Source organism: Varanus komodoensis, unplaced genomic scaffold (genome assembly GCF_004798865.1).
Source record: "Varanus komodoensis strain SLA01 unplaced genomic scaffold, ASM479886v1 scaffold2, whole genome shotgun sequence".
NCBI lineage: Eukaryota > Metazoa > Chordata > Lepidosauria > Squamata > Varanidae > Varanus > Varanus komodoensis.
Window position 1 is genome coordinate 9,717,473 of NW_025335568.1, and position 72,089 is coordinate 9,789,561.

Sequence of the window (72,089 nt, forward strand, 5' to 3'; positions counted from 1 at the left end):
TGCACAAACAAGGAAAAGTACGACGAGATCAAGGATGGTGCTGGTGGTCGGGATCTTGACTTCTTTCTCCTTTGGCTTCTGTTCAATGGTAGACTTCAACCACTCCAGCCTGTATACAGAGGAAACATTTTTCATATACGCTGAGGGTGAAATATGGCTGTCACTCTTCAGCCCAAGTCAAAGGAGGACCTAATTTGTTGGGTGGAAAGAGTTAAATGAACTTTAACTGGAAAGCTCTGCCTCTCCCTCTCTGGATAGAAAATAGCCAAGGGCAACAGTGGATGACTAATGTGTAGAATATTGCAATTAGTATAGCAAGGTACTTACAGGGATCAAATTAAAAAATTCATTAACGTACGCACTTAATTAAGAAACACTTTTCGGTTTACATGATAAATTATGACACCTATTAAATCTTCGAGTACAAGCTGTAATGGCGTCTTTGCTCCCGGGCAGAGAACTATTGCCTTTGAGGTCCTTTGAACCTCCCCAAGGACCAGCAGCATGTGATACCAAGTGTCTGAAAAACAATGCTTCTTCTTCCTCCCTGGAGAGGTACAAGCACTTGTTATTATTATTTTTGGGGGCCAGGAATGCTTTTCAAGTTTAAGAAAGCAGCCCTGAGATTCAGAGACAGGCACATCAGAAACACGGCGGAGGGATGAATAAACAGCCCCCGATAAAGTGACCTTGGGAAGAAAAGAAAATTCCGGGAAAAAAGCAGTCTGGGGAGGTGACGAAGGAAGAGAGCAGGAAGCAACCATGGAGAGTCCTGATTTGCAAAGAACCTTTCAGTCCCAAGCACAGTGTTTTGGAGGCTGTACTGCAGGCGTGGAAGAGTGAGGGGTCCTCCCTCGGTGGCCCCACATGTCCCCTTAAAACTCTCCAGAGCAGGAGTGCAGAATGCAACAGGGCATCCAGGCAGCCCCCACCCTGCACCAGGCCTGAGCGACACCATCTATTGCACCAGAAAAGCTTTTTAAAGGATGGGGGGAGTAAGAGGGAGGAAAACCACTCCAAGTATAGACTTGTTGGTTTCCACCATAGTTGCCTTGTTCCTAGTGTGTCCCTGAAGTACATGAATTGGACATTGTACTTCCTAGAACACTTTGTGGATACTATAGAAATGAGGTTTCCATGGCAAGAACCAGAAAGACCATCCTTAGAGTATTCCTCCCAATTTGGAAGATTGGAAGTGATGCTGCTGCTGCTCTCTGTGTGTGTGAGAGAGAGGGGGGGGGGGAGAGAGAGAGAGAGAGAGAGAGAGTAGAGTGAGTAGCATGTATTTATGCATGCATGCAAATGCAGATCCCCCACCAAGCCAGCAGATAACCCGATGTGGTCTTCATGGCCAAGAAGGTAGTGTACCCCTCCTTTCGAGCACTCTTGAAGGTGATTGAGAGTTGGAGAGAGCTCTGCTGATCCATTCCAACAAAGCTGCTGTTGTTCTGTGTGGACAAGTTGTCTCTGTCTCTATGTATGAAAGCCCTTCAAAATGTCCTATTTTTGGTAGCCCTGCTCAGCTCTTCTAATCCAAGGCCGTGGCAGTCTTTGGTCCATCTTGCATTTGGTCTTCTTTTTCTTCTGCCTTTGGCTTTCCTTAGCCAAAGAGGAACTCCAGGGAGTTTTGCTCTCTCCAAAATGTGTCCAAAGTTGCATCAGCTGTGTTTCCAGGGAAAGTTCTGGCTTGATCTGATCCAGGCCCCACCTGGTTGCCTTTCTGTCTGAACAGGGTATTCACAAAGCTCTCCTCCAGCACCATGTTTTGAACACATCCATTTTCTTCCTGTTAGCTTTCCTCATTGTCCAGCTTTCACACCCATATTGTCATTCTAGACATTTTAATCTCTGCCAGGAGGACATCTTCTGCCAATGCAATGAGGGAGTGCAGAACCTCAGGATCCTGGGCCACATCTGGCCTTTGGGGGATCCAATTACAGACTTCTGGGAGTACCCAGGTTGTCCTGCCCCTTTCCCCTGGCCCCACCCCCTTCCTCCCAACCATCTATCACTTGGTGGTTCCACAGCTTTTCTGCACTTCTTCCCCCAGCCTAAAAGCTTGGCATGCCTTTCCTAAGCCTTCAGGTCCTAAGGGTTAGTGTCTAGCAGGAAGAGCATCAAGCTAAAATGTGCTTTCGGATGCGCCACTCTGTCTTTCCTTCAACACTGTGTACCATCAGGATGTGCCCCTCCAAAGAGCCTCTTCAGCTCGAGAGCTGAAAGAGCATCTCTGTCATTGTGGTGCCAGGTTTGTGTTTTCGTGTATGCTTGTGTTAGTGTGGGGCAGGGGAGTAATTGGGGCTTCCTCCTGCATAAGCAGCGCTTTTTATCAGGATCACTGGATCTTGTCCATCGCATGGTAGCAAGCCTCATTGAAATCAACAGGGCTTGCCTCCATGCAATAGGTTTAGAATTGGAATGTAGTGCCCCAGGTCACTAAGACTTTCAACAGGAGAGGGTTTGCCAGGGCCAGAAAGACTGCAAATGTCCTTTGATAAGATTTCCGGTATCTGAGCTTTTGCTTTTGACAGCTGTTCCTTATGTCTTCTGGCTAAGCAAAAGCTATTCTCCCTTCCACCTCCTCAGCGAAGGAGTTCCATGTTCTAGAATGGAGGGAAACGGTGCGGCAGCTGGAAAACCCCAACAGTTCGGATTGGGGAAAGGAGGTGGAAACAGGAGAAAGAGGGTGGCTGCAGTTGACACAGACATTCGCTGCCCCGGGCTAAGGGGAGAACTCTCCTCTACCCCTGCATCCTCTCCACATCCTGTGGCAGTGAATGCCAAGGTCAGCACGTGGGGCCTGAGAATGCCATTTTGGTTCTCTTCAACCTCGGGTCAATCAGTTTCACCGGGGGTGGTGAACTAAGTCTACCCCTCTCTTCCTGCAAAGGTGTTTGAACAGGGAACATGCCAGGCCAGACCGATCTGTGGTAGATCTGTGGAAGAGAGCATAATTGCCCTCCCGCCCCTTGAGATCGGCAGCAGGGGCTCTCCTCCGGGAGCCTTCCATGAGAGATACCAGGAAGCAAAGTACCCGGAGGAGGGCCTTCTCTGCGGTGGCGCCCCATCTGTGGAATGTGCTCCCCAGAGAGGTCCACCTGGCACCGTCATCATTTGTTTTTCGGCACCAGGCCAAGACCTTTTTATTCAAACAGTATTTTAATAATCTTTAATATGTATAGGTTTTAATTGTGCAGCCAGTGTGTTTCTGGCTTTTAATTGTAATTGTTATTTGTTTTGTATTTATTTATTTCTGTGAACTGTTCCGAAGCTATATAGCAAGGGGACGGCATATAAAAACTTTAAATAAATAAATAATGAATAATAAATAATAAATAGATCTGCAAATTGACTTTCCAGGCTGGGGGCCCTGCTTCACCCTCCCCATGCCTCAGGGCCCAATTAAAAACATTCACTTCAGCAAGCACTGTGGAACCATCCATGACACTTTTGCTTTCTGCCCCACAAGGACAGCATGGATTGGGCCCATGGTACTTCAGGTGTGGATGCTTTCAGTTCCGGTCCCCATTTTCTTTCCAGAGTTCCACCCCTCTGTGGAGGTATTAAGAAGCAAAACAAGACCCATCTTCCTTGATATCAATGTAGTTTGGTTCTTTCTTTGTTTTAATCCCATTTCCCCATGGGGTGGAGGGGGGTGGAATTTCTAAAACTGTTCTTAGTGACCTTAGTCCAGGACTTGTGAACCTATGACTGTATAGATGTTGGGCTCCACTTCTCATCAACCCTAGTCAGTCTGGTCAATGTGAGGGATTGATGGGAATAGCAGTTTATCCATATCTGAAAAGTATCGGTTTCCCAGCCCTAACCTTGAGCCCCTTTCAACTGAACACTTACTTCTGTTTGTGGCAGATGAGCAAATCTACTGGGGAAATACAAACAAGTTTATGCACAATATGGTATTCTGCAACACATAGACACCAAAGCTTGTCTCCCCAGTAAGGAGGTCTAGAAACACAGCCCAGGGTATAAAAGAGGCATTTTAACTATTTGATAAGCATGTATAGAATTCTTCTTTCATAATTCAGTGTATGGTATACTCTCATAAGAGCCTGTTGATGTCCATATAATGTTTAGCTTGCTTTTGCTTGTGGGGCTGAGGACAGTAATAAGCTGTTTTCTGAACCAATTTATCTGGAAACTGGACTGGCCAGAACCAAGAAAGTAGCAGAACCCGGGACAGCCCAGTGACTCTCATTGGTGGTCCGACTTAGACCTGATTCCATGATAGCATCATTGCACGGTACCTTGAAAGAGATTTCTTTTTTTCTCAGCCCTTGGATGGAGAAAGTCTCCCTGCAGATCTTTTTCCACCCTAGCTGGACACCCAGTGCCTGGAATGTCACATGGTACCAGGCACTGTGGAGGAGGCAACATGGTTTCCAGGCTGTCGACATGGTCACTGAAGCTGCCTCTTTCAGCTGGAGGAAAAACAGAATAAAAGCAAACAGCCCCTCAGGGAACGAGTGTCGGTGCTACTGCCATCAGTAACGGTGCCACCTGGCTCCAAAAAAATGGTTGGACTTCTCTTTGCCCTGGAGAAATTTGGTGAACTGTTCCCTCCAGTGTCTCTGCCCACAAATAGGGTGGTGAAATTCAAGAGGCCATCTCTGCACAGCCATCTGTCTTAGAGCTGGGGAAAATGTTCACATGGTCTAGCTTTTAGTCATATTACACAGCTATAGAAATTGCTGATGGGTGTTTTCATTAAAAAAATCCTATGATTTGCCATTCTGTATATGTGGAAATCACGATGCTGACAGTGTCTCGTTGCTATATGGGAGGTGTTGTTTGTTTGTTTGTTTATTACATTTTTATGCCACCCTATAGCTTTGTAGGGCTTTCTGGGCAGTGAAAGTGTAGAGGACAAGCTGAAAACATGTAACTGCAAAATATGTAGCAGAAGTTGGCAGAACTCAGATACCGTTTCCCCTCTTCACCCCACACGTACACACTCAAAAGCCTCCGACCCCAGTTTGTGCTGAAGTGGCACTGAGCAATGCCCTTTGGCACTGCCCATCGGTGGCCACCCAAGGCTGCTCTTCTGGCCACCGTGCCCTTGCAAAGTGGAAAGGCCACCTCCTCTGGCCTGCACGGGTCAGCGTGGCATGCCTCCCCTCTCTTCCCAGGGAGGGCTGTCCAGAATGGCTGGCTGCGGGTGGAGGTGATATGGAGCAGAGCCTGTGGCGGCGGCTGCCCTGGGCACAGGCCCTACATCAGCCATGCCAGATGGAAGGCCCACCCGTGCCCTTGCTGAGATGTCGCAGGCCGATACTTGACTCTTGCCTCCACCAACCCGGCACCTTCCGTATGTGTTGCGCTGCGAGTCCCAGAGTCCCCCAGGCACTAAGGGCTTGCTGAGAGGTGTTGGGGTTGCTGGAAGCAAGTGGATGGGGAAGGCCGATATGCTCCGGAGCCCAGTATTTTGAAAATACAGTTTGGAGGTCACTTTCTCAATTATTGGAGGGACAAAATGGCAGGGCCCCTGAATGTTTCATTTGGAGACCTGAGTCTCCGGGAAGTCCTCCACCCCACTTCTGTGCTGTCCATGGGGAACTTCCCAAAATAAAAGAGGGTTTCTGATGGTCTTCGTTGCTTCAGATTCCCCTGACTTCTGGGCCACAAATGCTTCATCTGCTGCTTCCTGCCCGAATCTTTTTCTGCATTCAAATGCCTTCCTCTTCACTGTCCATGCACCCTTTTTATGCAAATAGGGGTGTCCTTAGGGGACAGAGTCCTCTAAAGAGAGACTTGGGGCAGGAATGATAGGAGCTGTAGTCCATCATAGCTGAAAGGTGAGATCTTTTGGCTGATGCATTTTAAAGCAGAGCACAGATGTGAATTTAAAAATAGCAAAGAGGGCCAAAGAGAATGGCAAACATATGTCTGGTACCCATAGGTACCATAGAATTAAGCAAGTGTATGTTACCAAAATGTACTTTGCATAATAGCATCCAAGGATAATATGTACCAGATGGAGATCTTAATGTAGTTTTTCAGTTGCTGAATCTATCAGACCTTAAAAGGAGCCCGCAATGGAAAACTTGGACAACTTTAAAGGAAAGGCTTTTATTGATGTTTATTGCAAAAGAAGAGGCGTATCTGTGAGGGAGTTAAGAACTATTTGTTCACTAGTGGCATGATCCTATGAATGTGCAAGCAGAACGTATGTTCAGTGAGACTTGCTCCCAGGTAAGTGTGCAGCCTAAAGGCGTATTCTGAAGCTCAGCAGTTGGCTGAAATCATCTGTTTAGTTGTTTTGCAGGTGGAGAGTGGCTTCAGCTCCCAGTTCATCCCATCTTGCACAGGATGCTGGAGGCCCCTGAGTCTGGAGGACCATGGGCAACCTCACTGGACTGTGTCTTCACTGAATCTTGCAAAAACGTTCACTTCCCAATTTGCATGTCCTCCCTTGCATTTCTTCTGAACTGGCTGCATGGTAGTGAGTGGGCCAGGCACTCACCCTTTGCCGTCTTTCCAGCAAAGATCTGAGTTATTGGATTCTGAATAGGAACCAAGGAAGAGGTGAATGGAGGACAGAAGGATGGGTGGAGGAGGCTCCATCAAGGTTGCTGCCCACAGTTCTCCAGGATGACTGTGAGAGCAGACCTGTTTTGGAAGTGATGGGAGGGGACCCGCTCCCTGACCCATGATGAGGTGTTGGGAGAGAAGAGCTGCTTGGTTAGAGGGCTCACACAAGTCTTTCCAGCTGGCTTTCTACCAGTGGGAACCACCCTGAAGATGGATTGTGAATGAAAAGGAAGGATTGGGGAGAAGCTTCCAGTTTGGGCGCAGCATTCACTCTTCACATGAGCAGAAGCTTATCCTTCAACTTGCCAGAGGGTTTTCAGAGTTGCATTGCCTTGCTAGCTGTGAAGTGTCAGTAAAGATCTCTACCAGAGTACTGGAGGCTTGTGCAAGAAAGGGCAGTTTGGCCTCACAACATTCACTTGCCTTTAACTATCCATAACCAGCTGACTGGATGGGGTCACCCATGTAACTAATCCAGGAAAGACAGAAAAAGAAAAAGGTGGGGAAAATGATCTGGAGCCAGTAAAGATGATAGTGCCAAACAAGGCTGGGAAAATGATGAATATGGTTGCAAAGTTCATTTTTGGAAATGAATTTCCTGTTTTAGATCCAGTGGCAAAAATGGAGATTTTTCAACACAACACTGAAATAAAATGGAAATAATATTTTGCAAAGATAAAAAGATAGTTTAATTCCACAGCTTTGAAAAATCCATTTGAGTTTAGCAAATCAGAAGGTTTAGGAATATGCAGTATTCAGAAACTTTTGAAGTATGCACACAAATTCTTGGTAATGGAAATGCTAGGAAGAACAGAATTTTTCCTTCCTATACTTTAGTCTGTATCCAGACTTCACAATGGGACTTTTTAGATTCAGAGTTAACCACCTTGAACCACCAACATGCAAATGGAAGCAGATCTCAGAATACAAGTTCGAGAGCCAGTAAGGGATTAGATCTAGACGAACAGCTCGGCTCTATCCGTGTCTACTCAGATGGAAGTCCTCTTCAGTTGAGCAGGGATTATTCTTAGGTCATGATTCATAGGATTACAGCCTACCAGCGCAGTCCTACAGGTCTGCTGCTCTGGCAGTGCAGGGCTCTGACCTCGGGGCTCTCCATCCATCCAACATCCTGCCAACAAGACTTGGGCAGTAGTGGAACAGCAAAGGGAAGTTTTATGACCTCTCCATCCCCCTTTGTTGCAATCTGAGCACGGAGCCTTTCTAGCTCACCTATTTTCTCCCTCCAGTCTTCTTCTAAGGCCACAAAAGTAGCCTCAGGAGAGGAGCCACTGAGAAAAATTTTGGTGGTCTGGGAGGGAGGACGAGGAGCAGAGAAATCCCAGATGTTGTCTGGGAGCCATACTGTTGCTCTCTAACTTATCAAGACTTAAATCTAGTTTTCCCATACCTGGTGATATTCATACCTGGTAGTTTGGATGACAACTCCCAACATTTCTGATTATTGGCCATGCTGGTGGAAGTTGAAGTCCAAAGCATCAGGAGGGCACCGTGGGAGAGAAGGTTAGCCATGAGCCATCACCAAATTAAGGACTAACTTAATCAGGGTCAAGTTTAAGGAATGGGGAGACTCACCTCCAAATCCCAGTCCAGTCTTGAGTTTCAGAAGGACCCTTTGCCCTGTCTCAGAGCTTTGGAAGGGCAGGTGGTGGACAACCTTCCTAATCCCCAGAAGTAAATAAATTATCAGTAATAGCAAGATATTTTCCCCTAGGAGTTGTATGCAGACCTGCTTAGATTTTTGCTCACCTAAGGGGACAACTTGATGTGACTGGCTGTAACTTTCCAACTGAGTGAATCGAGGAGACGTCCAATGGTGCATAAAGGCAAGGATATACTCCATGCTCTCCTCATCCTGAAAAGTGTCTGGAGGGCTGATTTTGGCTGCTTAAATGTTTTTCTCCTCCTTGAGAGGAGGAGGAAGAGAGGCACCATCTGGATTGGGTAGTCATTGGCTGTGCCTGGCACCTCCCAGAACATCCCCAGCACCTGTCCCAGACATGGTCTTCTGTCCTTGGAAGGCTTTTCTGAGGTTCCAACGGGGACTCCTTCTTTTCTTGTAGCTGCCCATGGAGCCTTGTCCAACCATGGCGCTGTGCCCTAAAATGACCAATATTTTCCTCCTTGGCATGTGGAGCTCATAATATCCTCTGACACAAGAACTTGGCAAGCAGGGAAGGCTTTGCTTGGGAGCCATTGCCGTCTTTGCCAATGTTTAGGGGGATTGGCTATTTTCATCTGATATGAGTGTGAAAATAATGTTATCTGTTTAAGATGCTCCTTTGCACTTTTGACGAATGCTAATAAATGAAAACTAAGGAAGTTTTGACAAGTGCTTTGTCTATAATATTCATTTATGGTTGGTGGCATTTGAACAAGAATAAATAGCCAAGATGTTGGGGTTTAAACATTGGCTGCTGTACATAGATGATCTGTCAATTGCTTCGGCAAATGATAGAAACATTTTCAGCCTGTGGATTCATAATTCTCACTATTTTTGCTAAGAGCTGGCATTGTTCATATCCTTCTTGACTGAAATGGCGTTGGGCAACAAGGACACAGTGAATCAAGGCACTTTCAGCCACATATGGAGGCTACTTTCTAAAACCATCACAGAAGCTGCTCAAGGGTAGAACTGAGCTCAGAAACAACTTCCACCATTTTTGGTCATTCATTGACTGGGAGGGAGCAAGAGAACTGAAACATTTGAGGAATTATCAGAAGGAGTTTGCCTGTTCTTTATGTAACCTTATGAGGTGTCCAAGGGTTGGGTTTAGCTTTGTTTTGTTTGCCTTCCCACTTGCTTTTCTAACTTATGAAAAGACCTGAACGGCTCGTGGTGCTGTGAGGCTCTCTCTTTAGCAGGGCTGGCTTTCCCCAAGTGAGGCAGTGACCTCAGGCAGCATCTGCTGGGGGGCAGCACAGGTCCCCTCCCCAGCCATTCCCTTCTTCCAGAGGACAGAGACGTCGATGTCACATGATCTGGCCTCTCCTCCACTCCTTAGCCTGCTAGCTCAGGTGCTGTGAAGAATGCTATTCTGACACGAGCATGGAAGCAAGATGCAACTGCCAATCAAATTGGCTTCTATCCTGGGATGCGGAGGGAGCACCATCTTGTTCTTTGCCTCTGGGGGGCAGCTGTGCTCCTCAGCTTCACACCAGCTACCCAAGCTGGATGACCACCCACTGCGGAGTGCCATGGGCTAACAAGGCATTGCTTCATTCTGCTTTGCTCCACAGCCTTTCTAGGATGGGCAGCTGACAGGATCAAAAAGGAAGGAAAAACCCATTCGTTGTTGTTGTTAGTCGTGAAGTCGTGTCCGACCCATCGTGACCCCATGGACAACATTCCTCCAGGCCTTCCTGTCCTCCACCATCCCCCGGAGTCCACCCAAGCTCACACCAACTGCTTCAGTGACTCCATCCAGCCACCTCAACCTCTGCCCTCCCCTTCTTCTTTTGCCATCTATTGTTCCCAGCATTAGGCTGTTCTCCAGTGAGTTCTTCCTTCTCGTTAGGTGGCCAAAGTAAAACCCATAGAAAACCCTTAATCATCTGTATAAAGTCAAGTAAGGCTACAGGAAAGCTGCACTAAGAAATTGCACAAGCTACTAAGAAATTGATTTCCCCCTCCCAATACATCAACGTGGAACTGAGGTTTATTTTCACAGATGGAAAATATTTGGTTGACAATGGATGACCACTAATCTTGGTAGCTCCCATCTTTTGCATTCTACAGAACCTGCATAAAAGTAGCAGGACTTTAGATTCACTAAATGCCCAGAACAACAACCCTCATCCCTGACCCATCCCCACTTTATCTCATGCATGCTCAGCTTTCATAAAGCCAACTGAATGGAAACTAACGCTCCCCCCGAACTGATGTGCTGCGTAATTGGTGGCAATACTGTGCAATGTCACTAATTGTGTTTGCTTTCAACTTGGCATGCTTAGGAAATTCAATTCATTTCATTTCTGATCAGGATTTACCCAATTCACACCTTCCAGATCAGACATGAACTTGGATGCAATCTATGGACCAAATTTGTACATTTCTGAGCTTTGTGGTCTCAGAAGAATACATCTGAAATGTGCGCATTTGAAAACTGCATGAAAAATGTATACTTTGACAAAATGTGCACGCAGAGATATTAATCAATGGGAGGAGAATGCATATATTTCAAAGATGTGCACAGCTGATGAGTATTTGTGGAACATCCATGGATTTGGATGTGAGAAGAACCAAACAAAGCTCACAAGTTGATGGGGATAAAAGTCAAAATGAGCTCTGAGGTGGAATTTGGATAACTTCAGGGAGCTCAAATTTTCTTGATTTATACATTCCTACTAGCACCCACTTTCCTTGCTCTTTCAGGCGCAAATTCAGATAGGAAAGCTGAAATACCTACGGCCAGCAAATACGCCCATGTTGTTCTGATTCTGTAGGGAGCTATGGAGCATCTGAACCTTACCAGATTGCTAAAGGAAGCCTCGTTCATGTTGACCGAGGCCAGTTTGCTGGTCCTGGGCATAAACTTGCCAACCTAAATTTGCCAGGAGCTCCTGCCTTTGGCCATGAAAGTCAGAGAAGAGAAGCCCCACATCTTCCTATGACACATGCATGCAACTTTCCCTAATATACATGTTATTTAGCACAAAATCTGGATAAGTATGCCAGGCAAAGGTAACTATGTTCCAAGCACATTTTAGCCAGGGAGATGTGAATTCAGCTAGTTAACTCACAGATGAGGACCAGGCTAAATTCTCTCCCATCCCTTGCTGGAATGTCAGTGAATGCTAGGAAATCATGAATTCAGCTCGGATTTCTTTTGACCCACTGAGTTTCGTTTGATCTCTAACCTTCGGAAGTGTCTAAGGAAGGCTTTCTCCTGATGCACTTTGGCCTCTTCCACGCTTTGCTGCGTTTGAGACCATCATTCCCGTGTTCGGTGCAGACTACCTGGGTCCACCCCGCCTCTCCCTGGTGACTCTTTGACACCCACCACCTCCCTGCCAGCCTGGTGTGGCTGATCAAGCTGTTCAAACAACTGGAAGACATCAGAAGTTAAACACTCATTATTTTAATTTGATGCTAATCATGTGTTAATGAGACTAATCCTTGCAATGATTCAGGTAATTTGCTTAATGGCTGCCCAGAGTGCAGATTACAGCAATCAGTCACGTTTGATAAGATGTCTGTTGTGGAGGAGGCTGTCGGGTGAACGAGGTGGGAAAGGACTGAGGAGTCGGGGCCCAATATCATGCAAGGGGACTTTCACAAGTGGTATGAAGACCACTTTCCGTAGCTGTGATTTTGTTTACACTTGCCAGTAGGGCTGATGCAAGGGGTGACACTGAAGCCGTCAGTATCAATCCAAATGGCAGGATCTCACTAGAAACCACATCCCATGACTCTGCCTCCTAAAAATGGATGCCATGGAGTTGTGCAGTATTCGTCACTGGCCACCAGTTTGAGGGTGAAAGGACATCCACGTCCAAAGGAAGCATGCCACTGAATACCAGTGTGTTTCTCTTTGTTCATGCTCCACCTGTTTGCTAGTAAGCCACGTTCAAGGTTTTGTTGTTGATGTGCAAAGTCCTAAATAACTTTGGACCAGCTTACTTAGAAAAGCCCTTTCCATTATATACACCAAGCCAATGTCTCAGCTTAAGAGCAGAACTTGTTGGCCTCCTCCCTAGTGGCTTTCCCTCCCTTGCATGGTTCGGGGGCAAAAAATACAGGATGTTTTTAAACGTCTCCTGGGATTTTTCAATTTCAGTCAATGACATTTCAGTCATCATGGAGCTGCTTGATTTTAACATTTCTTTTTATTGTTCCCTGTGCTTTTGCTTTTGTTGTAAGTTTGAAATTGTTTAGTGTTATACATATATATTTGGCAGCACTTCTAAATTTTTTTGCACGTAAACCTCTCTTATAGATTTTATTACATTAAGTAATGTACTACCGAATGAGGGATTTCTTTCATTGGCTATTGTGGGATACAAGATAGCAGACTAACGGGACCTTTGCCTAAATTCATCAGGGTTACTTTTTTGTTCTTCTTCTTTTAGGGATAGCCACATATTCGTTATTTGTTTTTCGGCGCCAGGCAAAGACCTTTTTATTTAAACGTCATTTTAATTGTTAATATTATTTGCTTATTTTATCTGGCCAGGGCGACTTATTTTATATTGTTAATTTGTTTTATGTATTATATTTTATGTTGTGAGCCACCCCGAGGCTTCGGCGAATGGGGCGGCATAGAAATGTTTTAATAAATAAATAAATAAATAAAATATTTTATATGAGAAAATGCAGAGATGCTATTTTGAATTATTAACATTTGACCAGCGATGTTGGATGCTGTAGGCTTCAAAGCATCATGGCTATGCAAACATCAGAACTCTCTTTTTAAACCCCTTTCAAGTATCATAAATGTGAAGGATCCCACCTTTAGATATTAAGTCATGTCATGAGCAGAGCCGGCTGGAGCTGGAGGTCAGACTAGATGGCCCAGGAGGCTCCTTCTGTCTTGCTCTGTTTCTGTGTCTTTATGTTTCTATTAATTGGTCTCTGAGCCACAAAAAACCCAGTGAAGTGCATGGTGGGTGGAATAATCCACAACCTTAAGAAAAAGGACATGTTGTCAGATGTTGATCTCGAGTGCTTTGAATTCCATTATGTATCAACCCCTCACCTGGTCAAGTGTAGGGATGTGCAAAGAATCCATTTTGGGTAGAGAATCTGCTGTGTTCCCTGGTTTTGGCTTTCTGGACTCTGCAGTGGCCCAGAATCTTAAATCCTGGCACGTGCACCTGGGGTGCATAGAGCACTTCCCAGGAACTGAGCCAGCAGCCACAAGCAGGGAGGAAGCTTGGCCACCAGGCATGCCAGCTGGGGAAGGCTGTTGGCTGTGCAACCAGGGGTCTGTGAGTGCTTGTGGACTTCCTCTCGGCTCACTTTGCAGGACCGGACTGACATGGGAAAGAAATCTACAGATTCTGGGGGGATGGACTCTGAAAGGGTTCATCCCAACCCTCGTCAAGTGTAAGAGGGTTGAGTGCATGAGCAAAAGTCACAGTCCATTGTGGTCATGCAAAGTTGGAAAGAGTAATTCCCTTTCAAATTGGGTGTACAACTAAGTGGGTTCCTGTGGACAGTCCTCTCCCTTCCTTCAGCACAGAAGCTCTCAGTTGGAGATGGCCTTTTCCCGGAGCAGCGTCTGGGCCACCCCAGAACTGTCCCTGGTCCTGAAAATCCCATTTTGGGTTCTGCAGTCTGAAACTTTGCACAGCTACAAGGGCTCTGCTGCTCGATATTGGCAATTTATACTTGGTTGCAAATTAATCCCATTGCTCAGTGCCTAGAATATTTGCCCAGAACATTTTTAACATAATTCAAGCTTGGGAAGATTTGCAGAGCCTGTACGTGGAAATTAGAAATTTGAGAAACAGGGTGAGAATGTGAGAGTATTTTCCCCACATTTTATTTCAGTTATAACAACAACAACAACAACAACAACAACAACAACAACAACAACAGGGATGATATCACTTGTCTTTAAAGAAATTGAAAACTGAACGTGCTTTAAATTGCAATTTGACATGCAACATGGATGAAGACTGGGACACTTTTCTAAGTTCAAGGCTCTTTGGACCTTGTCCGGTATATGTGAGTCCCCACTGAGCTGCAATAGGACCAGTTCACTCTTTTTGCCTTTGTACCATTGACATAAATGGGGGGGGGGGATTCTCACCCTGTTTTTTAGATTTCTAATTTGCATTTGGTTCTAAAAATACTGAAAGTGTGATTTTCAGATAGGATGTTCACATTTTAAACAAATGTACTGGGGGAAAAGTTTATATTTCAGATTTTGGTAAATTCCTGAGTATGACTGCTCATATTTGGCAGGCAGAAACAAACCAGAAGGGAAGCTGAGGAAAATGTACTGCAAACTGCCTGGCCTGAGCCAAGAGGACAATATTTGGCCAGAAACAGAGATCTGCGTATGAATATATCTCTTGTGCAGGACCCATGCATGGAAGCATGCGCTGCACATGTCATTCCCATTGTTCTTTGCAACGCAAAATTCATTCCGTGTTGTGCAGTACCAAATGGATTATTGGAATTTTCATGATAGCGCTGCTCTGATAGTGATGAGCACTTCCATGGATAATCACAAACTGCAGGAGTCAAGGGACAGAGGATCCTGAACTACATCTATGGAAAAAGTCATTCCCCCTGGCATTAGGGATGGGGCCGTGCCCCTTGATGTCATTTGCTCCCTGGATGAAACTCCAGTTGGATCCCTCACTGGGGAAGACCCAAATGCAGTGAAGCCACCCCAGCCAAAGTGCTGATTAGATTTTCCACCCAGCACCTCAGCCATGTCTTCTTCTCTTGCCCAGATCTCTTCCACTGCAGAGAACATGAAGCTGGTAAAGCTGAGTTAGCCGGCCAGGGAAAACCTTGGCAATGTGAATCTGTTCCCTGCACACTTGATGAATGAGTGCTCGCACCAGCCAAGGAAAGTATGCATGCACCAAAGCCTTCCCGGCAGAAGCGCTGGGCTGAGAATAGTGCCTCCATCCGGTGCCTTCGGCCAGTGACAGGCTTAGCCTGCTGCTCAGGGAGAACCCCCAATGCCTTCCTTCCATCCCAAAGCTCCACACCTTCTCAACTGGGCAAAAAAAGGCATGAGGAGGAATCCTTTCCCTGGCTCCTCACCATGCTCCTAGTTTCCTCCAGCATGGAAGGCTTGGCGAGGGGGCTTACCTTACTCAAGCCTCCACAGGATAGATGTGGAACTTCTGCTGGCCAGATTGATCCATGGGACAGAAGTTCCCATCTCTGGTGCCTCACATACACAGCCAGTTGCCATATACAAGATCTTTGCATTCCCAAGCAGGACATCTCTCGAATCCAGCAGTCCATCAGTTAGAGAGCTGCAGCAGTGGCATCAAGAATCTCCATGACTGCACAGTGAGACAAGGTGCAGAAGGAGTACATGCTTTACTTCCAAGAGAATGGTCCATCTAAGAGGCTTCCAGGATCTTGATTCTGCATGCAGAAGGCCTCCAATTTGATTTACTAGGCACTCTGTGGCTCCAGCACAAGTGAGGTATGGGATTTCTCTCACACATTGTAATGCTTGCAGAATGCAAATTCTGGATGCCATGAAAAAGTAGTCAATGGTCCATATTTTAGTAATGGTATATTGAAACAAATAAATTCTCATTGGTACTTATATTTTGCAAGCGTAGTGAGATAGGTTAGTCGGAGAGTCATGAGTTTCATGGCTGATTGGAGACTAGAAGCTAGAACTCTTGCATCTACAGTAAGTGCTATGATCTAACCCGTTCACAACAATGGCTCTCAATTTTCAATTCTTTTTCTTCTTGGCTTTATATGTGGGTGGAATATGTTTGGTTATAATATCTAATTCGTATTGCATCCAAGAGCTAAATCTGTGGCAGGCTTCTAAGGGTGGCTTTTTCCTAAACCATTAATTTAACAACTTTTAGAGATAACAGATGTTTCCCCCTCTGCCCCCTAGTGGTTAGGCTGGTTGCGTTCAGCTTTTTCTTGGCAATACACAGAGATAATTATGCTTCTCACTTTGACTGAAACGCACTGCATTATTGATAGGCTTCCATCAAGCCTCTCCTGCTACCACTTCCAGGGATGGGCAACTTCTAGGATTGAGGGGCAGCCTTGGGAAGCCATTGGAGGCTCTGCTGCACCTCGCCCATCGGTGAATTTGCCATGGTGGCAGCAAAAATCGATTTTAAAAAGCTCACAATCTGATGCAGGTTCAAGTGAGATGCAATTGATTATGCAATTCTATTGACTCGATCTTTGCTCTAACCCTACCTGTTTGTTCCTGTCTTGAACGGCTCTCTTGAGATGGACAGAGGTATCTGCCTATTTATTGACCTAACTTTGGATTTGACCTAACACTTGGACCGACCCAGCCAAACAAGGACAAAATGGTTTCTACAGAGCAGAATAGAGCTGAGCACAAATCAACGTGAGTTTTCTCAAGGGCCTTGTCCAGACAGTAGTCCAGGAGTGGACTTTGCCATGCCAGTTGTATGTCCAGATGACTTAATAAAATGTACCAGTAGCAAAATGCACCAATGCACAAATTACATACAAAAATGTACATTTGTAGATTACATAGATATTACATCCACAACTGAAAACAATATTGTTTCCCTGTATTCTTATTAACACAAGAGAGGACCCAACCACTGCCAAAGTAAATAGTTTTTAAAAACATGCAGTTTCTGTGTTATCTTCTGAAAGCTGAGGTTTCTTTGCACCAAGCACAGTCTAACTTAATGAAATCCTATCATGTTGACTCAAAAGCAATCCCAATTCTGATTAATGATATTTGGCATCAGATCAGTGTGTATACAGTGAGCACACATGGGAAGGAAGCACCAAGGTTCTCACTGACATTCTCCAAACTTAACTTCTAAGCTTGGTTCAGTTCTCTCACATCCTTAGTTTTGACCTGTTTTTCTTTTTTTCCCCCCCAATGGGAAAAGTTCTGTATTTCTTTTACAAAATTCTCCATTTTTAAACTGCAAATTCTGCAAAATTTTCCAAGATTTGTGAACACTGAGATCTCATTCTCCGATTTGCTTTGCAGGTTGCAAATAGGCCATTTTCAAGTGAGGTGTGAGCGGAAATAAAATTCTCATGCATTCCTAACTTGGGGTCTTCTATGGCCAATTCTGTGGCTCAAGCCCAATTAAAGTCAGGGAATCTTACTTTTCTACAGAAATACATAGGGCCATGTTCTTAGTTTGCTAAACTTCTCCTTCATTTATTCATGGGGACAATTAAAACACTCGCCTTGTGTTTCAGATATAGATGAAGAGGATGAACTTGAAAATGTGTTAAGTTCTTTGTGATTATTTAATTGCTCTTAAGAAACTATTATTTAGAGACTTTCCCCGCTAATGGACTAGTATTGCTACCTGAATATTTAATCCAAGTTGAAATATCTCTCTTATACCTGGAATATAGGCACCTGGATGAGGACTTCAGCTAATGATTTTAATGTCCAGATAGGTCAATTTATTAGACTGATTTAATTAAAAATTGCATTTAGTAGACGGATAACTCATCCTTTGAAGACCTTTTAGCAGCACGATGACAGCTAGCAAGGTGCAATGGTTAGAGAGCTGGATGGAGAGTTGGGAGATCTGAATTGCTGAGAAGGAAGAAGGAAGAAGCAAATCTTGTATGCTGTCTTGGGCTCCTTGGACGAAAGGCAGGATCTAAATGGAAAAAATAATCAGATAAAAATGGTTGTTAAATTTCATGTCATGCACAATGAGACAACTTCAATCCCCTACTTTCCACTGGATTCCTACCACCACATGAATGCAAAAATCACCATTCATTCAGAACAAAATGGATATCTCAATCTATCCAATGGAAGAGACTCATCTGTTCATTATTCCGCAGCCACAGAAATGGCAGTAATTGACAATAGGGTAAGGAACTCTCCAATTAAATGTGTACATCTTCAGAGCTGCCATTAAGATGACTTTTTCCCTTGTTTCCAATTAATTAGATTTCAGCTTCTTCTCTTTTTTGGCATTCCTTCTACCTCCTGTTCAGTCTATCTGGACAGTCTAGGCCTGTGTTGGCACAGATCAAGCTCCGCAATTCTGGATCTGAAAGCATTGCTAAGCCTGGCTTCTGGTTCCTGTCAATCTGGATCACAACGTATCATCATGCGCCTCGCGCACTCTCCCATACGAGCAATGCATCCCAACGGGAGCAGCAACATTATTGGAACCAGGCCGAGGTCCCCAACTTTAGGTCGTCACAGCTTGTCTGCCAAAGCTTTTATTTAAAGATCTATGGTAGGCATTTGTTCATTTGATGGTTTAATCACAAATAAGGATAATGCCGGATAATTGTCTGGCGTTGTCTCAAGTGCACGGGGGACTCGTCTAGCAAGCCCTCCACTTACCTTGCACTTGCGAAGTTAATGTAAATATTAGCTCTCTAAGACTCGAGACAACCAGGCTATCTATAAGACTCCCTACACGAGCCTACCTGAGTTTTAAGATCTTCAAAGCAGGCCATGCTTTCAGCCCCTCCACCATGGGGGCTATATCTGGGGGGCTTTGCCAGTGGCTGCTCCCAGACACTGGAACCCCTGGCCAACCAGACCAGCTAGGCTCTCTCTCTCCATTTCTCTCTCTCTCATCCTTCTGCTGGCAGGCAAACACTGTTTCTATTCAGGCTGGTCTTTGGCATCTGAGCTGGTTTGTTGCTGAAGAGAGAAAGGGTATCCTTTTGAGAGAGGGCATTTTAAAGTGTGTTAAAACAAATAAGCATGAATTGTTTCTGCATTTTAGTATTGCTAGCCACCTGGAATGCTCCTTTTGGGGAAGAAGCAGCATTTAAATTAGATTGATAGATAGATCCTTCACCTAGGAAGAAATCAGCCACATGGCCCTCTCCTTTTAAAGCAGAATCAGCCTTCCATGTGAAGCTCAACACTACAGATGCTGTCTTACTGGACTGGAGCCCATTAGACAGGGGCTACTTGTATGGTCCCCCCCCCCCCTTGGTGTGAATTATGTCTGTACCAGAAAAGACCTCCTTTAGGTACATGGTGGAGGGGAGAGACAAGTTTGCATCACGCAAAAGCATCAGCCACCCATGTAAACCTCTGAAATAAAATCCTGTAGTTTTCACAACAAGGATAAACCAAGCCAGTGATACGGTCCTCAAAAAACAGTTGGGATAAGTGAGTGGACCAAAGTACTGGGTTCCAGAGCAAATACAAATGTAAATGCATCACTTTCATTATACTAATTTAGTGCTAACCGTGTTATGAACACCTGAACATGTGAGCATGTGATCTCTTCACATGAGTATTGATTACCAACTCATTTCTGGTTAATTTTAAAGAGCTGGCTATTACCTTGAAAGTATTGGATAGCCTGGGGCCAGGTAGGCTAAAGGATGGCCTTCACCCATGTGATTCTGCCTCTGTGCTTTGAGGATTGGCCACAGCTCTGCTTATGTACTCGCCGGTTGGAATGATAGACAGGAGTCCTCCTTTTCCTGCTGCTTTGTGCTTAGACCTTTGGTGTAAGAATCCCAAAAATGTACTAATTCAAACTACTAAACTCCTAAGTAGGTCATTAATGTGTATGTTCCACTCTCAACAATCCCAGGCTTCACCTGTTTTCCTCAGTTCTGGGCACACTGGTTTTGGATATGTATTTATTCCAAGCCTCCAGGAAGGAGGGGTGGTATGTGCATTGAAACTTCATGAGTTGCTGTTCCTAAGCAATTTTATTGTACAGATCTATGGGAACAAAAAAGGAGTATTATTTTCTTTCTTGATGGTTTCCCTTCCAGATTCACATCTGTTGGTAATACCTGGTATTTCCCGTCCTTTTACTGAGACATTCATAAAGTTTCTGACTGACTTGTCCATTCCATGGTAGTTCATGCTTTCTTAACTCATGCTCCTAAGCTCACTGTTCACTGGCCATTCAAGCGTTGGGTGTCCTTTACAGAATGCTTTCTGTTTATTCTGGATAATGGTGAGGCCAAAAAGATCAGCCTGAAACATGAACTTGACCATTATATTCCAGGATGCCATAGGCAGAGACAGGCAAATTGGTAGACTAATCCAAATGAAAAGACTTTCAGGAAGGCAAAAGTTTGCAGATCACAGATCGGCTCGTGTTTTTGAGCACATCTTTAATACACAGAGCATTTCCCCCTTTCCTCCCAAAGTTTTAAGAGCAGTGTGGTGTGTCCAGCAATTAAGCAGACAAAGTGATGTTACAGTATATCACAAATCTTAAGCGGTCATATCCAAGGTAATGGCTTTGCCCATAATGATTTGTCATGCAATTTTAGCTTCAAAGCTCAGCATTAATTACAAACAAGAAACAAATCACACTGTTAAAACATACATTACAGACAAATTATGCTCTCAAAATAGGTAATTTACAGCTTGCAAACAGTAATTGATAAACCCCAAAGTGTTCCTAGATGTTATATTTTAAAGACAGAGCTGAGTCTCAGGATAACTTAGGGCTGCTTTACTCAATCACTCTGGCTGTGGCTTGACTGGGTATTTTCCAGCCCCAGCCCAAATGGCAACCGCCATGCCGAGAATGGGTTTATAGGACTGTTTATCACATGCACAGATCATACTTTGGCACAGCACTGCTTCCTTAACCCAAAGAAATACTTGCATGTCAAAGATGCAGCTGGACCTCATCTGAAAGGGATGTGTTAACCAGGAGTCCTGCACTGGGCATGGATTGGATCCAGTGGCCCTCTGGACTCTCCCAACTCCACTATTCTATGACTCTGTGTTACGGGAGCCTGACAGGAATGGAGTTATATGGTTGGCACTAATGTATAGCTGCATGTCATGCTGCTTCAATAACACAAGGAAGTAGAAACCCTGCCTGTCTGTGTGTGGGTGTGTCAGAGAGAGAGGGAGGGGGAGAGAGAGAGAGAGAGAGAGAGAGAGAGAGAGAGAGAGAGGAAGCAGCAGCAGCAGCTCTTCCAGTCTCCCAAATTGGGGTGAATGCTCCAAGGATGCACCAGACGACCCATTATATAGGACTGTAATGTTGAGCCTGAGCCCATGGGCCAAACCTAGATGTCCCAGGGTCCCAATCTGGCCATGACGGTAGGATGTGGTAGGACAAAACCTAATGCAACACTTTTATCATACAATGTATGGTAGAACTAGGGAATTCACTGTCAAAGGAAGTGATGATGGCCACCCATTTGGATGGCTTTCAAGGGGGATTGGATAGATCCATGGAGGAGGAGGAGGCTATCACTGGCCACTAGCCTTGCTGGCCCTGTGCTCCCTCCTTTACCAAAGGTGGCATGCCTGCCTACATCAGTTGCTGAGGAGTTTGGGCAGGTGGAAGTCTTGTCCCCCTCCTGCTTGGACGATCCTGTGGCCAGTCGGATTGTCACCATTTGTATGGAGGGCTGGACTGGATGACCCCTTGGTTTGATCCAGCATGGCTCTTCTTGTGTTCTTATGCTCTTACTTTTAAAGCACTAACACTGCATTAAACTCATCTCAAAGTTGGAGCTTGGACTGTGGAGGACTCTCCCCTCAACCCCACAGCCATTTGGAAAGAACCACGCTGGTTCCAGCTTTTGAGCTCACAAGAGCAACCTCAACATTGCAACCAGCTTGGTTTTTTTGTGAGGCAGGGAGGTGAGGAAAGAAGTATTCTGGTTTTGCCTCACCTTCCTTTTCTCATGCTCCAAAACTGGCCATCTAAGATGGGAGATGGATGGAGGCAGTTTTCATCTTCTGTCATACATAGGATGCCCATAATCCTCCAGGTAGGAAGGGTCATGGGCAGCTTCACTGGATCATGCCCTAACAGCTTTTTAAAAAGTGAACAACTGAAATAGCTGGGAAAGCTAAAATGCTTGCTCAGCCAATATGGTTTCCTCAGCCACCACCTTCTTCTCTTTCCCACCTGGGCAGAGCCAATCGGAAGTTGCATCTCTGTGTTCTGTGCCTGAAGTGTGAGTACATGACACAAACACTTGGGTGGGGCCGGTCATGTGGGTCCTCCTCAGGTCCTCCTACCGCGAGGGCAGGTGCTTACAGGTGGGAGATACCCACCTAACTGATTCCTGCTCCACATGGCTGTGGCCTTCATTTCTACTGTGTCTAGGAAGGGCAGAATTCCATGGAAGTGACTTCCATGTGGAAAAGTTGGGAAATGTTCCTTCCATAACCAGAACAACATGAGGTAAGAACAAATAATCCCCCAAAAAAGCTTTGCTTTTCAGAAAGACCTTTGCATTTTCTTGGGATTACTTTGTCCCTGTCTTATATTGCTGGTGACTGTCAAGGACTTTGTGAACTCCGTGGCATGCCAGCCACTGCTATGTTAGATCCGCAGCTATAAAGAAGCATAAGTACAATTTATTTCATTTCAGATTATAATTACATGTATGCTCCACCCTTTTTTCCTCTTGCAGAGAACTCAAGGCAGTTTATATGGCCCTCCTCCTCTCCATTTAATCATCACAACAACCCTTGGAGGTAGGTTAGGTGAAATGTCAGTGACTGCTGCAAAGTCTCCTGGTAAACTGAACCCAGGCCTCCTGAGTTCCAGCCCAGTAGTCTAGTCACTATATTACACACTGTGCTTCAGGCAAACTATCTAAAACCATGTCATGCCTCTTACAGGAAAAGGGGAAACTGCCCCTTTTGTGCAAAATGACCCTAAAATGATAGCTCACAGCATGATCTAGAGTAGAGGTATTGGTACTTCAGAACATTGCCCGATTTGGAAGCTGTCAGCTTTGATCTAGGTGCCGAAACGCAATGGAAATGTGGAAATCAAAGGCTTCAAGTCATCTGATGAACTAAAACCGATGCCTTTACCTTTGTGCATATCCTTCAGATGCAGATGCAATTTGCAGGAATAGCAACCCCTTCAGAGGATATTAAGTCTACAAAATGTCAGAAAAGTAGGTGCAATTTTGTTCGTGCTATGTGCCTATATATTTTTCTTTTTTTTCCTGGAAACTGTAAATTAAAAAAAAAAAAAACTGGATGCAATGAACAGGCATAGTTGCTCCCTCTGAGGAGGACTCCATTTCAGATAAATAAGCACGGAGATAGTTTTGCAAGAGAGTGCATGTTAAGACTATCCAAAAATGGCACATCCCCTTTGATTTCTTGTGGACCATATGCTAGGACATAAGGTACCACCTTTTAAACTAGGCCTTTTTACAATAGACCTAGAATATAAATGGTGACAATGAAATTGACGGGCCTGGAGCAGTTCATTTGTTTTGGCATGGGACCTTCCTGCTAAGAAAACTCCATCCCCAATACAGAAATGGGCCTCTTTTCTGTATCAACAGACATGGAACAAGTGTCTTCTTTATTTTTTGTGCTGGATGGAGAAGGGAAACATAGCTGTTTAACAGACAGACTGAGGAAAGTTGGCAAAAGAGATTTGAGAAGTTGGTTTGGAGGATGGCAACAAAGGAGAGGGCTTTATTGGTCTTGACCCCTGATTATCTCCCCAGTGAGGTCTACCTGGCACCAACACTGCCATCTTTTGGTGCCAAGGTAAGACCTTCCTCTACTCTCAGGCATTTGACATCATATGATAAGGTTTTCACAAGTCCTAGGACCTCTGTTGTGTGCGTTTTTGAATGGTTTTTGTACATGAATTGTTTTAATATTAAGTTTTATTTAGTATTTCAGTGAGCTTCAGTATGTCGTCCAAAGTATTTTATGTATTAGGTAGCACAGAAATGCAATCAATGAAGATGAAATGCAGGGCAGCCCTGGAAGTCCTCAATGACCATAACAGGTTACTTGACATTTCATCTTCAGTACCATGGACAGCACCCTCAAACTCACAGCTATGGCAATCTAGGCAATAAGGTGGCTCAAGTCCCTTGCCAACAGTGTCTAGAGATGGTGATTTGCATGCTTACAAACTGGAGTGAGTTTCAGTTTAATGGAAACGGACTAACTGCCCAGAAAGATTTTGCTATTGGGTACTACAGAAATATAATACATACATAAATAAAATGCCTCAAAATAAGGGTAACTTACCACTGTGAAGGAAACAACTGAGGCATACCTGTTTCTGTCTGCCCTAGGAAGAGACATGGGACTCAGACAGATTAGCTGATTAAAGTCATATCTGAATTAATTACATTATTAACATTGCTGTTGACTTTTGCCCAAAGGAAAATTGGAATTGCATTATTTTGATAAGGCTGGTAGCAACACTTCCCATAGAGGACATGTGCATCCCTACCTGAGTTATTGCTGAATTTTCCTTAAAGTGAAAATTAAATTATTTGGAGGTCTTTTCTTCCTTGAGCAAGAAAGCTGAGAAATGTTCAAAATGGCCTTAAAAAGAAACTGTCAATACAATCAGTCCAATGAACTGATGTACTGGGGAAAATGTAAAAATTGAGACTTTTTGATCTCTGTCACTGATGTTTTGTAAGCTGTATAAACAGTGACATATGACTTTCCCCAATATAAATGCAACCATCCCTGTCTTATAAACCTTCTGGTCAGCCTTGCTGAACAGAGAAGATGGCTGACATGAAGAAAATTGAAGTATAATGTTCAATTGGAAGGGAGTTTTGTGAATATCCTGGATGACAGAAAGTTGAACAAGTGGATCCTAGATCCAATTGAGTCAGAAATGGAAGAAAAATGAAGAAACTGAAGCTGATATGCTTTGGGCACATCATGAGAAGGCAAGACTCACTGGAGAAGGCAATCAAGCTAAGGAACGTTCAAGGCAGAAAAAGAAGGGGAAGGCCAGCTCTGAGATGGATGAGTTCCATGCAGGATGAGTTATAGGAGCCGAGCAGGGCTGAGAAGGACAGGACATTTTGGAGGGTGCTTATTCATGGGGTTGCCATAAGTCAGAGACAGCCCAGCACCACCACCACCACCACAACACAGGCGAAGGAACTCTGAAATGGAATGCCTTGTTGTTTTGCTGCACAAAACAGGATGCCAACAGTTCTTGTTGGTCTGTAACTATATCATATGTAAACTCCATCCTCTGGATTTCTTTGTTGGGAAGGATGTTCCACCTTCTTTGGGCAGGAGTAATGTAAAAGCTGAATTTCAGGAGTGACTACTTAGCAGTTGAATTAAAAGCAATGGAAATGTGTGAATCCTTGATCTGTCAGTTGTTTTCTGCCCCTCATTTTTCCAAACTTAAGTTTGGCTTGTCCTGAACACTGAGATTTTTTTTTTTTAGGTGTCCCTATGAAAAGCCAGATGCATTTTATGTGTACTTCTGCTGGTACAAGCAAGGAATTTTCCTTATATAGTGCCTTTTAACATTATATGCTCTAAAACATTATATACACTAAAATGCATTTTAACATTATATGCACCCTCTGGGCTATTAGGGTGGTATATAAATGCAAATAAATAATAATAATAATAATAATAATAATAATAATAATAATAATAATAAAAACATACTTGTTGGGTGTATTCTTCCTTAATATATCGATATGCAGTTTTGATTCAAGAACTCCATTGCAAAGTTCAGAGAAGTGAAAATTGTAAAGGATGACTGAGTCTGTGCATCGGTTCAACATGCAAAATAGGAAATGTTCTCACTGAAATCTCAGCAGAAAAAAATATCATTCCGAGAATCCTGTTCTTGAGTCAGGAGAGAAAGCAGGGCTTCATTTAGTTTATGTAGCTAAATCACATGAAGAGTTAATAAGATGGGGGTGGGGGAGAGAGGGAGAGACAGAGAGAGAGAGAGAGAGAGATTGTACTTGCATTGTTCTGTAAAATGAGCTGCCCCGGGGAGCATTTTTACTTTTTTTTGTCATGTGAAATTCTCAGATCTGAAAAGTTAACACAGTTTGAAAGTCTCCTTTATTTTCTCTGGCAGTTACAAGTTCAGACTGCTTTTGTGTGTGCCAAGCAGTCAAGCCCAAATTTCACCACCTGTTCTATAATTCTGGGTACAGTCAGGGTATAGCTCTGTTCCATATGGGCAATGTGATTCCATGAAGTTGCAATCCGACGTCGTTCTATGCTTTAAAAAAACATTAAACCTCAAGAGTTAATCATCCATCTGGGTGTAATCATTGATTCCATTAAGCCTTATGGCCTTGTCAGATTATCAAACATTTTAAACAGTGCTATTTTTTCCTCCTCTCAACAGGGTGGGGAAAAGCATTTGATGACTAAGGCCACAATTAGATCAAAGTTTTGAGTCCCTCTTGGATTTCTCACACACTTGGACTAGTTTGCTTAGGCAATCGGGTGCCCTGTGCCCTCACTACAGGTGCGCCCCTGAGTTTGGAGGCCTAAACGCATCCCATGCATGGAATGAGGTGGGGCTGTTGCAGAGGCAAGCACCCCCATGACTCGCAACTGGCCAGCTAAATGAGTCCAATGCGTCTAGAGAAAGCACCGTGAAGCAGGAAGGAAAAGGTTGCGGCACTGCTAGCTGCAGTCCTGGGCTCCTCTTTCCACCACCCTTTTGCCCTCTCTGAGATGCAGTTGCAGCCTGGGGAGTGTGTGGTTATCTGGCTTCCTTGGATGGATCTTTCCTCAAAAAGGCAGCTGATAAATCTTTTAAATGAGTTCAGCCACTCAGGGCAGCTGCCATGATTTTACATATTCTCCGGCTTTTCAAACGGGGTCCCAGGATAGGCCGAGATCCTCCAGGATCCTGTGGAAAAGTCCTCGATAAGGAGATTAATACTGGCAACACTGACTGCCTAAGGGGCTTCCTATCCACTGCACTGCAAGCCGCCCAGAGAACCTTCAGGTCATGGAGCATCATAGAAATGGAATTAAATGAATGAATGAATAAATAAATAAATTCACAAGCAGTGACCTCCACCTGCCAAGCTGCAGATAGGCCAGATTACAATTCCCATCACCTCCTGCCACCAGGCCCCATGGCCACATTGGGTGTGCTCTGGACTGGGGAAGCTGCTTTACAAGAAGCAACAGATGTGTGGGGTAGCCCTAGCCATGGCCTCCTTCTATAGCTCCACCCCCTTGCCCTCAACCATGGATTGTTGTGGGGAGGGGGTCATAGATGTTATGCAGCCTTTCCCCATTCTAAAGGTTTGAAATGCCTCTTCCAAGGATTCATTCCAGGCAGGATGAGATTCAGGCTGCAATATCCTGGTGTGTTTGGTGTTTTGGCTCAGCCAATTCCTGCGATGTTGCTCCTGAGAGCATCTTTACAGCAGAAGTCAGCCCTTGGACTGAAAGATGTTTGGTACCCCTGACACAAGGGACCCCTAATGCACAGGGTCAACACATCAGCTTTCGTGCCTGCTCAAGTCAATCTATGCATTTATTTATTTATTTAAAATATTTATATGCTGTCCTAATCACAAAAAACCCTCAGGGTGGCTTACAATGCAATAACATAAATAACATTCCTGACCCACACTGGCTGCAATTAAAAACATAGAAAAAACAATATTAAAACTTATTAAAATACCACTGGGATAAAAAGGTCTTAACCTGGCACTGAAAAACAAATAACGACGGCACCAGGCGGCCCTCTCTGGGGAGTACATTCCATAAGTGGGGCGCCACCGCAGAGAAGGCCCTCCTCCGGGACTTTGCCTCCTAATGTCTCTCACGGAGGGTTCCCGGAGGAGGGCCTCTGCTGCCGATCTCAAGGGGTGGGAAGGCAAATATGGAAAATGGATCTTCAAGGGCAAGACCTGTGCCTTAGTGTCTCAGTGTGGTGTTTGTGATGTGCTCAAAAGCCTTCAAAGGGGTGGTGGGAATAGACAGATCAAAGTGATCTTGATGGGCTGGAGTGTTGGGCTGAAGACAACAGAATGGAATTCAGCTGGGCAAGTGCCAATTTCTTCTATCCTTGAGAACACTGAGTGAAAATATGATTGCACTTTTCATATACTTAAAAGGCTGTCACACTGAAGAGGGCCAGGATGTCTTCTCAGTCATCACAGAGTGTAGGACATGGAATAATGGGCTTAAATTAAAGGAAGCCAGATTCTAGCTGGCCATCAGGAAAAATGTCTTGACTGTTTGAGCAGTATGGCAATGGAACCCATGACCCAGGGAGGTTGTGGACTCTCCCACACTGGAGGCATTCAAGAACTAGTTGGGTAGCCATCTGTCAGGGGTGCTTTAAGTGGACTCCTGCGCTGAGCAGGGGGTTGGACTCACTGGTCTTAGAGGCACTTTCCAACTCTACTATTGTATGATTCTAAATCCATGCGAGGAGAAGTCTTACCAACAAGGATTTGCCACAATGGATTCAGATTTCCAAAGGCAAGGAGACAATATGGTGTTGAGCACCTGTTGCTAGGGCCCTGGGAGAGGGTTGGTCTTCAAGCCATGCTGGTGGGCTTTAAGAAGCATCTGGATGGCCATTGTGAGAAGTGGGATGTTGGACTGGATGGCCTACTGGGCCACTTCAAAGGGGCTCCTCTGTTCTGTTTTGTTTTTCTGTTTTGTTCTAGACCAGCAGAACTAGTCTAAATATGATGTGCACTATTATTTACATAAGAAGATTGCAACATCACAAGCTCATCAGTTCAGCTACTGTGTCTTGTTAGCTTAACTAAATTTCAGACTCCACAAGGAACAGCATTTCCCCCTGAAGTTATTAAAGAGTAGATTTCTTCTAATTAAACTCATTTGCATGTCTAAATGAGATGTAATTACTACCATTCATTTCCCTAATACTGTTCTTTGATTGGAGAAAAGCAACTTTTGTAATTGCTTAAGATGGGACTAGTACTTGATGCTGGTTTTGAGCTATACAAAAGCCTTTAATTCAGGGGAAAATTAATAGAAGGAATGTCAGGATATTGCCAACCATCTCAGAGCTTTGAAGTAACTGGCAAGATATCTATTAGAAGTAGCTTAACCTCAAAATTTCAGTGGACATGCAAGGTAACTCCTTTCTTCTGGTTTTCATTTCCTGAACTTCTTCATGGGCTTTCGCATCTTCTCATGATGGCATGGGACCCCCACCCCCCAATTTTACTCTTGGTGGTAAGAAAACATCATAGAGTTCATGGAAAGAGCAGAAATGGAAGGGGCTGTTCTAGGCATCTGGTCTCTATTAACCACTACACAGCACCCTAGCAAAACAGGCATCTTTGCTCCTTTTGTTCCTGTTGGCTGAAACAGGGAGAAAGCAGGGAAAGTGAGAGAGACTAAGGACAAAAATGCAAAAGTGTTTATTTCATACTATTTAAAAATATTTATATTTTTATTTGATTTTCACAGTCTTTCGGCAAAACCAAACCTCAGTGCAAAACCACTGAGAACACAAAATAAGAGTGGAACCACAAACACGTAAACAGGAAAAAGGGGGAATACCAAACCAAACCATTTAGTCATGTAGTAGCAATCAGAGATTCATTGAACCAATTTTGAAAGTTTTACTAATAATATGCATGTAAACATATATACAAAGGCTAGGGTTAGGGTTAGGGTTAGGGGGAAGAGGGAGAACCCACCTCAAAACCTTGATCAACCAGTCAGGAAAAGGCAGAAGAGGGACATAAGTACAATGCAATGCTCTTGGGAGAGACAGAGAGAGACTCATATCCATGTTTTCCTTGTCTCCAGTGACTTTCCCTCCCCAGGGTGGGAAGGGTGCAGAATTTTTTACAGCCTAAAGAGCCAGATGCCATTTCAGAGATATTTTGGGGAGGGCAAATTCCAGTGGTGGATGAGGACACTGGCAAAAGAAATCAGGGTCAAAAAAACAACAACCCCAACATTTTTTAGTTTAAAGCTCTTACTGTGCACACCTAAGCCTTAGGAGAGTCGTTTCAAACTTTTAGAATGGTAAAAACAGCACGGAAACTGAAAACCACCAAGCAATCCTTGGTTCAAGGAAACGATGTGGGCCCCATGAAAGGTGTTCTGTTCTCCTATCTACCTCTGCTATCATGGATGCTTCAAGACACCACTTCCACCTCCTCATTCCCCACTGCCACTACCAGTGAGCTACGGTGGATTCTGCTTTGTAGCCCCAGAGGTTTCGAGGAGGAAATGAGGGTGGGCAATGTGATTCCCAGGAAGCATGAAGCTTCTCAGTCCATCAGCCCTGACCTAAGGACAAGATGCTTGGCTCCTCTGCTCCTGCCAACAGGACCCTTCAAGCTCCAGGTACTCCAACTTCAGACCATGCTTCCAAATCAAACAATGGACCACCTGGTCTATGAACTGAATAAGTCTATCCAGTCTAGATCTGAGTATAGCTGTCCATGGGGCTTTCTGACTCTGTCATGAGTTTACATAATTTATCCTGAGTCCAGACTTTGTGCTATCTAGACCTGGAAGTTATTATTATTGCATTACATTTATACCCCAACTTTCTTTTCTTCTAAGGAACCAAAGTGGCTTACAAAATCCTCCTAGTCTTCATTTGAACCTCAGAACAAACCCAATGAGGTAGGTTCGGCTGGAGGCAGAAGCTGGCCTGAAGTCACCCAGCAAACTTCTTGGCTGAGTTGAACCCAGAGCTTCCAAGTCTCAGTGCAGCACTTTAACCACTATCCACACTGGCTGTTTGGGACATTGTGTAGTGGTGCTGAGTGGCTGGAAGGCATCCCTCAGGCATAATGCATATTGGTGCTTCCCCTGCCCCCAAAGGCACCTGTGCTCTTGCTTTTGGCAAACTACCCCAGGTGCCTTGAGGTTGGTGGAGGAGGCATGAACTTCCAACAGCTTCTTCATCTCCATTTGAGGGGCTTAACGTATCCGTCATGCATATAGTCTGGTAGAATTACTCACAGCATTTTGTTCTCTTAGATGCAACATGATTAGCAAGGACTCCTTGGCAGGGAAGCATCAGTCCTTTTCTGTTAGCCTTCACAGTTCTCAGCATGGAAAGCAGCCCTTGAAGGCTGTGGGGTTAGTAAAGCCAGCTTTCCAACTGCCATTAAGATCACTTAAAAACCCATTCAGTGAGAGGGTTGTATTTCTTGCCCAAGGGGCATTTTCAAAGTGTTGTGAATGGCATTCAGGGGAGGGCAGCGGGGGAAGGACTTGGCCAGAGGGAATACGATGAAGACACACCAATCAGATAAAGAAGTCCAAATGGCTGTGGCTGGATGGGAAAGGGGTCACCCAAGGCTCTCTTGGTGGCTGTACCCATAGCCTTTGAGCTTCCTCCGCCATTGTTTCGTGCAGTCTCATGCACTCGTTCAGGGCCCACCAAGTCACACCTGTCCACCAACAACCTAAAAGGAAGGACTTCTTCACACAGTGTGGAATTAAACTGTGGAATTCACTGCCAAAAGAAGTGGTGATGGCCACCATTTTGGATGGCCTTAAAAGGGGAGTCAACAAATTCATGGAGGAGAGGGCTATCTATGGCTACTAGCCGAGGTGGCTATGTGCTACTTTTGTTATCATTGGTGTGTCTGTGTGCCAGATGTTGAGGAGCTTGGGCAGGTGGAACTCTTGTACCCATTCTGCTTGAGGGATCCTGTGGATGGCAGGTTTTCAACCATGGGAGGGACCACTGGATCTGATTGAGCATGTCTTTTCTTATGTTCTTTTATCTCAGGCACATATTTTTAAAATTGGAACTTTAGGGACTCCCTGACAGGCCTCCATGGCTGGTTAAATGAGTGGACTGTGTTTGACTTATGGCTAAAACAGAGTTTCAGGAGGTGAAAATTGGGTATTGTCGGGGATAATTTGGGCCTTTTCTTCAGTAGAAGAGATCTTTCTTCTTCTGGTACACACGGAGGCCCGACTTTCTGTGGCGGTATGTGGCTCTTAGGTTAGTGTTTGCATTCCTGTGGGTGCGTGCGAAGTTTGCCATGCTGGCTTCACTGGCTGTCCAGCTCAAATATATTAGTCTGTCTGTAAAGTTGGGTGCATGTCTGAAGTATGTCTCCCATGCAATATTAAAAAACAAAGGCCACCAAAAAGAATATGCATAATATTATAAGATCATGGAAGAAACTTGCTCATTATGATTCTTAGTTTATTAGCAGCCGAAGATGGGCTGTGTAAAAGAAGCTCTCTATCCAAGGAAAGAATGGCAATGAAAGAAAGTTCACACACACTATATAAAGGTGTGTGTGTGCATGCACAACAGTGGGGCTTATTTCACTACCTTGTGCTCTGGTGTAATCTTTGGATCAAGCTTTCTCACATATTTGCACAAAACACCTGTGCAAAACACAGATTGTTTGCGCAAAGGACTTGCACAAAAGAATTCCTCATAACCCGAGTTAAATGTTTCTGCTGAAGTTGGCCCTGGCAGATGGGCAAAGCCAGTGCCATCTCCTTCCTTCTTCCACCCACTAGGCCCTGGCAGACAGTTAAGGTAGATGTTCTGCCGGTTGGCTTGCAGGTGAGCTGCTGGCATCTGTGGCGGGCAAGCGCAGCTCATCTCTCCTCCTCCTTCCTTCAGCTCCATGCCCTGTCAGTTGAAATGGAGGAACGATCATGCCAGAGCACTCTGATGTGCCTCTGGAAACTCACGAACCCCGTGTTGACTTGTACTGTGTTGTATAAATTATATGCAACGCTCTGATCATTCCTGTTTTTCATACGGTTTGTCATTTTGGGCAACAGAGTACAACACCTGTGGATCTGATGGTTGCTGCGGAGCTGGCCGTGGTGCTGGCTGGTGAGGCTTTTCCACTGATGGGGACGCGTTCAAAGGTGACAGCTGTCAGAGACCAAAGTGGAAAGAGGCCCTGGACGCTTCCAGTGTGTGCAGGAGACTGTGCATCCATGGGGAGGACGTGGGTTTTAAAGTCCGCTTCTCATGCTCTCTACGGGCATTCGACTGAGTTATGCAATGCATAATTAAACACTGCTAAATCTGAAGTGTGTTTAGAGTACAAAATATTCAGTGGAACTGGGGGGAAAAATGAGTGTTTATGTATTGAGGAGTTTTTGTTTCATGCCTTCCTAATTCCATTAGTAATGAAGGGATTGTATAATATAATAGAAATGATTAGCTTTAATTGCACTCTGTTGTTGGGGACAGAGATGTGTAATTAAAAATCTGACATGCCTAGTGGCTTTTTGTTAGAGCTGTTTATACAACAGCATGCCTTGAAGAAGGTTTTTCCACCTGATGGGGCTGCTTCCCACTGCCTCTCACCCGTATCTACAGATCTATTTTAAATTCTAAAACAGGGGGGCAAAAACAATGCCCTGTGGGCTACAGGCAGACCCCCAAGTCTTATCTGGCAGCCCCCGGGCCTTCAACATGTGCCACTGCTGGAAAAAACCTCTAGGAACAGGTTCTGTTGTTCCTGACATGGAGGGCACATCCCTAGAGTCTCCCTGGATCATTCTAGAAAGCAGTGCTTAAGGTTGCTGCTAGTTCCTAGGACATTCTGGGGTGTTCTAGGAATCAGACATCTATCATGATTCAGAGAGATATGAATCAGAGTGCTTGTTCCTGGAATCTTTTTCCTCTGCCTTAGACTGGGACAACTGGGGAGGACATGAAAGGGAAGGAGGGGGCTTTTGCACCTTGATGTTGCAATAAGACCAAGATCTTTTTCTGCCGGACTGAGCATGCAAGGGGCAGGTGTGAGCATGGATAACCCTGCCACCTGGCTGACACTCATCGTGCATTAGTTCAAACATCATACCTTTATTATACTATTCCGTCAGCAGGGGGAAGGTCTGTAAGCAACTGATTGCTTGGATGGAGCTGTGAGGTGCAGGATTCAACCCAACTTCTAATGCTTTGCTGAAGTAGATGCATCTCAGTGTTTTCCGCTACACACATCTAGGCAGACTTCAGGGTAACAGGTTCAATTTTAGTTTTGTTTATTTTTTTGCAATCTACCAAACAGAGTTTGGTGCAAGAAAATAAACATAAAGACATCTAAGCCCAGGAATACCTTTGGTGGACCTAAAGAGGGTGGAATTGACAAGATTTCTGCACAAAAATCCACCCCTGGATATCCCAAAGTCATTTCTTTGTTCAGCTTAATTTGTGGGGTTATTAGCTGACAGACTGGTTATTTGTTGGTATTTATATGGGTGATTGTGGGATTCTTTGTAGCTGCTGTTATGAAACTATTATTATTATTATTATTATTATTATTATTATTATTATTATTATTATTAGAACATTTCTATGCCGCCCCTTGTCGAAGCCTCAGGGCGGCTTACAACACAATACAATACAATACAATACAATACAATACAATACAATACAAAAATAACAATATAACAACAATTGGGAGTCAGAAATCCTGGCTAATTTACTGATGATCACCTGGGGATCTTCCACTAGATTCAGCACTATTTCCCCCTGTATTCTACCATTTCCCACCAACAGCTGTTTAATACTACCTAGTTCTGTCCCAGGGTATACACATACATGGGACTAGCATGCACACACACACAAGAGTGTGACCTTGCCATCCAAGCAAAAACCTGATGCAGCCCTTGGTGCTACGAAAGGATCCCCACAGGCTTCTTAAATCTTGTTGAACGCAATGGGTTTTAGCTCAAATGGTCCTTGCATAAAAGGGAATTTCCCTTACCCCCTCTTTCACTTCCCTCACTTTTCTCTGACACTTGAAATCAAAACAAGAAACCTGGAGGACCTGGGAAATGGAGTTTCCCAGGGTTCCTAGCTCTGATTTGGGTGCACTGGGGAAATCACCTTTTCTACAATCAGAGGTGCCTGTGATGTTAATCGATGGTTCAGGTGCTCAAGGGAAGATGGAGAGGAAAGCCTCTCAGGTCTCTTCTCTGTTGCATCTGTTGGTATGGAAACCAGGTAAATGGGAAGTGGTGGTGGGCCAGGGGGTACAGTGTTTCTGGCCATGCATGGAAATGAAACCCATCTCATTCTTGCTCCAGTAGGGGTCCATCAAACCTTTCTGTTGTGCATTACACTTGTGCAAGTAGGTGTGCAAGCCTAACACATAATTGGCAGCACAATCAGCTGACAAATGTAATTTTAGTTGGATTCTTCCCTGCTCATAGCTGGATTCTTCCCTTGCTCAATATAGTCAAGTTTATCCTGAGTTCATGCGTAGATCCACATAGAACACATGGGAATTTTGTTATTCTTGCACAACATGTGAGCATGTCGTGTTTGAAACCCCAAGCAGATGTCCACCAAAAATATTTTAAAATTGTTGAACATGTGCTTGTATTCATCTTGTTCCAGTTTTATAGATCAGTTCCTTACATAGACTAAAGCAAGGCTGATTCAGTCTACAGAAGAAATGTCTGAAAACTAGGAGATTTGTACAAACTGATGCAGTTGACTGAATCAACCCCATTTTAGTCCATGAAGCACACTTGCACACATTTGGGGAAATTCATACAAATCTCTCAGTTGATTGCCATTCAATTTGTCCCATTCATGCAAAGCATACAGTGATTGCAAATGTGAATGAGGATTGGATATGAGATGAAGAGCAGACCTTAGTTGTGCAGCTCTTTTCCCCACTGAATGCAATAGAAAGGCTACAGCTATAGAGATCTGAGAGAATATTTCCATAAGCCAACCAGGCATTTGAAAAAACATACATTAAAAATGAAACGTGTGATAGCTTATCAAAGCTGCCCCATTTGAATTACTGGTAGATGTTGGCACAGTGACAGCTCAGCACTGTGAAGAAAAGCAGCAGCAACATCAAACCTGAATTATCTAGAAGGCAGGCAGGTACATGGATGTGCAGATGGAGAAGACGAATGCTTCACTTACGTTTCTAAGGAAGAAAGAAGCCCTTCCTGGAAGGAAATTAAACAGCATCTTGCAGTTAGATGAACCCCACCGCTGGCAAATTCCTCTCAAGAAAGAAGTTGGTCACAAAACAAAGATTCCATTATTAATTTAGAAAGACACACTCATTAGAACCATCTCCCACCACACGATGGTTTCTCGGTGTGCTGGACTGCAATGATTATCATCCCCGTGCCAGCATGGGAGACATGTAGTTCAGCACAACCAGAGAAAACAGGTTAGGGAAGGTTAGATGTTTGGAAAAGGATGTATACCAAAAAAATTAAGGCAAGATCACCAAGGATTGTGGGGTGCACTCCCAGCCTTCCATGCTGGAGACCCCGTGTGAACCTGGATGCACACAACCTGTCAGGATGATAAGCCTCCCTCAAGGAGGTTTGTGCTAGATGACTACCATGCTGGTAAAGCTAATCCTGATACTTCATCCTGGGAGACTGAAAGTACTGGGTACTTTCATTGACCACGCAGCCCAACATGGACACCGAAGAGGCTCCAGGAGGCTCCCAGTGTCCTGGTATGGGATGTTGGAGGACCTGGATGCTAGAGATGCCCTCCCAGCTTCAGATATGAGCAGGTAGCTTCTTCTATGGTTCCCTTGACTTCTTATAGCTTCTGGTGTGTCCAAGGACACACTGTGCCAGAAGTCTTGGGTCTGGGTGTGAACCTCACTCAGTAGCTGCCATATGAATGCCCCACAACCCCCTTTCCCCATGTTGCAGCCCCTTTACTTGCCCTCTCCAAGCATACCAAGCTGTGCAAGGAGCTCCATCTACCTGGCAAACACTCTGCCAAGCAGCTGTGTGAATTGAACCCAGAGGGAGACAGCAAATAGAGGGGCAGTGAAGCAAAGACCAAGGAAAGCAGCCCACTCATGGAGAAGGCTCACTGAACGGCATTTTGCCAAAGAAGTATCAAACATCTTGAGCTGGTACTAACCCAGGGCTGCAGGGTCTTCAGTTTCCAGCTTCCTGGGGACTAGAAGCCCAACCTGGATTTGATCTACAGTCCTGCAGGAAACACCTTGCCAATTTGTTGTTCATCCACTGACTAAAGCATTCCCCCCATGGAAATCCTTGGGCAACCACACAGAATCTTCTTGTAAGTCATATTCCTTGAATCTCCTTAGGAGATTGTCCCAAGGAGTCTCTTGCTTAATACAGAATATAGAACCCTGAGTATGTCCTACGGGTTGTATTCAATGTTATTTTTATGGGGAGGAAATCCATTTAACCAAATGGGAATTAAGTTAGGCTTACACTGGATACAACCCAAAGGACCCACATTTCATAAAAGTTAGGACTATTTAAATTCATCTCACTCTTCTTGGTGTGAGTTCCTGGTCACTTCGACAAACTATTTTTTTACAAAAATGTCGAGAAGTGAATTTCTCCTGGCTTCTTTGGAGAAGCAGAGGAAATTTTCCAAACTGTCTGCCATCTCCTTCATGAAAACATGTTTTGAATCAAACCTTTCTACTTTTAATTCATCTCATTTACTTGTAACTGAACAATCAAAATTCTTATTAGGAAATAAATCCCAATATATTATTTATGCTGTTACAGGGTTTGCTCTAGCTGCAAATGAGATTAAAATTAATATTGACAGTTTGGATAATGTAACATAATTTTGTTTTGATTAACACTCCCCGTTGGATTAGCTACTGTACAATATTTGCTTATTTTCTGTTGCATACTTTATATTGATTGTTTTAATTGTCAAAAAGTGAGGACTTAGTTCGTTTTCTATCCATACAAGTAAACCTGACTATCCACAGACATTAAGGAGAGATCCTGTGCATGTTTAGTCAGAAAAAAGCCCTCTAACTCCCAGCATGCCCCAGCCAGCTGAGCCAGCTAGGGGATGATGGGAATTGTAAGGCTTTTTTTCTGACTGAATATGCATAGGATTGTGCCCTTTGATGCTTTCTTACTGTGAAATCCTTTGCATGTATATCCAGAAGTAAATCCCATTGAGTGCAATGAGGCATATTCCCAAATAAGGATTATGCTTTTAAGGTGCTAAAAAGATGTGAAAATGTGCAAAATCAACACTTTTTCAATCTATCAAGCGCCATAATAACACAAAGATTCAGGCCTTTGACCAGCTGAAATGAATTGTCAGAAACAATGGAACTTATAACAGATGGAATAGAATTATTCTTTCATGAAGCTATAAGCACTACTAACTTAAACTGCATTTGGACCATGCGATTTTTTTTTAAATAAAGTATTGGACTGTTAAGATTCTTCTGATGCCAAAGTCTAAGTCTGCTTTTGAATCCTGCATGTGAAGGGTGAGGAATCTCAAGCATGAAGTTGATCAGGGCGAGGAATCAGACCCAACCTCTGTCTTGAATTAGTCTCCTCTGCAGCCTTGAAAGCAACTGGATTTGTTGATTTCAGTGCTCAGGTTCCAGGACACAGGCTTACGGTGTTCTGCCTAACCACAGAATGCCCCAGATGTTCACTCTGGTGCTGCATAGAAACAGCTGGTGGGTAGCTGCCTAGGGAAAGGTGGGGCAACAAAATACCTTTTTGGCTGCAAAATATCAGGTACCTTGAGCTGAAAAGAGACTTGGAGGATGCAGGACCCTGTACACACCACCCACTTGCTCCTGCAAAAGTTTGTTTACTCTGCCTTGTTGTTATAAAACTCACACAAGGTCCAGGTAAATGGCTTGCAATCTGGTACCCAGATGGTCCCAGTGCACCTTGATAGTAAAGTTTTACATCAACATATTGCAAGCAACACATTTTCAAAGTTTTAAAAGTGCAGCAGTGGCCTCTGAACAGGATAATAATGGTAAATTTCCATGCCTCTGTGAATATAACAACAGAGGACTTCATCTTGTGTTGCATGGGTCTTCTACCACGTCTTGTAACTACATACCCTTGTACTGACATTTAGCAAACACTAAAACCAGAGATGAGGGAGAAAACTGTTCCATATTAATGTCAATGTGACCATACCTAATTACATACTTTCAAATCACTATGTGAACCAAAACTCGCTTATCCTTAAAATGGGCACTTCTTCAGGTTTTGCAATCCAGATTAGCCCATATAAAATTGCGGGTACCTGGGGAAATAACTTTTAAAATGCATTATATTGGGGGAATTGCTTACAAAAGATGAGTATATTAGGCAGAAATGCTTCAATAAATACAGGCATTTGGAGAAATGCGTAGAAGATGTTTAGCACTGTTCATGCCAACTTAAGCAAAATTTCTCTGCTCCAAATGAACTGAATTTGTGACTGCAGCAATTCTCAAACCTTAAGGTCAGTCAAGCTTCAGACTGGAAAAATGACAAACCAAGAGAAACTGAAAGGAACAGATCTGCCCATTCGTATCTCTGAAAGAAGGAACCTTAACCTGCTGCATGGATTCCTTGCTCAAAGAAAGCGGAAAAACCCTGATATAATGTGCAACAAAAGTGATCACTGATACTTGCTTCTGGAAGGTGGCCAAGGGGGGAGCCAGGAGAACACATGAATTATATTGCTTTACTGGGCTATCCTGACTGCATGTGCGGTACTGGATGGACCAAGAAAGTCCAAGAAAGCATTGGCAGGGTGAGATTGCTTGGCAAGTCATTCCCAGGCTTCCCACCATGTTTCTGCACGATCCTTGACTGTGGTTTTGCCCCTTCGGTTCCAGACACCCTGTGCAGCCCCATGGCTGCTTTCGTTCAGTCAGGCACCCTTGCTAGTTTAACTTTTTCGGCTGGGGGGAGATTTTAGATGCTGAATCCCTGAGGATGCTGAGTGACGTAGAAGACATGCTCAGTTCTGTAGCTGGCTAGCTGAGCACGGTGAAGTGAGGAGCGGATCTGGAGAGATGCCATTGGTTTCTGCAGACTGCATCCTCTGGCCTAGAAGAGACCAGGGAAAAGATAGTAGTGAACTGAATGATGCTTCCCGCCCTGAGCTGGAGGGAAGATCAAGGGAAGTATATATGACAGAAGCGTATCTTTGACTGGGGTTCAGTCAGAGGGTCTGATACAAGCAATGCGAGTATTCAGCCACTGATCTGTGGACAGCACCACCCCTGCTTAAAACTTGCCTAAGAGACTTTGGCCGGTCTCTGAAAGGAAGAAGGACAATTGTAGGATGCACAACCAAACATGCCTCTGTCAAAGGAAGTACTCGGGATGTTACTGAAGACCATGGTGGGATGTAGGGGAGGAGCCAGCCTCTTCCCAGCAGGGGTGCACAACCTTAGGTCCATGGGCCAAATATTGGCCAGCCAGTGCCCCAGGGTAGCCCAAGAGTATTCCCTGAATAGACATGCCCTCTCCTTTGGGTCCCATCCCCTTTCTTGAGCCCCTAATTCTCGGATAATCTCTGGGCTCTGATGTTCTCCTCTCCCATTTCAAAGGACTGAAATGGCTCTCCGAAGACTTAGTGACCAGAGAGTTGCAAGATAATATCATGCTAGTAATGTCAGTGTTTTGGCCCCATGCCTTTGGCCTTTGACCCTTGACCTTGCTCACTACTGGAATACTGCCCAGTGGAAATGCATTTTGACTTGTAGGCTGAAGGAGATTTAGGACTCCTGGCATAATTCACAAGGGCTTCTAAAACACCTTGGTTGTGCCAGGTGATCTAAGAGTTGTGAGTTGAGCTTTCTGGTTTTCTATGTTCATTTCCATGCCACTCTTGACTCTGGTGTGCATGAGGTTGTTAGTGCATCCCAATTTTCCATGGCTTGTTTCTTGTTTACCTCCATTGCCCTGCGACAAGCTTGCTCACTCACAAATAGCCCAGGTTGTTTGCTAGCACTTTTATGACCACGCTCCCAAATATTAATAGGAGTGAGTCTCTACTACTAAGTTATGAATGTAATCAATTTTGAGTCTTTAATTGTAATTTTTTCCATAAAATTCTTTTAATTTAGTCTAATATAATGGCACATCAAGCAGTAATGGATACATTAAATTGAATCATGATGTTCATATACACATTTTATGACACAATCAAATATCCTAATGCATTAATTCATGTCAATCAGTTAATAAAAATCAAATAGGAAACATTTTCTCTGCCGCTCTGAACCACACTGGGCCCATTTACTGAGCTCCCGAACTCTCCAGTCCTTAACTGTTTGTAGCGCTCACTGTATCGAAAAGGAGTAAGCAAATGACTCTTGGGTACTTGTTGACAAGCAACTGATGGCTAAAATAGAGCTGGTTTTATACTCTTTAGAACACTAGAACTGGACTCTCCATTCCTCTGGTTGGGAAAAACTTCCATTGGCTTTCAAACAGCTTGGAATTCCACCCCCTTTCTAGCTGGCCATTGGTTGGCTCTTCTCCCCTCAGAATACAGTCAGTGTAAAAGTCACTCTACAAGTCTAGATGGAAATAGATCAAGTTTGCCCTCATTTTGATTTTCTCACCTCTGACCAAGGGCAAAACTTTTAACACCTGGATTCCTTCATTAGTGATGAGTAAATTAAATTTAAAACAATTGTAAAATGCAGATATTTTGAGCAGGCTCTTTGGACTTCTCATCTGCATTCCATTTACAGTTTATTGCTTCTTCCTTGACACCCTCTTTTACAGTGTCAGGAAATTTGGAAGCTTGTTAGCATCACCTTCATACTTTAAAACTTTAGATCCAATGTTATCATGTGGCATTCAGGGCAATGCCTCCGGAAGGGGATGGGGAGGGAATCAGTTCTATGGCAAAACCCACTTTATTTACATTGTACACCCAGCAATCTATTAGAGAACAAGGGTCTTTGGGCATGCCCAGAACAGTTTGTTGAGCTCAAACTAGGGGCCCTTTCCCAGAACCCTCCTTTTCTGTGCCCCTACCCCTCTGGGTGTGCCCTTGTGGAGACCTGCAGCCTCCTAGACCTTCTCAGGACTGCCCCTTTCCTCCTTACATAGTGTGATGGGGTCAGGGATCAGGCCAGGCTCTTCTGGCTCTCCTACCATGTCCCCCCCCCACCCCCCAGCACGTCCACATCCTGTCGGTTCCCAGAGTCTGCCAGAACACCTGGCAGACTCTTTCTGCGTCACCGTCTCTATGTCTGTAGGACTCTTTTCCCAGACCTCACTGTCCTCATCCAAAGAGTTGGTGCCACCCGGACCCTGGAAATCACACCAAGAATAACCGCCTCTTTCACCCCCCAGATCCAGGCAATGTCCTGCAGTGGTTGGTTGCCACCCAGCTCTAGATACTCTTGGACCAGATCAGCATTTGGCATGGAATCAGGACTGGACATCCTGTGTGATGGAGAGACTAGTCTAAGTCAGGAGAGAGACGGGGTGTGTGACCTTGTTGAACTTCCATGATCTCTGAAAGGCTTTCAGTCTGGTAGGCCATGGTTTCTTTCAGTGGTGCTTCACTGCATTGTCGTGGTTTTGCTCCTGCTTAGATGGTTGGCTGCAACAGGTGGTGCTTGGGCATGTTGCACTGTAGAGTCTCCAGTGTGGGGTTCCACAGGGTCAGTTTGTCCCCCGTGCTATTCAGCATCTCCATGAAACCACTGTGTGTGGTCATGGGAAGTTTGGGGGTGTGCTGCTGTCAGTAATCTGATGACACACAGCTCTATTTTTCTTTTCATCCTCATCAGGAGAGGCTGAGAATGTGCAAGATGGGTGCTTTGCCATCACCATGGACTGGATGAGATCTAGTAAACTGAAACTCAATCCGGACAAGAGCACAATGGATGGTCCTCCTGCCTGGATGAAGGGTGGTCAACCTGTGTGGGATGAGCTTGCCCTTCCCTTGACGCAGTGGGAGTATGGCGTTCTCCTGGAGCCACCTTTGTTGCTTGAGGCTCAGGTGGCCTAACTGACAGGGAGCGCCTTCTATTAATGCTGGTTGGTAGCCCAGCTGGGCATGGTCAACCTGGCTTCAGTAGTCTATGCACTAGTAACTCTCTACTGGTGATTCTCACAAGGTGCTTCAGCTTGTGAACAATGCCGTGGCCAGACTGCTAATGTCACAAATTCTGGTGCGCTGTTTCCAAACCCAATCCAAGGCAATGGCTTGGACCGACGCAGTCTCAGACGGCTTGGGACTACAATGCTTGGTGGTGCACCTCTCCTGGAGGGGACCTACCTGCAAACTTTGCTCATTTTGGAAGGCCCTCCTCCAGTCCAGGTGTTTCCTCCAAGAGTGGACCAGAAGACAGTAATGAGGGGGAGGGCCTTCTCAGGGATGGCCCCCAATTATGGAATGATTTCCCTGACAAGGCCCACCTGCTATCAGTATTGCTATCTTTTCAGCACTTTCCTCTTTCCACAGGCATTTATCAGAACATAATGAGTTATTTAATCAGATTCTGAATCGTTCTTGTTGGTGACTCTTGCTTTGGAGATACATGTACTGCTCTGTCAGTTTAGATATACATAAACCTCTTTGTCTGTTGACTGCTTATATGTTCGCATTTAAATGGTTTGCCATAATGCATTTTTGAGGTTTTAATCATGGTAAACCACCCAGAGAAAGATGGCTACTGGGCAGTACAGAAATTTATTAAATGAAATGACGGGAAAAAGAACTTTCCCCTCCCTTGGCTCTGGACCTGCCCACTTTTCAGATCTGTCCCCGCCCATACTGGTCCAGAAGCTGGATATTAACTGCTTATCCATCACAATTTGAATAATGCAAATACTGAAATATGAAAAAAAAACCGCCAATGTGTGTTGTGGACTTGAGAACTGCAAATCTGAAAGATCTAACTTGTGTATAGACTAAGTCTGGGTTTGCACATGATTAGCAACAACCCCTTTATTATGGAAACAGAAACACTCCTATTAAAACATCTGCAAGTATCTCTATGGCTTGCAGAAGGAGGTTTTGTGGAATGAGAACAATAAATCCAGGGGAAACATATTAACACCTTGATAGCAGTGCTTCCATTCTCTAGGATGGCTCTGAATCTCTGTATGATCCTGTGGCCGAACAGCAGCCAATGCTAAGAACAGAGGCAACATGCTATCCTTGTGAAACTGGGCAGCGTACGAAGAACACAGTGGACACAACCGGCATAGACGCGAGAGCCCTCTACTGATTAGCCATGGCAGTAAATTCAGACTGCTCACACATGGCAAAGAACTGGATTTACATATTGGCGACTGAGAAAACCTGCTGCCACCATCCTCCCCACACCACAAAAGCATTCAAACGTTTTGTTTCGCTGGCTGTTAGGCTAAATAGAGGACTTTTGAGCTAGAGCGTATCCAGGTGCACAGAGACGTTTAAGATGATGTATAACATAGGAGAATGGGTGGCTTCCCTTGCCCCAGCCCTTTCGTACAATGCAGTTTTCAGCACAGCAGAATGAACCAAATCACGGCAACTGAGAATGCCAAGATCCAAAACATCCCCCCCCCCCCCGCCGCAGGAAACTCATGTTTATTTTGCTCACTGTTTTAGCTTTTCCCCATTTTTCCTAGAGAGATCTCACAGGGAACGGAATTCAAGGCTGTGTCCTGTATGCATTTAAGCTGCTAAAGTCCTACAATCCCCAGCATTCTTTATTATTATTATTATTATTATTATTATTATTATTATTATTATTATTTTACTGGGTTTATTCAAAAGCTGCCCATTGGCCCATTAGCACTTTTTCTATCCAAACATGCCCAGGATTGCCCCCTTTTTTCCCTGCCAGACATTTCACAGGGAATCAAACTAAGGTTAGTCAAGGCCAGAACCACCCATTATGTGGCAGCCACGCAGCCAGGTAAACAGCACGAGAAACTTCCCCTCTTTCAGTTTCTCCCTTCTAAAGACCTCACACAATTTTAAAATTGTTTTCCCCAAGCTGAACTTTGAAGCCTGGTCTTCATATATGATCCAGCATGGGGTAGAAATGGGCTTGGGTATGGCATGGGCTTCCCTGGGAGGCAGTTGAGGCCCCATCGGTGTGGGTGCTCAAGGAGAGGCTGGACATGCACATGGTGGGCATGTCGTGAGCAGAGCCGGCTGGAGCCAGGGGTCAGACTAGATGGCCCGGGAGACCCCTTCTGACTCGCTCTGTTTCTATGTTTCTAGAAGTGATGTGGTAGCTGATACCTGGTTGGACATACCACACCACATAAAATGATAGGAGGGAGTTAATCCTGCCAATACTTCTCAGCTGGAAGACTAATCTGTAGCCCTTGGTTTGTTGTTCCTCATGCACTCTGATATTTCAGGGTTATATTCCCCGCACCCCAAACCTTCCCTCTAGCCCTTTCTTGAATTCACCAAAACCTTCAAACAGGCTTATGGCGCCCCCTCTGAAGGAAGTCATGGCTCCCGGCTAGGGATATGCCAAGTTTCTCTAGATCCTGGTTTTCACCTGCCCATCAGCCTCCTTTCAGTGCATGTCCTTCTCTGAGGAAGTAAGCCAATCCCCGAAGAAGTTGGCGAGCATCATGTACCTCTGGTTGCACAACCAGCAACCTTCCCCACTGCCGTTCCCAGTGGCAGGCCTGCTCCTCTGGTGACAGCACATGAGGAAGAGGGACAGAGTGGTCTGCTGTGAGTGGGCACACAGGCTGCCCTTCACAGCAGACCACCTTCTTCCACTGGTGCGGCTGGTGGCAGAGGTAGGTGTCGAAGAATGGTGCTCTCCAGGAGCTCAGACTCTGGGCTTCAGCAAAGTGGACTGGGAAGCTGCAAGCCAGAGAATCCAGTGGATTTTCCACCCAAAGCAGATTCCTCACCCTTCCCTAAGGCTGAATCCTGAGCTTGTCCTCTGTGTTCATCTGAAGGGGACAAAGTTTCCCGTGGCAGAGGGTTATTGCTTACCGTGAGTCTACAGGTATCAGAATTCCGCAAGTTACACCCATCTTGTCTGAGTGATGCCACAACCCGCCATGGTACAGCCAGGTAGTCCTCTGAGGGGAAACAGGGGGAAATGGCATAAATCTGTAGAAAGGGGAAGGGGGACTATATAAATCTACCCCCACTATATTAGAGATGTGAATCTCCAGCTCTCATGCACTCGTTGGACTTCTTTCCAGCTCTGCCCTAGCAAGTGAGCCAAGCCAAGGACAAGGCAAAGAGAAAGTGGGCCAGCATCTGGGGAGCCGAGCTGAGAAAATCCAACAGATTCCCACCCACAAGCTGGATTCTGCACACATGGCTAGCATTGATAGCAATGCATGGCTTGGTTGGGGAAATCTGCCAGCTAGTGACCAAAAATGCCCTGCCAGCTTTAAATACACACATTTAAATTAATTTAAATTCATTATTGCATTATAAACACAAGACAACCAAAACTGTATAAACCCAATGTAGGCACCCTTACAGTTTCTTTAGCGTGCATGACATATCAGGGGTTTCAAAGTCTTGGAGTTATGAAGCTGACAGAGAGACAGACAGGCACTCTCTTTCATCTGTATTTCCTTCAACACAGCTGTGAAGATGTTCTTTCCACAACAGGGTGTCACTTCTTCACAAGGAAATACTTCCACGTCTCACTATCAGTGAGGCCCAATCGCACAGCCATTTCTATGTGGTCAAGCAAAGACGTGTTTCTCTGGAACCCAGCCAGCTGCCTCACTCAAAGCCTCCTCTTCCTGCAGCCATTGGCTGGGCTGCTGAGACATCACAGGATGCTCCTGAACACCCTCACAGCTCATTGTGGAACATTAAGGGGCAGAGGACTTCCTGGGGGGGAACTGGGAAGGCTGCATGGAGGTAAACCTTCACACGAGGCCAAGGCTGAGAGGTGCAAGAGGAGTTCAGGTGAGATAAAGCAAAGCATCTGACAGGGGGTCAAGCATGAGAAAGGGGCATTTCATACAAAGTTCAGGGGGAGCCACTCTGGTTATTGCTTTTCCATGAGATGGAGGACCAGACCATTTCTCCTGACCAGGTAGCAATCATTTCTTATTTGAGTGCTGGCTGCCCCTGAGGCCAGGAGGGTAGTTTAGGGGGCACAGGGTGGGCTGTGCACTTTCTGTCCGCACACACTTTGCTGCCTCTTTCTGCGCTCCCCTCTCAGAATTTGCCACCCGAGGCTGGCACCTCACTCGGTCTCATGGTAGGGCTGGCCCTCATCCGGCTGTCTGAAGTGGGTTCTGATGGGAAGGAAAGTGTGGGCTTGTTAGGCTACAAAGTCACCAAGCCATTGAAGTAGGCGGGTTAGGGGCGATAGAAAGTGTTGAGAAGGACTAAAAGTCAGGAGGACCATGTGGTATTGGAAGGAAGGGATGCAATAAACTGAGAGATGCCGCAAGCCGGTTTTGTGGATTGCAGGTGTCTAATGGTTCTGTATTGACTTGATATTTATAAACATTGCTTTGCAATCAAGAGCGAGTGAGGGGGGCTGAACGCACATCTGAAATTGACGGCTTTCTTAGCAAAGGTCAGGTGTGATTTACTTCACTGCTGGTTTTTTCTCATGCCAATGTGCCAGATCTTGCCACTTCAGATACCTTAAAATCTGCTGTTCTCTCCCTCTCCACTGCTCACGTCCAGAGCAGTGGGATGAAGGATGCTTTTTCATTGATCTTTGCAAGCTAAAAGGAAAAAAGAAAAATCTATTCCGGTGCTTCCATCAGTGGAACTACTGGTGCAGAAGGTCACTTAAGCATTAGCAGTAGCCCTAGGAGTCTTTGCAGGGAACCGGGGGAAGAGGAGGAAGATTGACAAGCATGGCTTGTTGGCTTTGTTGTTTCAAAGAGATTGATGATACTGTAATGGAGCAAGTGCTGGATGAACTGCAGAATGAAGGAGGAAAAGAATTATCCAACGTAGTGAAATATCAGATATAAAGGAAACATGAGCATTTCTGCTTCTTAATAGACGATAGTCCATTTCACTAAGCCTTTCTGTTCTTCTGAGTGCTTTTTTGCCCAATTTTTTTGTTCCTCTCTTTATGAACATTTATCCCAATATTTCACTTCTGGCTCCTTTCGTCATTGCTCCACCACATCTGGAAATGGGAAAGATGTACTAAGGCTTTTAGATTAGGATACTGACCTTTCAGTATCTTTTAGATACTGGGGCCCCAATCCACACTGGGGCATTTCCATTTGTGTAGGACATTATAAAGCAAATACAGAGGGCTTTTGTCCTGGGCTGCAAGTTCTCCAACACTACTTCTAATGGAGAAGCTTTTCCCAGAGGGCGAAAACTTTCATAAAAAGTTGCATTTCAGGTCAACCTTATTCCCATTTATCCTGACAATAGCCATAGCTGTTATAGCCAGGATAACTTAAAAGCTGTACCATTGAGTATCTTCAAGTGCTAAACTGCATTCAGTGAAATGCTTTCAAATAGTTAACCTTTTTCTCTGTTTCTTTTTCGAAGGTTTCAGGGAGAGATGCCAAAAGCATCACCCCACCTTTTCTACCAAGAGGCAAACCGGGGGAACAACATAGAAAGGAACGTTGCTTCCTTCTAAGGGCTTAGGAAAGGAATTAAGCCTGCAAGATGTTCTGAGACCTCTGACCATCCTTCATGCAAGGGAATGGGAGCAAAAGTGAACTAAGTCAGGTACACCAAAGCAGGAGCATCAAACAAACACGCTCAGATCACAGTGTTTTTGAGTAGCTTTCCTCCTGTTTCATCTGACCTCTTCCATGGTTTGTCCTCTGAGGTATGACTGATGAGCAGCCTATCACCCAAAGCTTCACACCTTGACATGCACATGGTGGGCATGTCATGAGCAGAGCTGGCTGGAGCCGGGGGTCAGACTAGATGGCCCTGGAGGCCCTTTCTGACTTGCTCTGTTTCTATGTTTCCTTTAAAAATATTAGCGATATACTGTATAATAGAATAAAATCTCTAAGGCCCAATCCTAGGCTTGTCCTACCTTTCACAGCATTCCTCAGTCAATACACACAGAACTCTACCCTAAGCAGTTTACACTAAAATGCATCTGCAATATACTATAAAACAATAGTGAAATAACACACGGTCAACAGCCTACATGAATAACCAATAACCTATCACAAGGGAAAGTCTCTGTATGCTAATAAGTTACCAAAGGCATTTGGAACAGCTGTGCTTTCTGCCTCTGGGAGGGTGGGCACCTCCCCCAGAAGGCCAGCACTCGTATTATGGCATGAAGACGTTCTGATGGTCATGCAAGGACCATCAGGACCTCTGCTGCTTCCTCTGAAGAAGGAATGGTCTGCCAGCTGACCAGTGGCAGAAAAGAAATTACTGGTAGGACAGCTCCCTCTTCCCCCTGTCGTGCCTCATGCCCGCCCCCCACCCCAGACACAGATCTGCTCTGGAGTGGGTCTGGCGCATGCTGTAGAGGGGAGCAAAGAGAAGCGCATTGCGCAAGCGCGGTTCTGTCCATGCAGTCCACCGGCAGCTGAGCCTCATATATGTGAGACAAACAGGACAAGTGTCCGATGCATGAGCTTTGCACATGCTTCTGGCTGTCAAGGCCAAGCAGAAGCAACCATAGCTCAATGGCGGAGCACTTGCTTTGCAGGCGGAAGGTCCTGGGTTTGACCCCTGACTTCTCTTGGGAGGGGGAGGATTCGACCCTGCCCCAAAGCCTGAGGAGCCCTTGCCGCCCTGCCCGATGGACCAAGGGCCTGACTCCACGGAAGGCAGCTTCCTGTCCCCCTAGTTATGGCTGTGATTCAGGCATGGAAGACAGGATCTCCATGAGATAAATCCCCGACCACAAACAGGAAGAAGCGGAATGGCACAACAGGGAAGTGCAGATGTGTTGCAGCAGGCGAGGGGGAGAGAATGGGAAAGCAAGATTGGCCCCCTTCTACGTCTGGCATTAGGAATTAAATTTAAACTTGTCAATTCTATTAACACTTCTCCCTTTGTACGACTATTTAAGTCAGTCACTTATGTCTGTTTCCATACACTGAAGATGTGCCTTGACCCAGGAAACCTCCTCGTATGGGGAAAAATGTGGCAACGTCTAAAGACACTCTGAGATACCAGATGGTAGCTCATGTCGGTTTGAAAGAGCGACGACAGGGAGGTGGGAGCCCCGTTGGTGTTCCGGGGCCTTCCTTTTCAGCTCAGCATCCACATTTTAGCAGGGGTGGTGGCTGGGGCTGTGGTGGGAACCATGGCAGTTGTCTGCATTACTGCAATGCTTTGGGGCCTCGCATTCAGGACAAGGTGGGGAAATGGGCAATTGCTCAGGGGATGGGGATTTTTTAGCTTCATGATTTTCAGGAGCGGGAGTCTTCCCCAGAGACCAAATTTACAGCTGCACAATCCAGAAACAGTTAACTATAACCTGAAGGAACAGCTAATTATTAGGACTGTCAAACCTGTTCTGGGACAGCGCAAGGGGAAACCAGCAAAAATAGCTTGACTCTCTCCTTTTGGTCTCATCCTTTCCTGTGGCCTTCTCCACCCCCTCCCACCCCACCCCACTGCCCAGGTGGGCATCATTTTTCCATCAGCTGCCTCCAAACTGACTGTAAAATTGCCTGGGTCTTAGGTATCCTGGGCAGTTGGCTACCAGTCTTGGGGGTGTGACCCAAAAAGGAAAAGAGACTAAGAGTTTTAGATGAGAAGGTTTAAAATGTGACTGAATTAAAATGCTAACTGGAAAAAGTGTTCTTTCATCTTGGCTTCTTGCCCTGCCTCGCCTTGGCCTCCCTTTCCCCCCACTCCAGCTCCAAACAATTAGGAGGGTAACCTCTTGCTCATTTCTGGACCCCAGTGTCCTATTTCCAAACTTCTTCCTGGACCTTCTCTTCAACCTTCTGCAAGCCTCATAATCTTCTGGCTTCCTGAGCAAACTTATCAACATCTACCTTCTAACTAAATTTTTAGAGTTTCTCTGTAACTAAGCAGCACACGCTTGCACCATTTAAGCTATAATATACCAAAACCAAACTAAAGCAAAACACGAAGACAGCATTTCTGTTTCTTCCAAAGGACCCTGGGAGTCACTTTGGCAGTTGTCTGGCTTGCTGTCGCAGTTGGGTTTCTCCACTCTTCCCTGATGGATGCCTGCTCTTTCTGCTGGGAACAAGAAGGGCAGTTGTTCTTCGCATGGGACTCATGGATCACATGGGTCTGGACTGCCAGTCGGAGGATGAAGGGGAGGAGCCAGTGGGTGCTCGGGAACACGGGGCTCCAGGCTCGAGATACAAGAAGCAGTGCTTATCTCAAGGCCATTCCCCTCAAGCACTCAGGGAGGCTCCGAGAATAGCCAAGGAGCACAGGTGTCGAGTGGGGGCATAGGAGAGGAGCTCTCAGGGTCAGGTGAACCTGGCATGAGTCCTGACCCCAAGACACGGTGTCAGGAGAGGAGGCCTAGCCAACTAGAAGGTCCCCATACAGAGAAAAGGCATACTTGCTTCCAAAGGGATCCTTCTGAAGGGATCGGGTGCAAATATAGGCAAAAGGAGGTTCCTGGAAGTAGCTGTTAGATTGGACTCAGCAAACCACTCTGTGCATGCTCAGAGATTCTTTCTGAAGTGGTCTGGTGTATTTGATACACTCTGGTGAATAAGAGCATTTGCAAAGGGATGGTATGTTGTCTGGAACATGTGAAGGGAGAAAAACCTGGCTCACAACAGTTCCTCTCTCTTTCTCCTCTCCACTTTTTGCTTTCATTACTTTCTCCTCCATTATTTTTCCTCTATTGATCTTCTCTGTATGGTCATATGAATCACTACATAAACCAGTCCATGACAGTTTCACCAGTATTAAATCATAAATTCTGGACAATATCCACATAGTTCCGTGATTTTAAAAAGATAAGGAATGGAAAATTGCATCATTTTTGTATGCACCTTTCAAAGAACCTGTCAATATCATTCTCCATTTCAACACTTATGCAGTGAAAGGAAGGGTGGGTACAAGAACCTTCACAAGACAGAAAAATGCCTTTACAGGGCTATGTACAGCAATGCTGAGCCCCATACAGCTTGGGACTGCAATACTGGACAGAGCACCTATTAAGCTACCATCTACAATCTACCCAGATGCAATAATTAGCTTGTGACAACCGGGAGAAGGGCCTTCTCAGTGGTAGCCCCCCCCCCCTCCATTATGGAACAAGCTGCTCCATGAAGACCACTTGGCACCAACTCTGCCAGCTTTTGGGCACGAGACTAAAACTGTCCTCTTTGAGGGGGCTTTTCATCCACCCCAACAGCATGTCAGGTCTGATGTTTTAATATTTGCTATTTATTGTACTTGTTTAAATTTGCTTTTAAATCTGGCTTTTCAGTTTTGCAGCATCATTTTTATGGTTTTATTCTTATTTGCATTCTTACACTGTATTCGTATTGTGTGTAATGTGTTGCTGCAAAGCAACCCGAGAACTTTGGCTATTGGGTAATATAGCAGTAAGAGGATAATAGTCATAAAACAATACTAACACTATCAAGGCTATTCCGTGATTTCATCAGGCTACCTAAACAGTTCCCATCCCAGTTGGTTATTGTAAGACTTGTGCATTTAAGAATTGCCCCCTATGCTTGCCCCCCCCCCCCAGCCCTCTTTCCTTCCATGCTTTGTCTTTTAGCTTGCGTTCTTGAGGGCAACAGCTTTCCTGCTGAGATATTTGAAAGCACCTGAGCATGAAAGAGCTGTAAGCAAAAAGTCTGGAGAACCTTTTTCTCTAAGGAAAAGTGTAGAAAGAGAGGATGACTTCTGTTATCACCATTATTGCTAATGGGTGGTGGGCAATGCTAAAGTGAGGGTTCATAGACTATTACCCAGAATTAGCAATAGAGAGAATAATTATTTGCGGAACAATGAAAATAAATTCACAGCAAGCTGAAGTCTTGGATTAATGCCATTCGACGCACTACTAAGCTCTTAAACAATTGCTGGGGGGATTTGTGGTGTTTTAGATGCTGTTGGACTACATCTCCCAGAATCCCTAGCCACTGGCCATGCTGGCTGGGGCTGAATGGAGCTGGAGTCCAACAACCACCAGGGAGTTGCAGCATCCAGACCCTGTACAGTCTATCCCTGCCACTTCACCCTCCACCCTTTCAGAGCCAAACAACCAGCATTTGACTAGGATTACTCTGTCCTTCCCCTACCACCTCCCATACTTCCTTTTGCATTTCCTAGTAACATAGTGAAATGGTATAGCCCTCTCGAAATGGTGACTCCGTGGCTGGTCTCTGTGTGAAAGGAATGCTGGACTAGGAACTTTTCTGAATGAGGCTCTTAAGCCACTGTATCTACTTTTGGTTTTGTTGCAGAACTGAGATCCAAGCACTGCATGAAGTGCTTCTTTCTCATCTTCTGCTGGTACTGAGGCATGGCAGAATAGCACAATCACACAAGTGGGAAAAAAGAATGTTTAAGTTTGCTTCCAGAAATAATACCACATTTCCCCCCAAGAAGAACTCATTGAAAAACAGAACTGAAACTGGAGAGTCATCCAAAGGACCTGAAAAAAACACGACTTGGGAATGATCAGCGTACAACAAATGCTTCATGTAGAAAAACTCAAGAAGGACCTTCATTTATTGTGGCTTTTCCTGTGTTCTTGAGAGCAAATATGTCTAAGCTGTGGGTGTTTCCTTTCATTAGCAAAATATAACTAATATTCTAAGTACCTGAGATGTGATGGCTGGTATCTCAGAAATAATCCCTAGAAAAAGTGATGTATTTCAGCATAGAAATGAATGCTACTAATAATCAAGCTTCATCTTTTTTTTGTTCATGTACTTGATATCAGAATTGGCCTAAATCATGCAAATTATATGCAAGAATCTTCTGTTATCTTGTCCTATCATCATGATAATCATCTTAAGAAAATGTGGAATTGTGAAAGACCAAACCAAAAGATTAATTTTCAAGAATGCATCCCTTGAAAGCAATGAACTGAGCCTCCGCTTTCTCCGTGTCTTGTGAAAAACTGGTTTATTATGAACATTATAGTGAAGATTTCTCAATGCAGCAAGAATGAAGTGAGTGTAAAGTTTGCCCTATTAGCATTAAATTAACAATTGCAGCACATTACAATAAGACTAATTAATGTTACTTTGGGGGTGGTAATGAAATTGCCATCATAGCAGTCGTACTCAGGATGGTATTATAATTGGACATGCTCCGTTTAGGGAAATGATTTGGTTTGTTCCAAGCCTGAGAAACTAACAGAGCAACATTTTGGTGTTCAGTGCAGATGGGTGTTCTGTTTTATCTAGCATCTTGGAACCAGGGCTGGATTAATCATTATTCTAAGTATGTTATAGAATAGGAGCTCAGATTGCTTGCAATGGTGTGATTCAAACAGTGGCTCTTTTCATGGAACTACAAGGGAAACAGTGACCTCATCTCAGTTCTACAGAATTTAAAATACTGGGTATACGAGCTCTTTATTTCAGCAATTTCAGATAAGGGCTTACTGTGACAACAAACGGCTATTTATGTGCTTCTTGCTTAGCTTACTTTATCTCATTTATGTACTGCTGAACGGCTTCACACAACCAAGAAGAGTCCAGAAGGGATTTGCCAAGAGATAATAAAAACAAAGCCCCAAAATCAACAGCAAACACAATGTGCCATAGCATAATCAATAAAACTGAGACAGACTGATCTGAGGGCTGGGCTGTCTCTGTACAAAACTACTTCTTCCTCTTCCTCCTCCTCCTCCTCTTCATCATCATCATCATCTTTTCTGTACCACTTGTAGCCAAAGCTCTCTGGGCAGTTCATAACATTTAGTCACCCATCCAGATTTCAACCAGGCCTGACCCTGCTTAGCTTCCAAAAATAGAAAGGATCAGGTACATCAGCCTATTTGGAAGCTATTGGACTGGATTACATCAAGAGGGTGGGGGCCCACTCCAGTGCCCCCCCTTCTATAAAACAATCTCTCCACTCTGCCCAGTCTTCCTTTTGCTGTACAGAGAGAGACCCTAACTTGAATTTCTCATCCCCAGAAATCCAGGCAAGGCAACAGGTTTTTCTTGTATGTAGTACATACATTAGTAGCTCTCATTCTTTTATTGGTAAGTATTCCATTTGTTCAGAGGGTGTTGCAAGCATATGAGAATTTAACAAATGCTGGATGGGTTTCAGTGGAGGGTTCGTCCTGGAGATAGCAACAACAGTACTGTCAGGGAGGCCACAAGCGTCGAGGCTTCCCATGTGGTTTTCACCTCCAGAGAGCAGCCCCCACTTGTTTTGGATCAAGCATCTATTTGTGGACCAACACCTCACACCCTTGGACTAGCTGCATGGAGATCTGAGTCGCAGTCGAAATGCAGCAACCACTGACTGCAGGAACAAGACTCTGCCGCTCCGAGTGGTTCAGGAAAAGCACGACCACGGCATGCTTGTGTGCGTTCATAGCAGCCACTGGGCCGGTGGCTACTCAGATGGAAGGCTCCTCGAAGCTGGGGGTTGTACAATGCCCAGAGCAATTGGAAAGACCTGTCCTCCCAGACAGAAAGGTACCCTGAGGTTGAAGTAGCACAAAATTGAAGAGGATTTAATTTTGCCCTAGTCTCTCCCGCACCCTTCAGTTTTTAATTGGAAGTTTGCGCAATTCAGGGTTGAATCTCACAACTTCTTGGACTTGTGCTCTGACTACTTGTTATTCATGCAGATTCCACCTTTCCCTGCTCGATCACCCTATTTTATTTATTTATTTTTTATTTATTAAAACATTTTTATGCCGCCCCATTCGCCAAAGCCTCGGGGCGGCTTACAACAATACAACAATACAACAATATTTCCCAGCAGTGGCTCAGGGCTCTGTTGTCAATGCTCTCTGGGTGCAGCCTGGACTTTAAATGAGCTATCCATGGTCCTGAACCTGTTTGGGACTTGGGCTTCAGCAACCTTAGAAGTTCCTTCAAAGCTGGGATGCAGGTGGAAGGGCATTCACTGTCTCACAGACAACGGGGCCCGTACTGGTGCAGGAAGCTTGATATTCCTACCATAATTCCACAAATGATCATGGACTACACCATGGGCAATCCAAATGTTCTGAAAACAGACTGCATGGCAGTTCCAGATATGAGATTAACTCCAGGGGGTGGTTAATCTGCCATGCCTACTTTGTGGGGAGTGGGGAGATGGCAAAGTCTTGTTTTTGTTCCAAACAACCCTGCCTGCCCATGAATAATTGGGCAAAATGCAGCCCTTGTGTCTCTTTTGTTTGTTTGGTGGTGGCACTCATTTTTAAAAGAAGAAGTGGCTTTTAAGGCAAGTGCTTCTGTCTTTCCACATGCAGAGGAGAGAATTTTCAGTGCCTTGCGCAATCCCAAGAGCCCTCTCTGGGGCAAAGGCTCCGAGAACCATCCCCCGGCTGGGCCAGGATTGGTTCCTGCTGCTTTCAGCTGGAATTCCGCAGAGTCGGCTGAGACAGCTCCGTAGGTGCCCAGGGCTGCTCTCCTTGCAAAAGTAGGTTGCCATTTTAGCTCGAAGTAATTGATGGCCAATAGAGACTGGCTCTTTGTCAGTTCCAGTCCTTCAGACAAAGCCTGACATGCAACTTGCGAGACGCTCCCTCTTCCCCACCAGGAAATCTCAACACTCTGCTCCCTTTGGACAAGTGATGGATTCTGCTGTAATGCTCTTAAATGGAAGCTGTATGGGAAGCAGGCAAAGGCCGGGGATCAAAAAGACAAGGTCTTTTGCAGTAATTGGGCCACCCTGTGCCAGGTGAATTCCTCAGCTTATGGGCTGAGTGCAAATGTCACATTAGGTGAAGGTTGTGGGGGAATAAAGGCAGTCACTTGTTTAGAGCACAGGTTTTTAGCCACATGTCCTTGAGAGCATCCACCAACCAACAGAGGCCTGAAATCATCACTTTTGACAGTAATGGTCATGGATCAGAAAGACGAAAAGGCAGCAATGGGGGCGGTGTGTCCTCTTTCCCTTGCACATACCGAAGGGAAAACTGCTGGCACTGGAAAGCGAGGGCTAATTTGGTTATTACCTCTGTGGCACGGGAATTGCTGCAGGAGCCTTCCTCGTAGGCCACTGGGATAAAGGCTGGTGCCTCAGTGAGCATGGGGAGGACTACTGAAATATACGGTAGCCACCTTACATTCTGAAGCCCAGCTGAACCTTTCTAAATCTCCTGTTACAGCAGGAGGAAAGACGGGAGTCTCCACCGTGCCGGCCTCCTTCTCCCTGGGTGAGCAGAGAGTGCTGGAGAGCTCAGGATGGAGGAGGACCCAGAAAATGCCTCTTTACTAAAATCTGGTTCTCAGGTATGCATCGTTCAGGCAAACTCGACCCATTCTTTAAGAGTGGTCTCAAATGCAGAAATTTACAAGCATTTCTTGGGAACGCCCACTCGTGTTCACATTTGCATTTGGAAATGTAAATGAGACATGTTTGCACTATTTGTAAACGGAAGCAAAATGGCTGTGCCCAGCATCACTTGGAGTCTTGAGAGCTACTGGCTCTCGCTCCTGTTCCTCATCAGTGCCATCCAAAAACTAATCTCTCTGGCCCATTTAACACAGGTATGCATAGATGTATAAATTCTCTGAATGCAGGTAATGCATAGACAGGAATCCCCAAAGCCAAAGCAGAGGCTGCTGGTACTGATGCTGAAAACTGTTCAGCCACTAGGGATCGGGACAAATTAGGTCCTCGATTTCATGGGAACCTGCTTTTATCTTTTGGCCCCAATATGTGATGTAAAACTCAGTTACCCTTCAAAATTTGACATCCTCTGAACTTTGTTGTGGAATTAGCTAATACAAATACAATACAAATATTTTGTGTGCACAAAAGGCCTATTAGGAGAAATGAATAAATGAAACTGCATTATATTAAAATTGCTTCCCTACCCTGTATATATTAGGCAAAGCTGTATACAATGCATGTGAACTTTAAAAAGAAGGCATAAATGAATAATCTCAAAGTTCTGAAGGAGCCAAGCTTAAGTTTGGAAAATTTCTGTGTTTAGGCCAAATCAGATTTATGACCTCGAAAGTCAGAAACAGAGAAGAGAACCTAAATCTGACAACTACCTGGAATGATGGCGTTTACGTGCACCAAACTTCATGTAAACAAGGTACAAATTTTCCTGATTTAAAATTGATGCATGCATTTAAGTAAGAACACCTTGGCCTGAAAGGGGCTAACCTGCTTCATTCCTGCAGGTGTCTCTGCCCTGGATGTGCCTTCTCTGAAGGTTGGTAATTTTGCTGCATCTTTGCTTTGGCGCTCCAAACACAATGAGAACAGCAGGACTTTTGCTTGTACCCAGTGAAAGATGATTGAGATAAACCAAGGCAAGTATAATAAAACTAGGCCTCCTCTGTTTGAGCTACCATTATTGAATAAATTGCTTACTTGGAACACTCTAGCAGTTCCTTCAAGGCATGAACACCATTTGGGAATTAGTGCCCAGGCTCTGGGCAATCCTTAATATGCACATTCATTGTTAATCTTGTATTTAATTGTATTTTAAATCTTACTTTGATGTTTGCATGTGAAGTGCTTCTGGATTTTATTATATTTAAGCAGCATAACAGTATCACAAAATAATTACATAAATAAATACATAAATGTTAAACACATACATCAAAGATAGGGGTAGAAGCCATTTATCACCCCCTTTTAGTGCTAATGTGCAAGTTTTATTCCATAGCATGGAACACTGTGGCTAATGCAGATGTCCGGAGGGGGATCAGGTACACGGGTTCCTTGTTTTGCAGGATTTATATCCGTTTTCTTTTAATTGCCTGTTGGCAACATGCGGTCTCTGCTAAAAAGCATATTTTCTGTCAAGATTGCATTCATCATTTGGGCTCATTTTTCTTGGCCCTGCACCCATCAGAGCTTCCTTGGGAAGGCAAACAGCAGCTTGTGGGTTAGCAAATGCCAGGCAGCTGAACAAGGGAAGAAAGAGAGGGAGAGAGCAGGATGAAAAGGGGGAGGAAAGATGATCCTTAAGTCTGTTCCAAGACATTTGCATGCAAAATTGTATTAAGGTGGGGGGGGGGAATGAAAAGGATTTCTCCTTCACCCATTCACCCATTGACGTGGTGAATATTTAGGTGGTCTGAAATGTGTCACCCTGGAGGCCTTGCAGCCTGTACATAATTCAAGCTCCAGTCTTTTGCTATGGATCAATTGCAAAATCGTTTGCAAAGACAGCTTGCTTATACTGTCACGATGCCAGCGCCAGAAGCTCACTGGGTATTTTTGTCTTGGCAGATGCCCATTCTGTTGTAAAGGTCTGTTCAGCTCTCGCTTCCCTTTCTTTCAGGTAATATTCAGCACTTTTGGGCATATGCACACACAAAGGTCCCTGATTATCCAGTATTATTACTTTGGGCTGCTTTTCCTCTTGTCACACAGAGGGAAATTATTCTGATGTTGTTTGTTGCACATCGCAGCGACTGCGTAGCCCGGTGTGGTCCTCTGTGCCATGCCTGCACTGAATACGCCATCCTTTTGAGCTCTGCAGGCTGAAAAGAGCAACTTTATCAACGTAGAAAAAATGGCCCACTGCTGGGGCTGCCCTGAAATGCATCCCCTCAGTTCTCGTTGTGCCATCGCTGGTCTCTGGCAATGGGAGGGTCTTTTGATAAAAAGGGGCTAGGGCAATAAGGAAAGTTGTCCCCTTAGCCATTACTTGGTGGTTCCCTTTTGTAATTTCCCATAATTCACACAGCAGAGTGTTGCAGCCTGGGAATTAGAAGTTCCTCTAGCCAGTCAGTGGCCAGAGAGAACTGTAGCCACTTCCACTGTGATCCTAACAGTGGGTAAAAAGGGTAACCCGGAGAGGTGGGGTCACTCCTTTTGCTCCTCTGAAAAATCTCAGCCCAAAGTTTTCATTGGAGGATCCTTTTGCCCAGGCTTTAAAACTATTTAAACTGTAAAATTTCCACCCAATTTTGTAGTGTATTATTGTTTTCCTCAGCAGCTTGGATGCTTAGGACACTTTTCCCCTCTGACAATCACATCTTTTTGCTTCATGGGCCAGTCCAATCCCAATCAATCAGGGAGTCTGCAATATATGGGATGATTTCATTATACCAGGGAGCCCTTTGTAGTTCCAACTACATGAGTACATCACAGAAAACAGATGAATGCTTCCCACATAAGTCCATTGACGCTCCTTGCTTCTGAAGAGCCAACCAACTGGGAATGTTATCACAGATGGGATGATATCACAATGCCAGCCAGTTGACGTGAATGGGTACAGTTGACATGAATGGCTACAGCTGAATCAGCTCTTGAAAGTAAGAGACAGTCAAAGCAATGTAGAAGATGAATTGAACCTTTCACAGAAATGTGAGGTGTTTTTGATTCAGGAGAAGCTCTTCCTGAAAATGTGTGAGTAATTGCAACCCAGTCCTTGTCCATGGTCTTTAGATCTAAGATCCCTGGTCCAAAAATGGATGCTGGCGAGGTGCCCTAGCGGAATGACCAGTGCTCAGTCCCCAGTTCCAAATTGATGTCAGTCACAAACAGAACTTGGAGGCTTTATACGAACACTCAGTTAAAGGGCTAACATAGAAACAGAGTGAGTCAGAAGGGGGCTCCTGGGCCGTCTAGTCTGCTCCCGGCTCCAGCCAGCTCTGCTCATGACATGCCTACCATGTGCATGTCTAGCTTATCCTTGAACACCCGCACCGATGGGGCCTCAACCACCTCCCATGTATGAGATTAAGAATGTGTGAAAAGCACTTCAGTTTTGATAAAAGTTGAACAATATTCACAAAATACTCCATATTTTGGACAAAAAGAATGTGAACTTGAAAAAGAAAGTGGGAGAAATGAAAACTGGCAGTTCTGTCTATCAAGGCCATGTTTGCGAGCTCATCTCTGTGGGAAAACTGGCACCAGATCCAGATGATGTATTCAGCTATTTGGGTGCTTAATGTGGGTGCCACCCCATTTTTCCACCAGGCACCTCACCTTTGAGAGACACATGGCAAGCAGGTAGAACATGATGCTCTCCATGTGAGGAACAGCTGTACCTATTGAATCTGGCCTGCAAAGAAGAGACGGAATTTCTTTTTAGTTAATCTTTATAAGGATCGGCCAAGATTTCAATTAAAAAGAATATGTTTGGGAAAGAAATTGATATTGCAAACATGTGAATATGGAAAACAGAAATAGAGATTTGTCTAGCTCCACTCTCAGAGAGAGCAACAAACTTGGCTCAGGGTGGACTTGGGTTCTGGTCCTTGCTCATCTAGGCAGTTCTCAGAGTGGTCTTTGGGCTTCTAATCTTGTTAAGCTTTTGTTGCCATCACAGACCATCAAGTCGTGTCTGATTTAGGATGGCCCTATGAATGGAAGCCCTCTCAAATGTCCAGTGCTTGACAGCCCTGCTCAGCTCTTAGAAGCACAAATCTTTCCAGCTTTGATTAGCAGTCATTTAAAAACCATGCTTAAATGTTTGTTAGGTTTCACATGCCTGTCTCCATATGCCTCTTTTCAAGTCCATGTGCTGTCAAAAACAGTTGGGTGAGGGGAGAGAGATGGCAAAGTTTAAAATCCATGCATGGTTCCACATCATTGGGCTGACTCCTGTGGAAATAAATAAGGAATTGCTTCTCCCCACTATGAACGAAAGACCGGTCGACATCTTGCTCCCTTAGTCTTATGCCAAGATGGAGGTTTTTTCATATACTTTAAAGCTCAGAACAGAATTGAACTAAAAGGTTCTCTACAGACTGAATAAACTTCAGATTTTCAAACCCTTGGATGAAACTTCAGGTTTGTATTCAGTCTACCTGAATCCCGAACAGAACTGAAGCCAAACAAGAAAGGCTGTTTGATTTCTAAGGTGATAGATTCCAGAATTTAAGTTGGCTGGTACAGCAAATCCTCTGTCCTGGAAGAGTAAGGGAAGTTCGCTCCATCCAGGCTCTGAAGAACTTTCTTCTTTCTCTTCTTCTTCACTTCATACCTAACTTGGCATTGAGAAATTTGCAGAGTTTAGGCCTAGGGAACCCTTAACATGCCTAGATATAGCACTGAAGCAACCCAGCTTTGGATGGGGCCCTGTTCTATAGCAAACTGTGCCTCAGAAGGGGAAATTTTGCCTCTGCTTCTCTCCCTTTCTCTCTCTTCTTTACTCCCTCCCTCCTCTCTCTTTCATGCATGCACACACACTCAAATGCACACTTTCCTAAACCAGAGGAGCTTTGTGCCATATTGCCTGCCTTTCCTTATAATCCATCCAATACGGTACTTTTTAATGTGTTACAAAAAGGACAGATTTACAGGAGACAATCTGCCTTCATGACGATTGCATATTGTGGCATTTCTAGTCCATATGGATCAGCAAGACTTGGATGGCAGGCATTTGACCTTCAAAATCATGCAAATGTGAAACCAGACTTCCACTTTTTACAGCTGGAGAAGTCACAGCCTGACTTCTTCATCTTGGCTGGGAACTCTTGATTAAAATACAATTTGACTTAAGAAATTATGGAGTGGTCTCCCCCACCTCCACACCGCCCCTGTCTTTCATTGTGGCTTTTTTGGAGCCTAGCACTGGCTTGGGTTGTTCTCCCCTTTGCATTACTGCTTCTGGCTAAGCTTCTCTCATTAACACCTATGACTCAATTGCTGATCATTTAAGAACTAAGCTGCTAATTTAGAGCCACAGGCGAAGAAAAAGCAAGACTTGAAACCTTTTTGCTCACGCCAGAGTTAATCTCAAGTAATAACTCCTGAAAACCCTTGAAAAGGTCTGTGTAGCTTTCTGTCAGTTGCATTATGGAAATCTAGATTTTCACACTAAGAAACCTTGATGGTGCCACATCCGATCAGAACCACTCCCATGGGAAATGGGTAACTCTTGCTTTAATGTAGCATAATTTTCTCAGCTCCTCGAAACAGGTCGTAGGCTTTTTCGGTTAATTTCTTGAGTGGGTAGAGGGGAAAGGATATGAGAGAGAAGAAAGGTCTGCTGGCATTCAAACCGGTCCCCTGTACATATGTGCCATGGTGTTCTTGCACTCAATGGATGGGAAGAGTGGCAGAATTGCCTTTTCAGGTATCATCATGGTGGCCTCCTGGTTCCCTTTGCGATATAAATACTTCTGGGTCAACGCTAGGTCTTTGCTGATGCAAGGACCCCTGCTTTCTATTTGTGCTGCCTCAGTCTTTCTCTAATCTCAAGCCTCTCTTCGGCAGAGGCTGAATTAATCATCAGAGATGTTCTCAGGGTTCTGGTGGCAGGTATGGTTGAAATCAAAAAGGGATGGGGACAAGAGCAGAAGGGTTAGCCAAAATACTAAAAAGATGCTAAGCATGAGCATATCTTACCTGCAAGCTCTGACTGCCACTACCTAAAGCTTAGGAGAAGAATGGAAAAGGACCCAATAGCTGGGAAAACACCAATGGATGGGGAGTGAGGGATGGAAAAGATAGGACCAGGGGGAAGGGACATGGCCATCTAGGAAACTCTTCCGTCTTGGTTTGGGACATCAGGCAGGTCGAAATTGACTTGCAGGCCTCAGGTTTGTCAGTTGTGTCTTGGAGGACACCTAAGCAAGAACAGTAGAGTCTGTCCAACAAGAAATGATATGAAGCCACCATCCAGATCATGGTTCCTTTGCTTATTTCTTGCCTACCTCCCAATACGTCAGCATCCCCCACTGCCCGGCTGCGCTGTTTCCTGATCAGACACCTTTCTAGTCTCCCAAGTTGGGGTGGATCTTGTGGCTGAACTCTTGACTTGTAGCAGATCTTCTGCGGATCTGACCCCAAACTCTAATCCTGCAGGAACTCATAGTTCCTGTCTCATGTATCTGGTGGCCTGTGGCTCAGCACTGACAGGCCCAGGGTGGGACGGTGAGCAGAGTGCTGGACTGTGACTGGGGGAAGCAGGTTCTAGCCACTGCTCTGTCATGGAGCTCAGAGGGGGGCTTTGAACCAGTCACTGCCTCTCAGCTGAACCTCCCTCCCAGATCTGCTGTTGTGCAGATAAAATGGAGAGGAGAGCCTTGAAAATTGCCTTGAGTTCCTTGCAAGAGAAAGAAGGGTGGGGTGTAAATGTAATGCAATACCACCACCACCACCACTATTACTGATAATAATAATTCCACCTGGAGGCTAAACATTCTCACTGAACTCCTAACTCCAGAGGTTTGGAGCTTGGCTGGAGCAGTGGTCCTTCAATCGGGTACCTTCCAGATGTCAGCCACTCTCACTTGCACTCTGCGTAATGGAAGGCAAAGCATTACCCCTCCAAAGAAAAATGGGGCAGGGGGAAGGAAAGAAGAGAGAGAGAAAAAGAAAAAGGTCAAATGACAACACATATTTGGATAAAGTTTGCATTTACTAACATTAATGAAAATTTAGAAAGGATTGCCATAAATTCAACGAAGATCCAAGACATCTCACTAAAGTGGGGAACAGGCTCTCCCTTCTTCAAGTTTGGACCAGGCAGCCCTTTGGGCAGAGGATGTCTTCAGAGGGAGAACTGCAAACCAAGGCATTGTCCTTTGCAGCTTCTGGAAGTTCTCAAGATCCTGCCTCATCCTCAGAGAGCCCTGCAGGGGTGGGCAGGCTGGCTGGAGCAGCTGTCGGCATCTCTTGCCAAACGGGAGGGAGCATGGCAGAGTTGCAGAGTGCAAATGTGCGAAAGCTGTCAGCACGAGACACTCGGAACCGAAAGGAAGGGGGAAAGGGAAGTGGGGAGAGAAGGGAGTCAGGATTCGCTTCGTCCAAGGTATCACACTCCTTGCCTGGCTAAATTACAGGGGTCACATGACCCCTTCGGGAAACACCTTGCAAGCCACAGGCAATCTTTCTCAGCACCAATAAGGAGTGCCCAGCGCTTGTCGAAACACTGGTGTTTACACTGGCTCACGACAGCTCCGTTCAGCTGCTGGGAATCAAAGGCTGCAGCATTGCTTGCCTGGCCTTAATAAAGGCAGGCTCTTAATAACAGCAGGCTCACTCTGTGCAGCCATTCCACGAACCATGCTGGTCCTTTGCTAGCCTAGTCTGGTGGATTGTAGCTTAACTGGGCCTATAAGCCTAATGGCAAAGCCATCATTCTCTGAGCATGGAGCCCTGGGTGGTGAGAATGGTACCTCCTATCCACAGCTCCAGGGCTAACCCCACAGTTTGCAGAAGTACCAAAAATAAAATAAAACAAAATAAAATAAAATAATAAAATAAAATAAAATAATAAAAAAGATAAGATACTGCAGGGGAAAACCCCAAACAGCTTGAAGATGACCAGGCAGGGCAACCTGGTATTCTGCTGCATAAAGGTCCATTCCTAGTTGAAGATCCCTCTTCTGAAGATGTGTCTAGTCCAAGTTTAACAAGGAGGGAGAGCTGCAGGCCACCCAGAATATGAAGGGAACTTGTCCATTCTGAGTTAACACCTGGGTGGCAGATAGATTAAGCTCCACTCTGCTCAGAAGTCTGGCATTTCTATTCAACTTACAGTTATTCTTTTCTCAATTTGCATTTGCAAATGTCATGTTAATGGATGATTTCCTTTGTCCTTTTTTGGGATGGTGTGTGTCCTTAATCCTGGGAGGTGCAGTTACTCAGAGAACAGGAAATGCTGCTTGACTGTAGGAGGAATTGGACAACCTGTATGTGTGTCTATGGAATAGGGGATCCTGGAAAGGGGATAAACCTTCTCCCTTCCTCTCAATGGTGTGGGGAGGTGGGGCCAAGAGGCAGGATTCCCACAGGTGTGGTCCTGGGGGCCAAGCCGGGTGGCCCTGGAAAGACTAATAGTGAGGCAGTGCAGGAACCTTCAAGCAAAGTCCTGCAGCCCTGCAGAGACTGGGAATAGGGGGAATGGTTAGAGTGAGCCCTTGTAGCACAGTGGTTAAAGTGCTGGACTGGGACTCAGAGGATTTGGGTTCTAGTCCCCACTGGGCCATGAATCTCACTGGGAGACTCTGGGACAGCCATGGGCTCTCAACCTAGCTACCTCACAGGGTTGTTGGGAGGGGGAAAAGGTGAACTGCCTCAGGCTCTTTGCAAGAAATTGTGAGATGTATGTATAATAAATACAGTGCCTGTGGAATTTTTGAAGTCCTGTCAAGAGATCCATTTTCTTTTTGGGATCTGGCTGCAGAAATTGTGTTTTGTAAAGATGGGCCTGCATGCACCATTAAGCCCTTGCATGCTTTCTCTTGCACTGCTCTGGCTGCGAGGTCCTTCAGACCTGGAGCATCTCCTCCATCGTCATCCTCACTTGCCTTTGGGCTTCTGAGTGAGTGCTGAGTGCTCCCCTATTTGAGGACCCATGCTTAGGCAGCATCCAGGGCAGGCTTTGTTATTTTCCACCTGAAGTGCCATTTCCAAAGGTTTCTCAGGTTCTTGTGTGCCTTTTCCCCTTACCTGATGCACATAAATGAACACCAATCTTAAGAGTCATGGGTACATTAATGCAGATAATCCTCCTAAATCTAGCATCTTCTGGTTGGTTGTTGCTAATATTTGACGTTTCAGGCCTAGGGCTTCGGAGATAGCGAAGGCTTGCTTGGGCTCTGATGTCATAAACCTGGGGCTGACCCAACTGGTCGGAGAGCCCTGTGGCTCAGGCTGAGGTGCTCCTGAGCCTTGGAGGCAGCCTACCTTGCCGGGTCGGCGTTCAGCTGAACAAGGGTCCTTGCCTACAATGCTGGTCACTGACGCAACACCCTCCTTCCCTTCACAAGGTGTGTCCATTTTGCACTCAGGAGATCCATTGGAGGCACAAAAGGTGTGGATTTTCATTTCCTGTTTCACACACAGAAGTTGGATGTAGGTTGTCTTCATATGTACCTAGCCTCACAGATCAGGTGGTGAATTATGAGGGTCCAGGAAGGGAATTATAGATAGGTAGGTAGAGCCACAGGTACTATTGAGAGAGGGAAATGAGCGTCAGCTTTCTATTTTAATGTCTTTATTTTAAGGCACTGTTCTGTTCTTTTGGTTTTAAAATTAACTCGCAGACAGAAGTTTTGGAAGTTTCTTTAATTTAGTGGCCATATGTGATAGAATGATTCCCTACTGTGAAATCTGTCATGGACAAAGAATCAAAAACAGAAGGAAAAAATTACGCCAATATGCCAAGCACCATATGAAATGAAAAATCAGATTGCTAACCCCTGGACACTGGTATTCAGCAGCAATATATTAAGTGCAACGCTTGATAGCCTCTGAAACGGGAATGCAAAGACTCGCATCCAAGAGCTATTTTATTTGCAAGGAATTTTATATTGGTGCGCACTGTGCGACTCTGGTGGGAGACCTGTCCCTTATGTGGCTGCAAGGACATATAGGGACCCAAGGAAATGTCATGCACAAGGTCAGAACTATTGGTTCATACCCCTTTGGTGTGTCCTACACAGATTGGGAGCAGCTTTCCAGGGATTCAGACAGAGATGGATGAATCTGCCAAGTTTGATGTCTCTTCATTTTTCATTTTTCTTACTTTATGTTTGTTCCCTTTAGTTCCGCATTAATCTGGATTTTTGAAAGCCTGCATAAAAATTGACATGCATTTTCATGCATGTTTCTCAAAATCTATGCTTTTTCTGTACATTTTTCCAATAGACAAACGTTTTGCAGGTGATTTCCCCTAAAAGATGGCATCCTTATATGCAATTGTGTGCAGTGTATACATTTGAGCCCTACCTGGGCTGAAGATGCTGGAAATTAAACTGGGGACCTTCTGTAGGGAAAGTATCTGCCCTTCTACTAAAACACGGTCTCTCAGGCTCATTTGGGCAAGTCCTCCAAAGTGTTAGCCTTCTTCATATGCATTGTTTTTGTTAGCTGTGCAGCCAGTTCCACCAAGGGAAGCTGGGGCTGAAACAAAGCTACAAGGCTGGAGTTGAAACTGAGAAAGCAGCTTACCTAAAGCTAGGGGTGTCAAGGGACAGTGAACGCAGGTTTGCTGGGGGTGCACAATCAAAAGAACATTTACAGCTGGAATACGTGCCGGATGCAGGCAGCTTCCAGTGGGACTACCAAGACGGAGTCTGTGCAAGATGCCTTTATAACCTGTCACTTACAAATCCAAGCAGACCAGGCAGAGAGTTGGCTAGAGGCACACAAGGGCTGAAAGGATTAAGGCAAGCAACACAAAAGGAGGGAGTTTCAGGACAGACACATAATTCCCATATCCAAGCTCATGTGAGGGACAAGACTTGCAACATGGTTTCCTGATCCGATCAGGAATCTCATCTTAGATCTAAAATGGTTCTTGCCATGCCAGGCTTTCTGCAGCCATATTATGGCAGAGCTTTTGCTCATTTTATCCTGGCAGAGGTTTTGCACCAGTGGCCTCTGGGTCCCACTGTTAGTCACTAGGCAAATAACCACAGGCTGCTAGGCACTGGAGGGGTTTGGTTGTCAAAGATACCATTGTGTCCACAGTAGTAAATGGAGAAGCCAGGCAGTTTCACTCTCTTCAGCATCCTCATCATTATCATGGAGAGCCGGTGTGGTGCAGTGGGAAAGGTCCTGGACTGGGACTCAGGGTACCCATTCCCATTTGGCCATGGAGCCAAGAGGGTGCCTTTGGGCCTGCCGCAAACTCTGGGGCAAGATGGCGAGCTGGCGAGCAGCAGCAGGAGAGAGGAAAGGTGGAATATGAATCTAATAAACAAGCAAACATATAAGGGACATGTGGATTGAAGAAAAGATGCAAAGAACCCCAACTCTTCCTGGTTTTTAAAAGCCACCTGTCCTTTGTCACCTACAGAAAAGGACAGTGTGGAAACAAGGAAGAGAAGAAAGAGGTTCGATAAAGTTTGCAGGGGGTGCTGTATGAGGCGAGACTGAGGGAACTGGGTCTCTTCAGCTTGGAGAAGAGGAGACTCAGAGGGGATCTGTTGGCGACATACAGGTATGTGAGGGGGTGTCACATGGAGGTGGGTAGAGACCTGTTCTCCCCTGCAGAGGAAGGCAGGATGCGCTCCAACGGAGCCAAGCTCAGGGAGCCAAGGTTCCATTTGGATGCGTGGAAGCACTTCCTGACAGTCAGGACCCCGAGGGCGTGGAATGGGCTTCCATGGGAGGTGGTGGAGGCCCCATCAGTGAGGGGGTTCAAGGATAGGCTGGACGTGCACATGGCGGGCATGTCGTGAGTGGAGCCGGCTGGTGCCGGAGGTCAGACTAGATGGCCCGGGAGGCCCCTTCTGACTCGCTCTGTTTCTGTGTTTCTACACCTGTCTTCATTGCTCATTCAGTGATATTTGCCTCTTCTTCTTGCAGAACCCCAGGTGCAGCTGCTTGCTGATATGTGAGCTGGATTTCATGTTTGAACCAAGATTTCTTATACTCTTGACTCCCTAGTTTCTCTTATAGAGGAAGGTGGGTCACTTGGATGAGTACGTAAAACTTGTTACATGTCTGTCAATATTCAGTTTTGTCCTGTCTCCTGGTTAGATATTTTAATTCAATTTGGAATTCATTAAACTATCCTTAATACTTATTCCTTCCATCATCCTTGGATTATTTCTGAAGACTGCTACTTTTTCTTTCTAGTGGACATTTTTTTAACCCTTCCTAGACAAGGATTTCCTATTAGGTTTTAATGAAATCTTATCTTTAGTACAGCTTGGTCCCCAAACCTGGAACCGGCCCATTCTGTTTTCCAGTAAAAGGTCAGTCCAACTCTTTTGGACCATTCTCCTAGCCTGCATTAGCAACTGTTACATTCTGTTTGGATGTGTTCTTATTATTATTGTGGTCTTTTCTAAAATGAACTATACCAAAATGGAATGATAAAATCACAAAATAGCAAAGAATGGGAAATATTAATGGATGTACCCAGGCCTTAAACCAGATCATTTTCCAGAGAAACAAATCTTCCTTGATATCATTCCAGAAACTGATAAATGCCTTCCCTCCATTTTAGGAAGGAAATTGGTATGTGATTTTACCTTGGTCTTTTTAAGCTGTTTCTGTTTCTTTAAAAAATATTGCAAGAATATCTATTAAAGTTTTATTATTTTGATTGTCATTTTGTGTTTTAACATGAAGTGCTTGTGTTGTAAATTAAAATAGTATTTAATTGCTCTTATTCATTATTGTTTATTAATATTATTGTTCACCTCATGCTCCTAGAAAGAAAGACAAGACGTAAATATTTAGAACCAAACAAAACAAATTCATATTTTGGATCCTTTTTACCATAGATTAAGAACTGACCAAAAACTGAAAATCAAAATCAGCAGAGGGAGTCGGCTTACATCACAGTTCCCCAAACCTAGTGGAACAAAACTCACTCGGCCCTTTTTCTAATAGCCTGAAAACCTGGGAAGAAAAAAATATGTAATTATTAACAATAATTGCTGTAAAGGTTGCAACTTTCCAGCTTTTCCTGCCACCCAAGCACTGAACAGTTGGTATTGTTTATCTTGCATGAATGCGATCTTTCTGAGAAACCCCCATGCAAAAATAAGTGTGTGTACCAGAGTTGGAAAATGGTTCCGAAGGAGCACCAACTGATCCACAGTGCGGTCAGTCCACATTTCCAAACCTAAATGTGCATTTACAAACAGCTCCATAGCACTCATTATATTCCATTGGGTCAACCCTCTGCATTTTGAAAAGATCCTTAATATGTATTTACATAATCTGCATTTTTAAAAAGCCCTTAATTATGTATTTACATGACAGATGACAATGGTTCCAAAGGAACTGTAGCAGTCATCTGTGTCAGGCTTAATATGCTTCCCACAGGGACATATTTCCATTCCCCCACCCCGCCACTATTTTAGAAACCTTTTCAAGCAACTGTTTGTGCAGCTTAATGGTAAGTTTAAAGGTGGGTGGGAGACCTACTATAAATGTCTAATGACAATACAGAGATAAGGGATGATGGAAGTAGCTAATGGCATCCCAGTTCTCCACCCTTTGTGGACAGAAATTTGGACGGGGCACCCATTTTCTCTGGAGTAATGAGAAATTCTCCAACAGTGTCTTGGAGCATCGGCTTCTTTTTCCTGAAGCTCTGTGGTCGTCAGCCTGGCCACCAGTTTGCATCTCCCACAATGCCCCTGGCCGAGCTTCTTTCCTGGGCATTATAGGAAGGAAGTGGCAGCTGCCAGTGGAAAGAAGGGTGGAGGCTATCTGGAGGAAATTCTGCAAACTGACCTTTTCCAGATGAAGGAATGCGAAAAATAAGAATATTGGACAGCTTCTAGGAGAAAAATGGGGGGAAAGGCTCAGCTCAGTCGTAACCCACCCAAACAGCAGAGCTTGGGTTTAAGCCAGAGGTAGGCAACTCCAGGTCCCAAAGGCCACTTGGAACCCCCTATACCCTTTGCACCAGGCACCATGGCTGCATAACACCCCTGCCACTGCACCTTCTGCAGAGGAAAATCTGACAGTGGCAGGGGCTGCACTCAAGGCAGGGAGCTGCATGCAGCCCACGGGCTATGTGTTTCTGCTCCTGATTTAAGCCAATCCACAGCCTGACCCAGAAAAGGGACGTTTATGTTTTCCAATGTGTGCATTAGGTTGGTGTATCGATTGCTATACCAGCAATGCAAGGCCACAAATGACTGCATTTGGTTGCATCTGCTGCATTCTGGCTGTGCTTTCCCTTCACCTTCCTTGTTCTCTTCCACACTGTCTATCTAGAATGGAGGTTCCATGGAGGCCAAAAGGTCCTATTTGGCCTATGGAACTCTATTTGGCCGATGGTCCCAGCAGTCAATGAGGCTGGGAACTCCTATGTCAATGGAGTGCCTTATTCATTCCAGTTTCTGTTCTGAGTTTCATAGTCACTATCCATGGTGCTTTATGGTGATGAAGCTATTTTGGGGATGGAGCTCAGCACCATGGATATCTCCTACAAAACTGTAATGGACGGAGAGCTGCACTCATACAGGAGTCACCGTCCTCTCCATCTGTGGTGTTTGAGAGATCCACAGTGCAGTTCTTGACGTTTCCAAGTTGGAAAGAGTTGAAAAACGCTTCCCACCATTAATTTGTTGACAGCATACATGTTAATGCACTAACTGACCATACGCAACTAGCGGTTGCATGCGCTGCAGCCAACAATGGGTATCAGTGCACTCGTCTCAGAACGTAATGGTGCCATCATACTCCCAAGAAGGAAAGATGTGGGAGAGACATCGATGGATTAATAGGAATCGTATTTCAGTTGAGTTGACGATGGTATGCTTAGGCCTGTTCCAACCTGCTTGCCCCGCTTGTGCCATGTTTCCAGGAAATCAGACCCAGAGCCTGCAGTAGGCTGAGTGGATGTTGGGAAAGAACGTGGAACTCGGTGGGTAGGAAGGAGCAACCTTCTGGGAGTTCAACACCTACAGGATGATGGAAAGCACAAGGAAGCTATTTGCTTTTGATCTGCAAGGGCTGCATTCCCTTAGGTGTAACCTATCAGAGGCTGAGTACCAACTGGGAGCAAGGCCTAAGAG